Source organism: Terrapene carolina, unplaced genomic scaffold (genome assembly GCF_002925995.2).
Source record: "Terrapene carolina triunguis isolate 2854851 unplaced genomic scaffold, T_m_triunguis-2.0 Scaffold85, whole genome shotgun sequence".
In the NCBI taxonomy this organism is placed as follows: Eukaryota; Metazoa; Chordata; order Testudines; family Emydidae; genus Terrapene; species Terrapene triunguis.
The window spans coordinates 10,076,160-10,148,248 of NW_020664436.1; the positions used below are offsets into that span (position 1 = coordinate 10,076,160).

A 72,089-nucleotide genomic window follows, 5' to 3' on the forward strand; every position below is an offset into this window, starting at 1 on the left:
CCTCACAGACCAGAGCTTCCTAGAAGGGGGAGGAGGGGCAGTTTGACCAAGGGCTCCCTCAGAGGGGCATTGCAACTTGGGGTCTCAGCACCACTCGGGTTGGGCCCACCTGCCCCTCTGGCATGAAGGAGGAATGGCCAGGCAAATTTGAGTGAGTGGCATTGTGACCTGGTGCAAATCTGAGTGGTTCTGTAACACCATGTACCATGTGTCAATACCTGGAGTGGGGAGCCCAGCCCCAGTGGACAAGAGCCACGGCTGTGGGGTGAATGAATGGCAGGCTTATTCTCCAACCCCATCTCGCCCCTGGGCCTGCCCTCATTGGTAATTTTTTTGGAAGTGTAGGGGGCCTCAGTTTCAAATTTTGCTCCAGGTCCCAAAAAAATCTCTTTGCGGCCTTATCACATACACCAATGAATTTATCTGCACAAGTCTCCTGTGAGGTATGGACATAGCATCCCCTTTTCACAAATGAAGAATTAAGATCAGAGATAATAGCCCAACATTTGCAGAAGTGTACACAAATTTTAGGTGCCTAACTTGAGAGACCAAAGGCCTGAATTTTCAGAGCCCATTGATTTCAACTGGAACTGGAAGTGTTCAGCACTTCTGAAAATCAGACCCTCAAATTTTCAGGCTGGGCACCCTAAAACAGTGGACACTTTTGCAAATTTTGGTCTTATTCTCTTTGGGCCAGATTTTGGAAGGTACTTAAGCACCTAGAGATGCAGATGGGTGCCTAAATAGCTTTGAGGATCTGAGCCTATGTGCACAGCTGCACCATTAGGCACCTAAATAGCTTTGAAAACCCAGGGCTGCCCAGAGGATTCATGGGGCCTGGGGCAAAGCAATTTCGGGGGCCCCTCAAATAAAAAAAAAAGTTGCAATACTATAGAATACTATATTCTCTTGGGGGCCCCTATGGGGCCCGGGGCAAATTGCCCCACTTGCCCCCCTCCCCGCCCCCGGGCGGCCCTGTGAAAACCGGCCCTTTGTGCCTCAATTCCCCATATGTGAAAGGAGGATAATATTTCCCCCTCTCACATGGCAGTTGTGAAAATAAATCCAGTCATGTTGCCAGAAAATGAGGAACACAGAATCAGTGACTACCGCTGAAAATTCTGACTGATGTGACTTACCCAACATCTCGGAGGAAGTCTGTGGCAAAGCCATGACTGAACTGGACTCTCCTCACAGTCCACTGTCTTAAGATCATCATTTTTTTTAGGGAAAAAAATTAAAGGAAAGGGAAGAAAAATAGAACAAAAATCAGGAGTCTCAAAGACTCATTGACTTTAAGGCCAGAAGGGACCATTGTGCTCATCTACTCTGATCTGCACATCGCAGGACACAGAACCTCACCCACCCACTCCTGTAAGAGACCCCTAACCTCTGCCTACATCACCAAAGTCCTCAAATCATGATTTAAAGATTTCAAATTACAGAGACTCCACCATTTACTCTAGTTCAAACTAGCAGGTGACTTGTGTCCCTCGCTGCAGAAGAAGATGAAAAACCTCTAGGGTCTCTGCCAATTTGACCTGGGGAAAAATTCCTTCCTGTCTGCAAATCTGGCAATCAGTTAGACCCCGAGCATGTGGGTAAGATCCACCTACCAGACACCTGGGAAAGAATTCACTGTAGTAACTCAGAGTCCTCCCTATCTCTGGCAGTTGGAGATACATTTTAAAAACCCTCCATGATTGCAATTATTTCATACTTTAAGTCATGAAACAAATCACTTTATGTGCACTGAAGTGATGTTACACATTTTAGACTCTCCCCCCACACACATTGTGTCACACACTGGTATCTGCGTGCAATCACAAAACTGCTTCTGTTCAAGGTTTCTGGATATGGTGTCTATTTATTTGAGCAACACTTAGTGACAAACATGCCCCTGTTTTTGCTGCACTTGCTGCTGCTGAGCTTGTACCATATGTTTGGTGTCTGCAGTGGTATCCCTCTGCCTAACCTGCACAGCCAGATAGACCGCCTTGTGGGTGCTCTTTTAATGAGAGCCAGGGTTCTGTGGCATTACTGTGTATTGATGAAGGACCATAGCTTACTACTGCACACAGTCCTTGCAAGATGAAGTACCGTTGCTGCTTGCCCAAGCTTTTGGGAGAATTGAATGCACCTTCTCCTCCATCAGCAGATATGCCTGCATTCTGCTTCTGCTCCTTCTCCCTCCTGCTTTCCTCACTCACTTCTTCCTTTTCTCCACTCCTTTTCTGGTGTCCTCCTTTCCACCACTACCCATCCCTGCCATCATCTAATTCCACCATTTGTTTGTGCATATGTGATTGTGTATCTATTAAAGTGGTCAAAAGTAGCGTACATTACAGTTGACTGAATTCTAGCTTACACTCTTGCAGAGTTGGAAGATGTCCATGGAAGTGGGTCTTAACTATGCAAGACTATCCTTTGGAGTGTCACTTCTGATGTGAATTGCCATAGCAATTCTGTTTATCCTAAGGGCCAACTCCTGCAGTGAGTGTATTGGGAGAAAGGCATAGGGAACCTACTCACCCCCTTTTTCATCTTCCTGTGTGCAGGGGGCAGTGTGTTTCCCTTACAAACAACAAAGCACTAGGGGGGAGCCAGGTTAGGTGGGTGGCTGGTGATGAGACGTGACCAGCCCATCAGCTGAATAGCTAACATGTACACTTGAGATAGCAATGTGCGTCAGCTGGGGCCGCATGGTGCCTCACATCAAAGGAGAAGCAAAGTGTACTCAATAGTGCATAGCACCTGCACACACTGAGCCAGCAGCATGGTTCTTGTGCTAGACGCAAGGGTTTGCACCCTGCTACTCACCCCACTGTCACCCCTGCTTCAGGCCATCCAGTCAGGATAAGATTTTGCCCGAAATCTGTTGTGGGTTTGATTCACTCCTGTAATTGTGGAATGCAGCTTCACTCAGACACAAGCAGCTGACCTATTTGCTTTTAATTATTTATGATAATGAAATAGAAAAAAGCCAAATTCTCAAAATTTTTCCACGAAAATGAATACTTTCAGTTCAGCTCTATGGCCATGAAAGAAATCATAGTTCACTGCCATTGCTTATAAAGTGTATTTGTGTTTAAGTTCAAATCAGATGAAAATCTCAAACCAAATATACTAAATGGAGGAAATTAAGGTGGATCTTTTTTTTGATAACTTTCCCAAGAAACACACATGGATAAGCATACTTCTGCAAAACAAATACAATGTTTATGTACTTGGACACTCAGATGTCAGAGATTCATAACTAGTAATGAGGTTTGCAAACCATTAATTATTTATCTTGTTTAATGTTGGAAGATACAAATGCCAATGAATACATGCAGATACAATGTTTCAAAGGGAACGTGTTTACTGTAAACATGCCAATACATTTTTTGGGTGGAAGCCTGTGAACAAGAATAGCCCCCAAGGAGGAGGAAAATAGACATCTCTCTCTTTGTTTTCATTTTCCAAAACAAACCTGACAGAATAGGCAGAGTCTGCCAATAGCATGAAAAATAAAGCCTTTTTACTGGTTGAACCCCGCAGCTTTGCTATTTAAATCACTGCCTTGTCCTACTATTTTATAGAGTAGCTATTTCTAGCTAGTAGTTGGGAGCTTTGTATCCCTGGACAGATATATGGACTGCCCTGAGAAGAGTCAATAAAGGCTGGGTTTTGGGTTTGTTTTTTAAATAATTTTCAAACCATACTTTATTGGTACTCTTGTGAGAACAGCATCTTGCTATTCATTGCCTGTGCACAAAGAGCTTGCCAACTAGCCCAGTGACATGGCTGCTACTGCACTCAATTCTAGCTAGACTTCAGGACTCTTATTTCTACACCCATCTCCCCCCACTCACCCCTCTAGTTTGAGTAGCCAGAGAGTATCATGGAGGTGACAGTGTTAGTCTCCTGCAGAGAGCATGTGGTTTTTGCACACCCTCTAGTGGCTGATCATGGAGCAGCATTATAGTGATCTTAGCAGATGCAGACTTCCCTTTTGGCCTTTGACTAACGGCAGCATTGTGGAGCCAGAGGAATGGGATAAACCCGGGACTGTTAAAGGGTAGAAAAGGCTGGGAAAATGTGCTTTGGGAAATGAAATCACCTAATTAATATAATTTGGATATGAAAATATTAGTGATTTTGGCTAACCGATAAATTTTCTAAATAAAGTCCTTCAAATGCTGTACTGTAGATCCAGTAGGGTGACCAGATGTCCTCTTTTTAAAGGGACAGTCCCATTTTGGGGGACTTTTTCTTATATAGGCGCCTATTACCCCCCACGCTCTGTCCCATTTTTTCTCAGTTGCTATCTGATCACCCTAAGATCCAGAGAAGGAAAAATTCCCTCTGGCACTAGATTTGATGCCCACCATTGTAATTTGCTGCACTGCAGTTTATAACCCATATATAATAAGAATTATAGCTGCTTAGCACATCCTGATTTGCTTTAAGTCGTACTGGAGTCATCATTAGTTCTAGAGTAAAAGACAGATGGAATGGGAACTAGGGAGCTGTTCAGAAGTGGTGAGCTGAATCTGTTCTAGTTGTACGTATAGTGGGTGCACATGGTAATTGCAGCCTTACAGTCTATCACATTCAATATCAGGGTTGGTAGATGCAGAATCAAAGGTACCAAAATACACTTCCCTGTTTTTGGGAGGTGGAGTGTTGGTTGGACTCCCTACCCCAGAATCAGGACTGGGTGCAGGCTGGACCGCCGCTGCATATTTCTCTTCTCTCTGAGAAGGAGAAGGCTCCTGCTTCTGCTTGAGGTTTTTGAAGCGTTTGAGCTTCACGGGGTCCTTAGTCTCCTTAGCACAATGCAGCAAGATGAAAATGTCCCTTCGGAATTTGGAGCTCATTCCAAAGTAGATAATGGGGTTGTAGAAGCTGGCAGACTTGGCAAACAGACTGGCAAAGATACTGGTTAGATTGGGCACAGAGTAGCCACAGGCAGACCAGATTGAGATGACAGCATATGGAGACCATGCTATAATAAAGGCTGTGCAAATGACAATAGAAACCTAGGAAAGAGAATGAAAACATCTTTTATTTTCTTAAGACAATACAGTACATTGGATTACACTAAAGAAGCAAAGAGATGCAGTGTGGTTTGATGGCTAAGAAACACCTGGCTTGTATTCCCAGCTGTACCACTGACCTGCTGTATGACCTTGGGCAAGTCATTTCACCTCTCTGTGCCTGTATTTTCCCTCCCACACTTCATCTTAGATGGTGAGCAATTTGAGGCAGGGACTGTCTGTTACTATATGTTTGTACAGAATCTAGCACATTTCTTATATGGAAAATGTAGCGATTGTCTGTTTTAGATGAGGAATTGAGTGTACGTCTTCATTGTCATATGTTATTGTATATGATGGAAACCACTTCAGGTCAGGGGTTGCTGCTGCACCCCCAGTTCTGCTAGTTCCAGCACCCCTGCATTAGGACACACTATGGGCCAGATTTTGCTACTTTTGCTCTTTGGTTCTTATTCATATATGTTGTCTGGCTTTGTTTGGACAGCTCAGATGGGTATTTCTCAAAAATAAATCAAAGATATAGAATTGGGTCCACTCTAAATATTTACTGAGATAAAAATAGCTAAAATCCTATGTAGACCCCTGGTTTTCAGGGGTGCTGAGAATCTCACAACCCCAGTTGCGACATCAGTAGGAGTGATGGGTGATCGTCTCATCTGAAAATCAGGCTCTAGGCCAGTGGTGGGCAACCTGCGACCCATTAGGGTAATCCACTGGCAGGCTGCCAGACAGTTTGTTTACATTTGCACGGCTGCCCGCAGCTCCCAGTGGCCGTGGTTCGCCATTCCTGGCCAATGGGAGCTGCGGGAAGTGGCGGCCAGCGGCTGCCGCCTGTTGCCCACCACTGCTCTAAGCCAATATTTTCAAACATAATACCTAAAAAGTTTGACACCTTAGGCACTAAATAAATGCCCTGGTTCTTAGAAGCATTTGGCAGTGTGTGTTCCCAATGAGTGCAATGGAGTAGTGGATATTCAGCACATCTGAAAATCAGGCCACTTACTTGGGGCCTTAAATATAGATTTAGGTGCCTAACTATAATTTACATTTGATTCGTTTGCCACTTATATTTTGAAAGAATTGGGATGAAGATGCAGGGAATATGAAATAAAAACAGTCAACTAAGGGCAGGAAAAAGAAATAGGAAGGGAGACTGGAAAGAGGACCATGAAGAAGAAAGAAAAAAGATACAGGTCTGTCGCATCTTACGCGCATTCAACATGCGCGATTTCAACTTTACGCGGTTGGCAAAAACCAAAAAAAACAAAAACAAAAAAAAGAGAAAAATAACAATTTCAATACTATACCTGTAGTGCGGGCGATTCCGCCCGCCATTGAACTCAATGGAATTTTGACTATACGCAGTTTTCGCTTTACGCGCTAACCGCGGAACGGAACCCCCGCATAAGACGAGATAGACCTGTACATGGTAGAAGGACAGAGAGTGGGGGTTGGAAGGGTGGGGAGAAATGAAGGAAATGTAGGATAAGACTCAAAAGGGAAAAGAAAGGCGAGCAGAAGAAAAGAGTAGGAAGAAACAGTTTTTTATTATACCCTGGTTTAATAATTAATAGTGGGATTTTTAAAAGCACTCCGCTTTTACTAAATCTCCTATTAACTTTGATGGAACAGGAAGCAGCGTTAGGCCAGTGATTAGCATTTTTGAGAATTCCACCATAAGTTTCTCTCTGCACAGCACTGTCGCTTCAGAAAAAGAAGAGGATACAATCTTTGGTGATCCATAAATAAAGTACTTCAGTTATATTTTCTCCATATTTTTGACTGACTGCATGATTTTTTTTCATGTTCTGGTTTAATGTTCATTTGTGATCCAATTTGATAATAAGTCTTCAATTTCTTCATTGAACTCTAATGCTGTTTCTATAGAACACAGAAGATTATTTTCTTATATACTACAGATATACCAAGCACCCAGACGTACCCGAGTGACATTTCGCTCCATTCGCCTCTGCCTATCTGTTGGATCACCCATTCCAGTTAGTGCATGGCTTGACTTGACAGTATTGATGATGGACACGTATGAGAAGACCATGACAATCACAGGTAGGAAGAAACAGCAGATAAATATAGACACAATGTAGGACTTGTAGATTGTGGAGAAGTTGGCTTTTGCCCAGTCTATCTCACATGTGCCATACATGCGATCTAGAAAACAAAACAATTTGGTTAGCTTTTTTCCTTTTTAACATATTTCCCCTTTATCAATCTTAAAGCATTTGAATTATCCATTTAAAACATAAAGTTTTCTTCTTTTAAAAAGCAAAGGACCAAGTGATCATGGTGATTTAATGAATTATGAGATAATGTTCTATAGACACAATTTTCTAAGACCTCATGGATTGCAACAAAATGTATTACAGGCTACTTGCCTCTGATTTAGATTTCCACTGCCTATCTAGCATGAAGAAACCATTGTTGGGGGTGACAGTAAAGTGTGATATTTTAATTCCCACTCTTAGAAAAATGGTTATTAATTCTGTAGGTTTTATACCATTGTAAGTTATGTTCTTCCATTTGCTATTACTTGCTACACAGTAACTTTTTCTAAGATCTCGGTACCAAATAGCATAATAATAAGTTATTGTATCAAAGATAATACAACAAGTAATTAAAAAGTCACGTTAACTAACAAATTACAAAATAAGAAATAGGAATACAAAATGCAGTAACTCCTCACTTAAAGTCGTCCTGGTTAACGTTGTTTCGTTGTTACGTTGATTACGTCCCTATCAATTGGGAACATGCTCGTTTAAAGTTGTGCAATGCTCCCTTCTAACGTCGTTTGGCAGCTGCCTGCTTTATCCACTGCTTGCAGGAAGAGCAGCCCGTTGCAGCTAGCTGGTGGGGGCTTGGAACCAAGGTGGACCGACAGCCCCCCTATCAGCTCCCCGCTCCCCTAAGTTCCCTGTGCAGCAGCTGCCCAGCAGGCTAGCAATTGCAGCTGTCCCTCCCCCCACTGCCATGAGCTGCTCCCTGAGACTCCTGCTTGCTGTGTGCGGGGGAGGAAGAGAGGGTATCCCCCTCCCCCCTGTTCCTGCACCCCGCTTACTCCTCCTTCCATAGAGCAGGGGGGACACACGACAGAGGGAGCTTCCAGGCAGCAGCAGCTGTGGTCCTGTCTCAGCTTGCTGATCTAACTAACAAGGCAGTGTACTTCTGACTCCATTCTTCATACTTAAAGGGGAAATGCGCATCTCTCTCTCTCTCTCACACACACACAGACACACAGGGTGTGTGTCTCTGTCTGCCCTCCCTCCTTTCCTGCTGCCTTGTACAGTAAGAGTGTGAGAGTTAACCCTTGAGGGCTCAGCCCATTGCTAGTTCATCATTTAGCAGTAAGGCATTCCCTGGAAATATCCCACCCTCTGACTCCTCCACCTCAACCAAGCTTCACAATCATCATCACTGTGTACCAGTATTATATTAAATTGTTTGTTTAAAACTTATACTCTGTGTGTGTGTGTGTGTTTTATAAATAAATAAAGAGTCTTTTGTCTGGTGAAAAAAATTTCCCTGGAACCTAACCCCCTCATTTACATTAATTCTTATGGGGAAATTGGATTAGCTTAACGTCGTTTCGCTTAAAGTCGCATTTTTCAGGAGTTACTGTACAGCAAATGGCACAGATAATGGGAACACACCTGAAAAAAACTGAGATCAGACATAAATTGCAAACTAGAGCATACACAATTTTTTCAGTTATAAAGGGGCTACAGATGCTTAGATAATGGGCCAGATTTACAAAGGGATTTAGGTGCCTTAAGATGCAGGTAGGCACCTAGTGGGATTTCAAAAGTGCCTATGTAAGTTAGGCGTTTAACAGAAGGTCAATGGGAATTAGACATCTAATGGGTGCTTTTGCATATCCCACTAGGCACTTATCTGCATTTTTAAGCACCCAAACCCCTTTGTAAATCTGTCCCAGTAACAAAATATTGAGTTTGACTCATAGCGATAGAGCATGCCTAAATATTTCCCACTTGAACAAAGGTTGCGATGAAGGTTTCAAGGACTCCCCAAAATGAAATGAGCAGCAGGGTTTTCTATAGACTTTAAACAGTTTTTAAAAAATTAAGTAGGTTGACTGCTCAGACAACCATTGCAATAAAATACATCACAAATAAGCAAAGCATGAACCAAAGTTTTAGCTGTTTACACAGTCAAGTATTTACAATCCCTGGAAAAGTTAAACAGGTGAAACCTGCATGATTCAGCAATGGAACTCATATTAGCATCAAATGACAAGATCTAATAAAAAATAACTCCTCTTAATTCTCCATAGCTGATGAAGTTTAAATGGGATGAATTAACTTTCAGAAGACAGGAACCAGAGATAGAAAATTAATTACTTACCCTGAGCTCTAAAAGACATTGGTCTTATCCATATTTAACATCAAAAAGTTCTGATGCACTTATCTGGATACATTCAGTAAGAACCTTGCAAACCAAAGGTGAAATCCTGGCTCTATTGAAATCAATGGCAAAACTCCTATTGACTTCAGTGGGACCAGAATTTCATCCCACAAGTAGATTGTATAGGGAAATATTGGAAAGGATGTATACATCTGGACAAAATAGCACATAAGCAGTACTTTCATCCATGTAATGTAATATCACTGATTAGTAGAAGATGTAGAGAAAGTACCACGCCCAAAACTGCAATCTGAGGTATACCCAGAGTACAATCACAAGCATTCCCTGGATAAATTATTCTTTATGAATTATACTCCCAGCTCTACTGATAATCAGTCTGCTCAACAATAAACAGCAAGATAAGAGGGAAATCATCTTTGATCTATTAAGAGCAAATGTACCAGTTGTATCACTGTAGGAATGTGTGAGAGGCCTTTTACCTGTATAACTGCCCCATCCAAGTATTGGAGCCACTGACCAGAAGAAAGCTGCTATCCAGATGAGAACCAGGGCCACAGTGATGCTGCTGTTGCTAATGCAATGCCCTGGAACATACAACACAGTGAGAAAATGGCTTAACACACTGACCCTTTCCAGATGAAATCTATTCACATTGGACTACTGTAAAGATCATGGAGGGCTAATTGGGGGAATCCTGGTACTTGAGAGAATTCCCAGACTAAAAAATTGTTTTTAAATGAAAGGTAAGGTTGAAAGTATATATCAGTGACTTGAATGGTCAAGATTTTGCAAGGACATTGGAGTTAGATGAAATTAGATTAGATTAAAAAGTGACAGATAAATTAGATATGCGAGAATTAGGAAATTCAGTGTTATAGCTACAAGAAACATATATGAACTTTTCAGTATTGTAAACCTTTAAAAAAAGACAGGAAATTATAAGTTTAATTTAACATGAAAAAAGAAAAACAACGGAAAGAATGGAAATTCACAAGTATAGCATTCAAATAACATTAACTCTGCCCCCGCACTGGTAGCCAGAGGAAAACAAATCAGAAACTCAAACTACCTTATTCATCCAGCAGAACGCTTTCATCTCATCCATGATCAGAGAAACCAGAATAACTTACTCTTAATCATACAGTGGTTGTGCCAGTTCCAGCCTTCTTTAAAGGGATATAAAGGCCACAGAAAAAGATATCCTTTATCTGACTAGATTAGCAAAGTACTCGCCTCACTTTTCATTAAGATTCCACGTGCCATCAGTTACACAAATATCATTAGGCCCATGTGCTGCAGTCTGCACATGCAAACCTTTCAGTGCCAGGCAACACATAGGAAAAGTATTTTAACCTATTACATTTGAAAGAAATTTCTGCTTTCCAGACAATAGGTGTAGACAACTGTCTACATATATTTTTCTGGGGTTGTCTGGTTGTGACTTGTAATAGGATTTAGCCCAGAGTCCAGCCCGCTCAAATACTGCGAGTGCCTTCTGGAATGACCCTTACATTTAACTCTGGCACAGATATCTCAGATATGTATTTTAATAAAGTTATTGCTTTCCTCATACTTACCATTTTTCCTACAGAATATGAGCCTCAGGTGTGTCAAAGGCAAAAGGCTTTTAGTTACTCACATTTCTAATGGTTTTAATTTACGAATTCCACTCTCTTCTCTTCTTTGTCCTTGATTCCCAAGCTGTTGATGCTGTCATTGGATGGGAGGGGTTCTGAATGATCCTACTTATTAAATACAGGAAATGTTTTCAGCCTGAGTCCCCCAAGTGCTCCACTGTGTCCTCCCTTGCTCTCCCATGCCCTCCCCTATCAGGGATAGTTGAGCACAGTTTCCATAGTGCTCCCTGATCTGGTCTGACTCCAGGGATAATGAACCTGCAGTTTCTGCTATGGCTTGGCTGCACCAATGGCCCTTGATAATGTTGCAGGCAGCAGCAGCAATAAAGGAATGGGAAAAGCCACGTGGGCCAAATTCTGATTTATACAGAGGCCCTTTACACTATGCAGCAGTGTAAAACGGCCTTAAAGTGGGAGTAAATTGCATTTACACCCCATTACACTGCTGGAGTGGCATAAGGGGCCTTAGAGTAAATGAGAATCTGGCTTATACATAGGTTTAATCTTCAGTTGTGTAAGTATTCAAAGCAGGCTTTTTAAGTACCCTCCTCTAACCAGCAGAAGTTTTGGAAGCTTGGCTACAATGTGTGCAGCCCTGCTCCCTGCGTCAATGCAATTAATTTGGGTCTCATGGGAGCAGTGGTGACTGGCTGAAGAGGTAAAACTCTGAAAGAGGAAGATTTCTTTAGAGCACAGAGAGCTGTCCAGGACACTAGACTCCCTGCGGTTACTTAGGGCTAGATTCACAAAGGAACTCAGGTACCTTGGGCTAGATCCACAAAGAGATTTAGACTCCTCATTTCCACAGAAATCAATTCCTTGGGCATTGGGTATTCTGGGGCAGATTTTTCTCAATCTCTCCTGGGCACCTGAGAGAGAATTACTCTCAGAGGTTAGGGCACGCATCAGGGATGTGAGCGAGCCAGGTTCCAGTCCCTCTGCTCCAATGCATATTTATTTGTTTATACACAGTGGAACAGCTTCAACAGGAGAGATTGAGAGAGACCCCCGAATAGCCCATAGCCCAATGGTTAGGGTACTCTCCTGAGATGGGTGGGAAACCAAAATTCAAGTTCCTTCCCCATATTAGATGGCGGGGGGGGAGGAATTGAACCCAGGTCTCCACATCCTGGGTGAGGGCCCTAACACCATTGGGCTAAAAGTTACAAAGGGGGCACGATCACATCCTCTGGCTGTTTTGTGTGGGTCTAGGTATGTCCAGAGCATGTCTACCAAATTGGGCCCCACAGGCAAGATAGGTGGGGGAACACCTAGTTTGAGGATCCTTCTGGGGCTTAGCTATGATGCCCAGGCATCTAGGCTGAGGTGGTTGTGACCTTGCTCTCTGGTAGAAACTTAGGTGAGAGAGACATACATTTAAAATATGGCTAGATATGATACAATAAATACAAAATATGGAACACAACCCAGCCTAATTCTGACTGCCCCAGCACAGACTGAGTTAAAAATGGGCCTTGACAGATATATCAATGACAAGGTGCATTGGTTCTGGTGCAAAGGTGGAACTTCCTGCAGAATATATATTGCCTTATCAGGGTTGTTATTGCCTATGCAATTAGAAATATCATTTATATAACACAGTAAATTTATACTGTTCTTTATATACAGAGATTGAGACAGGATCCCTGCCTCAAATCTTACAGCATAAGTCACACAAAACGAAGACAAAAGACAACACTGGAGTTGTGAGCTAGCATGGGAAACTATTGATTGGAAGAAGATAGGGAGAATTTCTGGAAGGAGTGGGTTTTAAAGAGGGATTTGAAGTAGGTGAGCAAGGGCTTTTGATGGGAGATTTCTGACAGGATAGGAGATACAAAATGAATAATGGGAGAAGGACATCAATGATCTATTAAGTGGGACGATTGGGAAAAGGGCAAGAAGCAGATTGGGTGTAGGTGGGAATAAGAGCAGAAATGTAGATGGTGGCATGGTTATGTAGGGCTTTGTAGGTAGGTGACAACAAAGAGTATGAATTGAACAGAGTAAGAGATAGGAAGCCAATGGTGGAGGTATTCAAAGTGGTGTAGAGCAGTGGGAGAGGGAGATAACTTTGGTAGTGGTATTTTGGATAGATTGGAGGGCACAGAGGTTAGAGAAGTATACAGTAAACAAGAAACCAGCACTTGGGGAAAGGTTTTAGGGGCAGGGGTTGTGAGGAAAGGGTGATTTTTTGAGCTATTGAAGAGGAAGAAATGACAGGACTCAGTGAGAGAACTGGAGAAGGGAGAAATAGAGAGAAAAGCCAAAAATGACATGCAGATTACAGGCCGAGGAGACAGGAAGGAGAGTGGCAATGTCAATGGAGCTAGGCAAGGGGTCGGGAGGAAGGTTTAGGAAGAAAGAAGTTCGGTGTTGAAAACAGTGGGCCTGATTCTGACCTCACATGGTGTAAAAAGTACATTGGTTGATCACAATCAGGTCCATTGAGTTTGAGATGGTGGTAGGGCATCCTAGAGACAGTGGCAGAGAAGCAGTTTGAGATGCAAGACTGGATGGTGTTGGAGAGGTTTCAGGGAAGAGCAGTAGATTTCAGTGTCCCAGGTGACACCTAACCCTATTCACAGTGCCTGTTGCGAGCAGGCAAAAGACCCTGGAGCAGGCAAAACACCACTGAGAATAAAAATGCATTTGTGGAGGGAAGTGTCCCAAGTCAGGTCTATTAATGGCTGGCAACTGTCCTAAACTTCATTTCATACAAGATGAAATTCACCTCTTTGCAGAGGGACAGTGGACATATGCACCACTGAAGTGCCATTTACACTTTATTTTGAAGAACTTACGCGATACATAAGCTTAGTGTTGGCCCTCTGCACAGGGGTGAATTCTACTCACAGTGAAGCGAATGTGCCAAGAATAATCCTGCTCTTATTTGGGTTCATTTGAAAAATGTTTGATGGAAGCAAATTTCCAGCAGCAGTTATTGGGCCTGATCTTGATTTCCCCACATATCCATTTGGCACTGTGTTACTCCATTGACTTCAAGGTAGTTACTCTTGATTTTCACCAAGGTAACTGAAGGCAGAGTCAGACCAGCGCTATTTTTAATTCCTTCAGATGTGTTGTTGAAGACCTTACCTCTGTCTGGATGGCAGCCCTTTATGTAGCGAGTCACACTGATCACTGTAAGGGTATTAATGCTAGCCAGGCCAAATAGAAGTGTCAGAAATCCATCAATCTGGAAAAACAAATAAAAAAGGGGTTTTGTTCCCACAACCAAACTGCAGAATGACAAGGGGGTTGGATTGAGGGGAACTATTGGGAATACTCCAGTGATTTTATATTAATGTTCTTGAAAGTTTTTCCAAAAGCCCAAATGCCAGTGAAATATAAAATGTCAGAGGTCATTACCATCTCTGTGATCAGTGAACAATTAGACACTGAAAAACTAGATGCGGTGTGTCATGTGGGTAACGTGAACGTAAAACAAACAAGCAAACACCTGCTGAAATGCATCCTCCCAAAATACAAAGTTACGGAATGAAAGAGAAAAAAGACTGAACAGGAGAAAGGGGATTGGATCCAACAATCCTCATTATATAGAGACAAATATGTAAATTGAACACATGAAGTTTAGGTTAAGGTGGCAGTAGCAATAGGAAGAATGTAAGACGTAATCAACTTAGCTGAGTGGAAAAAAGATTTTTAAAACATCCAAACCTAAATCAGCCAAATTATTTACCTTTGAACAATGCTAGTCATATTTATTACAGGTATTTGTAAAACTGACTCAGGCCCTGATCCTGGAATCTGATCCACACAAGTATGGCTGCATAGACCCTTTTGCCTGTATAGAGAGCCAGTGAAGTCAATGGCCCCACTAGCAATCTATGCACAGGATGGTTACAATTCAACTAGGTTAATTCATGGATATAAGGAAGAAGTTCCTGCTGAATCTAGCCAGCTGCTAGTGAATACTGTGTGACTGGGAGGTGATCTGGATAAAAGCTTTGCAGGCTTAGTCTAATTTTCAAAAGCTTGGAATCAGATGCAAACACAGTTAAAGCTAGAGGGTCACTTGGAGGTGTAAGTTTCACATTAAATTGAGTAGGAAAACTGATGTAAGTGGCCCCACACTGTAACTTGCAAGAATTTGGTATTCAATGGTTCTATAAATAAAAACTCTGCAACTTAAACCAGTTCAATATTCTGGCTAAATATATTCAACCCTCACATAAATGGCAGAACTCTCATTGAACTCATGCCTGAATTTGGCCTAGGGACATTGTGAATGAGCTGAATATAAATTAAAGTAGGTGTGGTACGCTTTATCTTACACCCTTCTCCTGGTTGCTTTTCTGCAACAAGCCCTCTCGTGCTTTCTCAGCGTATTGTTTATATTCATTTTGCAGAATCACTGAATAGTAAATCAGTGCAAGATGCACTATTATGGCATTTACACGGCCCCGTATGTCAGATTTATGATCAACTTACACCTGATGTGTAACTGAAACTAATGTATACGTCACAAAAGAATATGACCCAATGATTTCCATGGATGCAGCACCTGCTTACTCCAGGTTGCATTTGGCTGAATTTGGCCTGTTGTCTCTCAGGATTAGTTAAACACCTGGAAATGCAAATGTACTGTACACTTCATTAAGCTTATGGAAGCAAATAACTGCTGCTCGCTATATCCGTACTGCACAAATCCAGATAACAACCTACACAAGGACTACTGTAAATCCACACAGTCATACGCTTACAAAATAGTACTAGTTATTGTTCAGAACCTAACAGTGTTTCAGGAATCATGGGAACAGTGAAAAATCTGAACATAAGCCTAAAAAGCAGTAATAATAAAAATACATATAAAGGGTCAGGGCCAGATCCTCAGTGGGTGTAAACTAGTACAGCTCCACTGAAGTCATTATGTGTCTGCTGAGGATATGACAATATACCTTCTTTGCCTCCAAAGATGACAACTGTTATTCTCTCATCCCCATTTCCCCGACTTGCCAACATCATTTCTCATTGAGGGACAATTGTATTTCCTGATCAACTCAATCTACCAATGGAGCGCACAAAAAAATGGCAGGAAAATGAGACTAGTCATTCTGATTTAAAACAAAATACTGTATCATGATAACTAGAGCGAGTTGAAACATTTTCAGTGAAACAGCTTTCCATCGGAGAATGCGGTTTGATTAAACTGAAACGGTTCATGGGAATGTGTCAATTTCAAGTAAATTGGTGGTTTAGATAATGTGGATTTTTTTTTCACCTTTATCATTTTGATTAATTTAATTTTGACTTTTATATTAAAACATGTTATAATTTAATATTATATTTAATGTTTAGCATCATATCCTAGTATAGTGCTTTGATATTATTAAAACAAAACATTTTTACCTTATCAAAATAAAACACTTCAATTTTTCTTAACTGAAATTTTCAAAATTTCTATTCGACAGGAACATTTTTAAATTTTGATTTTTCATTCTGATTTGGAACTGCAAAAAATGTTACTTCAGAATTTCCTGCAGAACAGAAATTCCGTTTTCCAACCATTTCTAATTATAAACAAGAAAGCAGGACAACACTTACCAAACAATGTATAGCAAGTAAGTAATCACTACCTTTCTTTAAATATCACCTTCTTTAAATGGACCTCAGCATTTACGTTACATCAGTCTAGTCTCCTTCCAATAGCAATTTAGGGAGACCTGGTTCTCCATTGCTATATACCAGGTGTAGATATTTAAACATGTGTGGAGTGGGTGTAAAATGCCACCATTCTGACTTGCAAAGGTATAGATGACTACACAAGGTGCATTGGATAATAAGGGAATCTAGGAACCTGATCCAAAGCCCACTGAAGTCAATGGAAAGACTCCCCAATTGATTTCCATCAGCTTTGGTTTGGACCCTGTATGAGCATAAAAGATGCTTATTTATGCATTTTGCCTTCTGACTTTAGCACCTTATCTAATACCCTCCTATTCATCTTTGATTCTGTTACATCCACAGGGATTTTACTTTATAAGCCCCATATGTGGTTTATTGTGTTTGAATTGGGGACAGTATTTGATAGTGTCTCATGCAGCCTTCCTCTCAAAATTAATTCAACTCAGCTTGGACAGACACACACCTCATGTGGACCAAAAACAGACAGCAGGCCCAAAACCAATAAGTAATGACAAATTGCAAAGCACTGAGGTCCAGGGGGTTGCTTAGTGGGGTACTGCAGAAATTATATTGGACAGATCTTAACGTCTTCATTAATGGCCTAGAAGAGAGATTAATGAAATCGCAAGAGGATATCAAATTCAGAGGAGCTGAAACCATAAACAGGACAGAGAAAGGCTACAAAAGAGGCCTAATGGGTGGAAGCAGGGACAATAAATAGCATCCTAAGATTCATCTTGGAAAAATACCAACATATGTTTCAAGTACCTAAACACCAGGGTTAAAATGATATAAGACATAATGTCTTCAGTACGCTCCACTCGGGTGGAGCACCTGCCTTGTACTCCTAACCAGCCTTAGCATGGCTCAGCTTCACAAGAGGCAAAGTGGAGCCCCAAATGTGTAGCAGACGGTCAAAATTGGATGGTTCTATCGCTGAAAACAACACACAATTTGCATACTGCAGTCACGACATTGTTTCTACCTATATACTTTATCAATGAAAATACAATATTTGCTCTTTGGTTGTGGGTTAAAAGAGAAAGGGGATTAATTAAAGCACTATGCTTAGCACTAAGGAGCTGTCAGACCCACTAGCTTAGCCAGCTTTAGCCTTTTCTGCTCCTGTCTGGCTCATTCCCGGCTGCAGGTGTTAACTGCTGGTTAGCTCTAGGGGCATTGTTCCTTCTCGTCTTTATAAAATCAAAGTCAAGGTCAACTCGGGTTTCTCTCTCCCCATTCTTTACTCCCCCTTCCTTTCGGTGAATTTACTGTTGGCGCCTCAGCTGCTCTCGTAGGGATTTACTCCAGTTGCTGTCTCTTCATTCTCATTCCTCTCTCAGGAATTTGCTGTCAACCTCTGCAGTGCTGGGCATGCAGGGGGCTTAGAGCTTCACAGTCAGAGCTGAGTTGCAACATGCTCTGCATAATTCTTTCCATTTTAGGTACGTATATAGCCCCCATTACCATATCTGAGTTCCTCACAGTCTTTAACACGTTTCCCCCCACTTTTACAGATGGGGAACTGAGACTAAGTGACTTGCCTGAGGTCACACAGGAAGTGTGGTAGAGCAGGGACTCAAACTCAGGTCTCCCAAGTAGGCCAGTGCCTTAACCAGTGGACTATCCTTTAGATTTACAAACAAGGGAGAGGGTTACACACCAAGAAGACAGACAAAACATTTAAGCTGGTACAACAGGGTATTATTAGGAGTAGCGGAATGAAATTAAGACAGGAAAAATATTAATACGGATACAATTGGGGATCCTCCTGCACTAGGGGGAAGAGGTCCTAATAGCTCTTTCCAGTCTCTCGCTTCTATAGACCTAGGAGTTAGAGCCTGATCTCAATTACACCCCTATCTATTCAGAACAAGTATACGGATTCTGCTACAGTTATTCCAGATTTACAATTGCATTACTGAGATCAAAATTGAGCCCTAGATATCCACTCCAGTGCGAGGAGAGGAAGAGGAAATAGGAGGTGTCCCCTGAGGAGAAAAGGTGTCCCCAACACTAGTTATAGTCCATGCGCTCTAGAGACTTGCCATAATGGCCAACAGAAAGAGAAAGACCTTTCTCACACACCTCTACCCCTAAAAAGACAGCATAGATCATAGGTAGCAACAGAGACAGATCTACAGAATCCAAAGTAACTAGCAACCCAGAAAATACTAATTATCCAACCACAGTATCTTGAGTTGATAGCTAGAAATACTAATATAAGTACTGAGAATAAAGTAATCCATTTCTTCTCCAAATTTAAAGATAATTTGGCCCATTAACTAAGGAAACACTAAAATATGAAGAAGAATAAATAAAATGTCTCTAATCTAAAATTTTTGTGTATCTTTTCATGCTTTCCCCCTTCAGCCGTTTCTTTATTCTCTTTTTCTCTTCTTCTACCTCCAGCCCCTTCCTTTCCTTCTATGGTCATAACATTTGCTGTTATTTCAGTGTAGGGCAGTGGTCCTCATAATGTGCCCTAAAGACCACTGGTGATCTGAACCCTAACGCTACCCAATTAGTGATTCCTAGTGTTGAGAGGGGACTCCAATAACTGCAGATCCTCACTTCATAAATTAATAGAGACATCATCAGGAAGTCTGTCTGATTTTAATTTTGACTCAACCAGATTTTATGCTAATATTTCTTAACAAGCAAGGAGATTAGCCAGTTTAAAAGCTTTTCTTTCAGGATTACACCAAAGCTGTTCCTTCTGCCATGTAGATATTGACAGATTCTGCTTATTGTCTTTGCTGGTTGCCTACAAGCTGAGACATGAACAAAAGGAAAACGTCATCCTTATTCTACTTTCTACTTCTCATGCCTTAGTTTAAATCTCATTATGTCCACAGTACACTATTTAAAACTCACAATGTGTAAAGCTCATAATGCCTCAAATTAGTTTCTTAAGCTTTGCTCTAAGGTAGGAAGTGTCAGGAATCTCCCATGTACCAACAAGTTTTAGCAATGGACTGGATTCTCCTCTCAGTTACACTGCTGTAGCCCTATTCGCTTCAGTGGAGCTATTCTTATTGACATCACTGCGAGAGAAGAATATGTCCCAGTGGTTCTAATCTTAAAAATGCAAACAAAAAATGACTCCAAATTCATATCATGTAAATAAAAAACAACAGAATCCCCAACCCAGAAACAAAAGGAGAAATCTAAACACTCCCTATTCAAACCACTTCACCAAAAAAGACTAAGGTAAGAGAGAGAGTCCTCAGAGTATTCCCTAAACATCAGCAAATTCTGTTGTTGTTTTTTGCACCAAGTGGGGAAGTAAATTCCATTCATATCCAATAAAAACAACCTTCTCCTCGCCCTCCTACCAATTCTCCACGAGTGTATCAGTTTGAGCAACATAGCTCATTTCAACTGTCAGGTCAAACAGAAGAGATCCCAAGGTACACAATCCAAACCAACAACTTGAACTGCATTTAGAAATGAATTAGAAACCACTGCTGTCTCTGACTTCCTCCATGCCCACAACATTGCTATCTGGGTGGTTGCATTCTGTATTAGCTGAAATGTCCAGGGCAGCCCCATTTAGAGGTCAGACAATAATCCAATGCATTAAGGGTCTCTAAACCAAAAAGCACTTAGTTTAATAGTAAACCAAGTTTAAATCAAGTGAGAACAAGTTGTACTCAGCATTTTGTATTCATCAGATTAATGGATCATTCTGCCCATGGAATGTAAAAAACTCGTTCAGTATTATTACATGCAAAAAAAGACGATATTAATGCAGTACTGAGGATGCACAGTTAAGCACTCTAAAGTAGAGAAATGCAAAATTCAAGGTTGGACAAACAACCATAAGTTTCTCCCATTGCATGTATACAATACAGTCTTACATTCTGTGACCATACACTATTTCCAAAATAATACAATATCATATTGTACAATGATTTCTACAACCTTAGATACTCACATCTAAGATTAATGGTGTGATCAAAAAATGAAAGGCATTACTGTAATGTATACATGCACTGGGGTAGAATTAAAGCTGTGCAATTATCCACAATATTCACTGATATCTGAGCTCTTAAATGTTCAGCCTTAGTCTTGCATAAATACTTTTTCCATTTAATTTGTTAGTATTTTCTAGAGAAAAAGAAAAACAGAAACTTTTCGCATTGTATACTAGTAGTTGTCAGACATCAAAGGTCAATTGGTGTGTCTAAAAATATAATTAACAACAGACATAGTGCAGATTCTGATCTTCTTATTTATATTAATCAGGACTCTGCTGATTTGAATGGAGTTATTCTAGATTTACGCTGGCATAACTGAGATCAGAATCAGGCCCTATCAGCTAAAGGTTGACTCACAGCTATTGGTATTGGTATTGCAGTTCATTCATTTAGTTACTTGTGCATATACTGGTATATACCCATGTAAGTGCATGGGGTCAAGTTGGTCCCAGGACATCATCATTGTAAATATGCGTAACATTAAAATGACTGAACTGGTTTTCTTCAAATTTCCCTTGATCTCAGTAAGAACTGAAAAAACCCAAAACAAACAAACCCCACATTTGAAGAAAATGTGTTCAGTACTTTTAAAGTTACAAATATGGCAAGTATTTGAAAAAGTATGTTCTGGATTAGATAAAAGCATTCTATGGGCTTGATCCTGCATAGTACATGTGTGGAAAACTGTGTGTAGAAATCCAAGGTTAAACCTCATGAGCAGAATAGGAAGCACAGGGGAACCTTTTCCTGCATTACTGAGATAGTGATATGTGGTTGCAAAAAGGGTGTGTCCTTGTCACAGAGTCATCTTTAGTTCCTGGCATCAGTCACCTGACATGGGTCAGGGTTACACAACGTTAATTACCCTATCACATGACAGTGGTCAGTATCCACGGACTCTAGTGCTACAGTTATCACTAAGTTATTTCTGCCCAGCAGCTGGGATAAGACTAAGGGGAGTGCATAGATAATGTTTAGCAGAATAGGGATTGAGCTAAAGGAAAGGAATATTATTCAGAATGGAATATTCTCCACTCAAGTCCCTTGCAAGAAAGGGTAAACATCATGGACTTGAGACTGACCACCATTCAGTGCAGAGGAAATTACATAGTACTTAACTTCACCTGGGTTAATGATTAGCCTTTACTTAGCTTTGCACTGGAGGGCAACGATCTCATATACATTGCAGTGCACACCTATAAATTTTACAAATACAGACGATGTCAATATCAGAACTTGTGGTAGAACTCACAGGCCTGATTATCTTGTCCCAGTGAGCACAACTGGATATGTCCAGAAGTTCTTGGTTCCAGATTTGTGCTCACATTACTAGACCATTACACATTTCTCACATCTCTCTCTCTCTCATGCATACACAGAATGGTTCACACCATTATTTTTTGTTTGCTCACATAAGTTTAACTGTTGGCAACAGTTACACCTAAAAAAACAATATCTTTTGAGATTAAGGCAGAACACACTTTACTGGTAATCTGTTCAGCAGCTAAAAAAAAGCTGCACCACTGCCAACAATAGGCATTTTTAAAAAAAAAATATGTAACTCTGATATAGTCAAATAAATGTATTTTGTAAATTTATTTATGATAGTGACATCTAGTGATTCCCAATAACATTACAACACACATGCACAAAATTACTTGAAATCAAAATGGTATTCTCTACTCCCCAATAGAACTATGAACAATTTGGACTTCACATAGCCAAGAATAAACAAATTGCCATTTGGAAACACCTTGATATCAGTGGAATAATAAAAGCATAAGATGATAAGAATGGCCATACTGGGTCAGACCAAAGGTCCATCTAGCCCAGTATCCTGTCTTCCGACAGTGGACAATGCCAGGTGCCCCAGAGGGAATGAACAGAACAGGTAATCATCAACTGATCCATCCCCTGTTGCCCATTCTCAGCTTCTAGCAAACAGAGGCTAGGGACACCATCCCTGCCCATCCTGGCTAATAGCCATCGATGAACCTATCTTCCATGAACTTATCTAGTTCTTTTTTGAACCCTGTTATAGTCTTGGCCTTCACAACATCCTCTGGCAAAGAGTTCCACAGGCTGGCTGTGCATTGTGTAAAAAAAAATACAGTCCCCACTTTCAGTATTTTCCCAAGTAGACAACACACTGTAGACAATAAATCCCTCTGAAAAAGTGGGAAAGTATTTACTACCCCCAAGATTGAAAAACAATTATATACTCTCAAAATAAGGACCACTTCTGGATGAAATATTGATAATGAAGCATACATTATTTTCAAATCTTACAAAAACTTCATTGGAATTGATATTTCAGTGGTGTGAAATCATATGAAATTCTTTGGCAAGAATTCACATAATTTTTTCACCAAAAAATTGGCTAGTGGGCCTTCAGAACACTATCCACCTCCACATGACACCTAGTAACTATTGCCGATTGAATTTTTTCATATGAAACCTTTTCCTCAAAGTGGGGTTGTGGTGAAAAAAAATATTCAGATTTTCATTGAAAAACCGAAAAGTTCCCCCCCCCCAGATTTTGGAAATCAGAAAACTTGTCCAGGATGGGTTGTAGATCACTGATGATGCGTTGGAGAGGTTTAAGCTGAGGACTGTAGGTGATGGCCAGTGGAGTTCTGTTGGTTTCTTTTTTGGGCCTGTCTTGTAGCAGGAGGCTTCTGGGTACACGTACAGAGGACTGTAGGACATCACCTAAAGTCCTCAGCTTAAACCTCTCCAACGCATCATCAGTGATCTACAACCCATCCTGGACAATGATCCCTCACTTTCACAGACCTTGGGAGGCAGGCCAGTCCTCACCCACAGACAACCCGCCAACCTTAAGCATGTTCTCACCAGCAACCACGCACCGCACCATAACAACTCTAACTCAGGAACCAACCCATGCAACAAACCTCGATGCCAACTCTGCCCACATATCTACACCAGCAACACCATCACAGGACCTAACCAGATCAGCTACAACATCACTGGCTCATTCACCTGCACGTCCACCAATGTTATATATGCCATCATGTGCCAGCAATGCCCCTCTGCTATGTACATTGGCCAAACTGGACAGTCACTACGCAAGAGGATAAATGGACACAAGTCAGATATCAGGAATGGCAATATACAAAAACCTGTAGGAGAACACTTCAACCTCCCTGGCCACACAATAGCAGATGTAAAGGTAGCCATCTTACAGCAAAAAAACTTCTGGACCAGACTCCAAAGAGAAACTGCTGAGCTCCAGTTCATTTGCAAATTTGACACCATCAGATCAGGATTAAACAAAGACTGTGAATGGCTAGCCAACTACAGAAGCAGTTTCTCCTCCCTTGGTGTTCACACCTCAACTGCTAGCAGAGCACCTCACCCTCCCTGATTGAACTAACCTCGTTATCTCCATACTGATTTATACCTGCCTCTGGAAATTTCCATTACTTGCGTCTGATGAAGTGGGCATTCACCCACGAAAGCTTATGCTCCAATACTTCTGTTAGTCTTAAAGGTGCCACAGGACCCTCTGTTGCTTTATATATATTTAGTTTTTTAGTCCTCAGAATGTTACTTTATACTGATCTCTAGGATTATAAAGTTGTCAGGTGAGTTTTCCTAAAGACCATTGGTTATTCATGGGCTCTGCCACAGATACCCATGGGGATTGCCACAGCCACTTTGCGGCCTGCAAAGCACGTGGCCATCAGTTCTCTGGGCTGATTTTTGGCTGTAGCGAAGCCATTTGTCCAGTCACTGCCAGGGTTGACAGGGAGTCACTTCTGGCTGCTGGTTAAATGCCTCAGATGAGGTGGTTCTTCTGCTGAGCTGCTAATATGGCTTCTAGCCACAAGAGATCACAGCATAGCAAAGGTGTGAGTTCAGCTCTAAGCAGCTGAAACAAGGACGTGGTATGTATCTGTAAATCTGAAGGGATGGGACGGCTGTTTGGAGCTCCTTTGTTACATTGATACTGCTGGCTAGTATAGATTCTACATTGAAATAACTGGAGAAAGATTAACAATAACTTAAAACTCACCAGAAAACATGAAATACTACAGTGGATGGGGGCCTAATGGCCTCAGATTACAACGTTTATTCAGAAGCAACAAAAACCTGGTAATTTCCGACTGAAGCCACATTGCCGGAGAGCCACAGTGGATTGAGGAAAGGCTGGAAAAGTACAGGGTCTTCACACAGATTGCCCTAGGCCTTTGGCAACCACCTAGAGAACTATAGGCCACAACCCTGTTCATTATTTCCATGAGCAAACACAGCCTTTTCTGTGGGAAGATTCTTGTGGAAATTCTGTGAGGCAAATAATATAGACACCCTGTGCCAAAGTCCATTGCAGTCACTGGGGATCTTTCCCTTGACTTCAGTCAGCACTGGATCAGGCTCAGAGTTTCCAGTCTCCTATGTGGGCTTTTTCCCTATAGGGGCCAATTTGGAGAACTGACCCTTGAAAATATTTTCAAATTTTGACACTATACATAAAGTAGCTGAACTCTAGAGTCTGAAACTATAGCTTGGAAGGGTGTGAACTGCCTTTTTATTTAACTGGGTGAATTCACTCTGAAACCTAACAATGGACATTTAACTTTAGGACAGATATCCTACAGAATACGTGAGGCCTGGGTTAAGAGAGAAACAGAGTTGGAATAAATGATCAATTTGCATCATGCAAGACAGTTAATAAGGGGTGCACTAAGACTGGTGTCATTGAAAATATTTGTTAAAGAATTGGAAGAGTAAACAGAGAGGTTACTAAATTGGAAGATGACACAACATTATTTAGGACAATCAAGTCAGAGAGAATTGTGAGGAACTACTGAAGGATCTAAAACAAATGGTAGTATCATCACATTGATTTTCAATTTTAATGGGAAGTTCTGCTTAAAAATCAGTGAGATGATCTGGCCCACCCAAGGCTAGGAGATTGGAAGACATCATCATAGATTAAATTCTTTGGAGACAAGGTCCAAATGATGCACTGAAGAAACTGAAAATATTCAACACACTGATGGTTTCTAAACTAAATGTAACCAGTTAGGAAAAGACACAGGCATGACAGGAATGAGACTGGTAAGCAAGTATTACCACCCTTTTACAAATGGGGAAATGGAAATTGAGAAATTATGTGAAATGACAGAGCTAGGAATAGAATTTAGAAATTTTAGTTTGCTAGAACTGTGTGCACACTACTAGCCCATACCTCTCTTGTGGTTATAGTGATGTGTAGGTAGATCAACAGCTTTGTGATGTGAAATAATATCTGGGCAGCACTGAAGAGGCTATCTCAGATTTGCTAAGCAACCAAACAGAACTTTCAAATTATTTAGTTCTTAAGTATCAAATACATAACTTCACTGACTGTCACAAAGTCAGCAACGGCTATAGAAATTTTTTTAAAAAAGTACAAGAAACAATGGGTCAGACCCACAGCTAGTGCAAAACTGGCATAACTCCACTGAAGTTATCCCAGCTGAGGATCTGGCCCAATAGCCTCATCTGTGATGCTGAAGTTTATGCTGGTTCTGACTAACTCCTCTTCCCCCAAATCAAAGCTATTGTCTTTTCCTTCTATGTTACTTAAAGGTGAACTGCAAAGCAAAAAAATAGGTGGGGGGAAAAATCTTTTTCCATTTTGTTTTTTCAATCTAAATCGTCTCCCTGCAGAGAGAGCTGCAGCTCAGGTTACAGCCTTATGTGACTACTCTGTTAAAGTCTTCTAAATATTGCTAAGGTCTTCCAGTCAAGAGACAGAAGTGAGGACTCTTCCTATAGTCATAATATTTCATATGTAAAATCCTCACGGAAAAAAAGTAATTTTTGAGGGGATGGAGGAGCCGCAAAAGGCCATCTTTGAACATCATACAGGAGCAGTAAAGGGCAAAGCCAGTCTTTTGGTGTTTTACTTTGTAGCTCATCTTTAACATACTCCATTTTTAGCTGAGCAGGATGTAAAGGTGAGCTGAATACAGATCTAAAGTTACACAGCCTGTACTCAGCACCTTTAACACCTGCTTTATCTGTTAATGCTCTTAGTGCCAGTTCCATGATTTGGCTTTGGGTTATTTTCATCTTACACAAATGTCAGAAATGATAAGCTATATATAAACAAAATCCGAGCAATATCATACTTCGACAATTCTGTGTGAAGACCGGCAGCAGCTAGTTCTCAGTCCCTTTTTACATTCAGTGTAATTCATTGTGGGAGTCTCATATATAATTCAAATGACGGAACTGCACATACATCCAAATGTATTTCTGCATATACCTCAGGGCTGATGCAATTCTGTGAAAAATCTGATTTCTGTACTTCTTAATGAGCCACTGTCAGTTCTATTGCAAGAATCTTAAAAATTGGGCTGGGCTGGGCTGGGATCATGCCAGCTACGCGGGGTTGAGCTGGGTCAGTTTTTGAATAAGAAACCTTCACCTGTCCTGAGGGAACTGGGATTGTTTAGTTTGCAGAAGAGAAGAATGAGGGGGGATTTGATAGCTGCTTTCAACTACCTGGGGGGGGGGTCCCAAGGAGGATGGAGCTCGGCTGTTCTCAGTGGTGGCAGATGACAGAACAAGGAGCAATGGTCTCAAGTTGCAGTGGGGGAGGTCTAGGTTGGATATTAGGAAACACTATTTCACTAGGAGGGTGGTGAAGCACTGGAATGCGTTACCTAGGGAGGTGGTGGAGTCTCCTTCCTTGGAGGTTTTTAAGGCCCGGCTTGACAAAGCCCTGGCTGGGATGATTTAGTTGGGAATTGGTCCTGCTTTGAGCAGGGGGTTGGACTAGATGACCTCCTGAGGTCCCTTCCGACCCTGATATTCTATGATTCTATGATCTGCCTGCTGCAGAAAGCAGTATTTGTGATTACGATCCTTTTCCTGCAAGCAGCGCTACATGCATAGACTCTTACTGCAATGTTTATGAACCCTAATGAAGTCAGTGAACATCTGTTCAGGAACATAAGGGTTCAGTTTAACGCTGCCAGGGGAAAGCCGCAGGGAGAGAAAGAGAACCACACCTGACCCAACATCATGTGGATGCAAGGGGAGAAGATGACTGGCTCAGAGATCCCTCTGGGTGCCAGAGGGAGAGAATTCTGCAGTGGGTGGTCTGAGTGGCTGTGTGGACTGGTGCCGGGGGGGAGTGAGTGGTGTGTGCTGGGGGAGTTGGATGGAATTGATGAGTTGACCACAAGATGGAGTGAGGTGAGTGTAGGGATGATTGGGCAAATGAAAAGTGAGTGGGTGCTGATTGGGAGAATAAGATTGGAATGGGGTGAGCTTGACAGAGAGTGAGTGGGGATTGAGACTGAGGTACATAGAGATGCTCAGGAACTATACAGTAGAAAGGAGACCCCTGAAACCTGGTGTTGGCCTCTTCTACCCATTGTTCCTGCCTTAATTCCTCAGTCATATGCCTGAAGTGCTGTCACTGCCTCAGTCACCTTGCCTGGGACCATACAGGAAAACTGGAGTACAAAAACATTATCTTGGTTAGAGAGCTATTATAAAAACATAAAATAATTTAAAATCAACCTAATTCAATGAGACGGTAAAAACCTCTAGGGATGTGGAAGACAAGACACAATGGGCAAAAAGGTGGGAGGGAGAGAAGATTGGGGAGCTTGTTAAAACACAAATAGGGTGGCGAGGTTTTAAAATGTTGCCCCAGGCCCTGTAAATCTTAGTGAACTGTGGTATGTTTTAGGTTGGTTTGGCTTTTTTCTGTTATTTTTCCTGTTACCTATCTGCTGTAGTCTTTGCAAGGCTCAGACAGGTTGCATGTCAGAAAAATAAAAACAATACATGAATACAGGAGCATTTTCAATTTTTTTTTTCAGGTGGAGCACTTAATAGGCAGAATGTCTCATGGACCTGCCCTCATTTGTGAAAATAGAACATCTCTGTGGCAAGTAGAGCATTTGCTCACACGAGGAAGTAACATCAGTAAGGTATCTAGGCCAAAACTTTCAAACCTGGCTGCCTAAAATTAGGCTCCTAATGCCATTGCTAGGCACTTAAATATAAATGGCCTGATTTTCCAGAGTGCCGAGCATCACTGACTGTAATGGGAACTGCAAGTGTTTGGCACCTTTGAAAATCAGGCTACTTTTGTTAAGGTGACTAAATGTAGACTTAGGAGCCTAACATTGGGCACCCTGGCCTTAATATACTTTTAGCTGTCTTTAATGCAGTTTAGCAACCGTAATAAAAAAAAAAAGGCCACTAGGGCCATATAACCAGTGGGCTCTCCCTGGACCACGAGCAAGTGCCTTGTAGACCACTAGTCATTATTCCACTTTAGTTATTTCAAGAGTCTACAAACCTCCCCCATTTCCTATTGGTGGCAGCAGCCTTCTGAAGCCAGCAGCTCTGTATTGGTATTATGATTATTGCACAGGGGAGGCTTTGTATGTTGGCTGGGAAGTAAGCTTTAGTAGAATTTGAAGTGCTCACACAGAGAGCTGTAGTGTTTCTTTCCCTCCCCTTGTTAAGGATAGTAATTTGCAACATCACATTACTAACACATTTCACTGCCTCTTTCATACGAACATCTATTGCAGTAGAACATATGAATAGAACCTTTATGGAAAGGACAGATATGTTAATGGTTGTTAACGAGAAAGCTGGCCAATGGGAGACTTGATCGCTCAGGGGGATTTTCTAGGTCACTGGCTCACATCTGGACCCAGACACAACTATCACAGTTGACATGAACTGACCCACTTGTTGGCAGTCCCAGCAGAAGCCAAAGACTACATTTGCCAAGAGAATGAACTGCTGCCTCAAGCTCTCCGGGACAGGGTTGACGCACACTGGCAGGGCAATGAGAGGACAGAGAACTGAACTACAGCAGGGCAAAAACCAGTCTTCAGTTTTCTCCAGATTTTCTGAACAGGGTGGGAGAATCCCAGAGGGTCTCTGGTCTGCAGCCAGATGACAACTTTGACTTCTTATCTTGTTTCAATTTGATGGCTGAAGATGCAATTGCTGAGCTAAGGTAACTTAGTGGGAGCAGCTACCGGTAAATGCTGTGCCAGGGATTAGGCACAACTAGCAGAATGGGGGGAGCCTATACAGGAGAGATGGGCTCCACCTAAACCAAAGTGGAACCAGACTGCTGGCACTAAACATTAAAAAGGTTGTAGAGCAGTTTTTAAACTAGGAGATGGGGGAAAGCCGACTGCTGCAGAGGAGCATGTGGATCGGACAGAGACTTCTCTTAGGGGAGAGTCTAATGATAGAGAATCTCCAGGTTATAGTCAGGAGCAGAGGATGGAGGAGGATAATGTAAGGGCCAGATCAGATGATAAACATTCACATAAAAAAGAATCTAACACATCAGAAAAGGGCAGACAAATAAACAGTGACAAGTTTTTAAAGTGCTTGTACACAAATGCTAGAAGTCTAAATAATAAGATGGGTGAACTAGAGTGCCTTGTGATAAAGGAGGATATTGATATAATAGGCATCACAGAAACCTGGTGGACTGAGAGCAATCAATGGGACACAATCATTCCGGGGTACAAAATATATCAGAAGGACAGAACAGGTTGTGCGGGGGGCGGGGGGATGTGGCACTATATGTGAAAGAAAATGTAGAATCAAATGAAGTAAAAATCTTAACTGAATCCACATGTTCCAGAGAATCTCTATGGATAGAAATTTCATGCTCTAATAAGAATATAACATTAGGGATCTATTATAGACCACCTGACCAGGACAGTGATAGTGATGATGAAATGCTAAGGGAAATTAGAGAGGCTATCAAAATTAAGAACCCAATAATAGTGGGGGATTTCAATTATCCCCATATTGACTGGGAACATTTCACTTCAGGACGAAATGCAGAGATAAAATTTCTCGATACTTTAAATGACTGCTTCACGGAGCAGCTGGTACGGGAACCCACAAGGGGAGAGGCAACTCTAGATTTAGTCCTGAGTGGAGCACAGGAGCTGGTCCAAGAGGTAACTATAACAGGACCGCTTGGAAATAGTGACCATAATACAATAGCATTCAACATCCCTGTGGTGGGAAGAACATCTCAACAGCCCAACACTGTGGCATTTAATTTCAAAAGGGGGAACTATGCAAAAATGAGGGGGTTAGTTAAACAGAAGTTAAAAAGTACAGTGACTAAAGTGAAATCCCTGCAAGCTGCATGGGCGCTTTTTAAAGACACCATAATAGAGGCCCAACTTCAATGTATACCCCAAATTAAGAAACACAGTAAAAGAACTAAAAAAGAGCCACCGTGGCTTAACAACCATGTAAAAGAAGCAGTGAGAGATAAAAAGACTTCCTTTAAAAAGTGGAAGTCAAATCCTAGTGAGGCAAATAGAAAGGAGCATAAACGCTGCCAAATTAAGTGCAAGAATGTAATAAGAAAAGCCAAAGAGGAGTTTGAAGAACGGCTAGCCAAAAACTCCAAAGGTAATAACAAAATGTTTTTTAAGTACATCAGAAGCAGGAAGCCTGCTAAACAACCAGTGGGGCCCCTTGATGATCGAGATACAAAAGGAGCGCTTAAAGACGATAAAGTCATTGCGGAGAAACTAAATGGATTCTTTGCTTCAGTCTTCACGGCTGAGGATGTTAGGGAGATTCCCAAACCTGAGCCGGCTTTTGTAGGTGACAAATCTGAGGAACTGTCACAGATTGAAGTGTCACTAGAGGAGGTTTTGGAATTAATTGATAAACTTAACATTAACAAGTCACCGGGACCAGATGGCATTCACCCAAGAGTTCTGAAAGAACTCAAATGTGAAGTTGCGGAACTATTAACTAAGGTTTGTAACCTGTCCTTTAAATCGGCTTCTGTACCCAATGACTGGAAGTTAGCTAATGTAACGCCAATATTTAAAAAGGGCTCTAGAGATGATCCCGGAAATTACAGACCGGTAAGTCTAACGTCGGTACTGGGCAAATTAGTCAAAACAATAGTTAAGAATAAAATTGTCAGGCACATAGAAAAACATAAACTGTTGAGCAATAGTCAACATGGTTTCTGTAAAGGGAAATCGGGTCTTACTAATCTATTAGAGTTCTTTGAAGGGGTCAACAAACATGTGGACAAGGGGGATCCAGTGGACATAGTGTACTTAGATTTCCAGAAAGCCTTTGACAAGGTCCCTCACCGAAGGCTCTTACGTAAATTAAGCTGTCATGGGATAAAAGGGAAGGTCCTTTCATGGATTGAGAACTGGTTAAAAGACCGGGAACAAAGGGTAGGAATTAATGGTAAATTCTCAGAATGGAGAGGGGTAACTAGTGGTGTTCCACAAGGGTCAGTCCTAGGACCAATCCTATTCAACTTATTCATAAATGATCTAGAGAAAGGGGTAAACAGTGAGGTGGCAAAGTTTGCAGATGGTACTAAACTGCTCAAGATAGTTAAGACCAAAGCAGACTGTGAAGAACTTCAAAAAGATCTCATAAAACTAAGTGATTGGGCAACAAAATGGCAAATGAAATTTAATGTGGATAAATGTAAAGTAATGCACATTGGAAAAAATAACCCCAATTATACATACAATATGATGGGGGCTAATTTAGCTACAACAAGTCAGGAAAAAGATCTTGGAGTCATCGTGGATAGTTCTCTGAAGATGTCCACGCAGTGTGCAGAGGTGGTCAAAAAAGCAAACAGGATGTTAGGGATCATTAAAAAAGGGATAGAGAATAAGACTGAGAATATATTATTGCCCTTATATAAATCAATGGTACACCCACATCTCGAATACTGCGTACAGATGTAGTCTCCTCATCTCAAAAAAGATATACTGGCACTAGAAAAGGTTCAGAAAAGGGCAACTAAAATGATTAGGGGTTTGGAACGGGTCCCATATGAGATTAAAGAGGCTAGGACTCTTCAGCTTGGAAAAGAGAAGACTAAGGGGGGATATGATAGAGGTATATAAAATCATGAGTGATGTGGAGAAAGTGGATAAGGAAAAATTATTTACTTATTCCCATAATACAAGAACTAGGGGTCACCAAATGAAATTAATAGGCAGCAGGTTTAAAACAAATACAAGGAAGTTCTTCTTCACGCAGCGCACAGTCAACTTATGGAACTCCTTACCTGAGGAGGTTGTGAAGGCTAGGACTATAACAGCATTTAAAAGAGAACTGGATAAATTCATGGTGGTTAAGTCCATTAATGGCTATTAGCCAGGATGGGTAAGGAATGGTGTCCCTAGCCTCTGTTTGTCAGAGAGTGGAGATGGATGGCAGGAGAGAGATCACTTGATCATTGCCTGTTAGGTCCACTCCCTCTGGGGCACCTGGCATTGGCCACTGTCAGTAGACCGGATACTGGGCTAGATGGACCTTTGGTCTGATCCGGTATGGCTGTTCTTATGTTTATGTAAGTCAGCCACTGCTGCTCAAACAGGTAGAACAAGAGGCAGGGTCAACTGATCCCCTGGTATCAGAGTCACCAGATTCCTGAGAAGAGAGCCTCTATGAACCCTCAGAAAGAGAAAAAAAAATCTCTCTCAGAGGAGAGTGGAGGTGCCTCTTTCTTCCAAGGGGGGGAAGAATTGATGGAGAAACCTCTCCCCCTTCAAATGGAGATGCAAATGATAGAAATACTTTTTTTTACCTAGAGACAAGTCTTTTTGTGTGGAAAGGCTCAAAAGGCTAGAGTGTTCTGTAACAATAAGAGAGCAGATCTCATTTCTCTGTCATGCTGTCCCCCAGGAACAGGACTAACTAGATCTGGTAAAGCCTAAATCTTCATCTTACCATGGAGATCAAAGAAGGGCATGGGCAGAGGAAAGAAAAATAGTCAATTAGATCAAACGAGATGAGTGCATGAGATAAAGGGAAATGACAACCTGACTTAGCAAAGGAAAGTTTCCTTAAACATGTCTGATAGTGAAAGCTGGCTACTCAGAACTAGGACAAAAATTGTACTCAAGCAGACCATGGTGGAAGACCAAAGCGAGGCAGAAAACTGGCTCAGTGAAAGTGACCAAGCGCATGAAAATGGAGCTTGGCCATGCCTGATGAGATAACTGTATGCATATATGCAACACAGCCCAAATAGTGATCCCAGCCAGTTTCAAGAATGGCTGCCAGTGAGATGAGGACTGGCACAGTTTAACCTGCCAGACAGTGACTTGATGGCGCTATGCCAAAGAGCACAGCCAACCAACATTAGTGGCACCAAGTCTAACAGCAGACAGACAGACCTGCAGCTAGACCCATGGCGCCAGGGTCCAGCAAACAATAATCTTCCACGGCACCCTAGGCTCAGTTTATAAACATTAAGAGTAAAAGTTACTTGGAACAATGGGACTGAAAACTGAGCAGCTCTCCTCTGCCCAGGCCATGGGTTGGTTGTTTGTCTTAGTATTTAGTATCTATCTAGATAGTTCATATATTAGATGTCAGCTGTCACAGTGCTTGCTGTACTCCCCGCCATCGGAGGAGTTCTTTGGAGTATGTAATGCTGATGACATTTCCTCTTTATTCATTATTTAGTAACTTTCCATTTATTTGTGTATGCTTGATGGCCCTACCCTTCACCCCAGAAATAATTATTTAGGAACCATTTCTCTCTCTCTTCCTAATTTTATTTCCCAATCAGTGTATCATAAAGACAGTTGACGACAAGCACCTATGTGGAGTTATATTAGGGTGACCAGATCACACAGGTGAAATGTCGGGACACGGGCACCAGCATGCCTCCACTCCGTCTCCACTTCCCCCCTCCCTCCAGCAGAAAAAAAAACAACAAAAACAAAAAACGGCCGCCGGAGCCCCCCGCCCCTCCCACACCAGCATGCCTCCGCTCCGTCTCCTCCTCTCCCCTCCCTCCAGCACTTGCGCCGCCATACAGCTGATCAGCGCAAGCCTGGGAGGGAGGGGGGAGGAGGAGGAATGTGGCGTGCTTGGGGAAGAGGCGAGGCCAGGGCGGGGATTTGGGGAGGGATCCAATGGGGCAGGGAGGGGGCGGGGCTGGGGCGCGGGGCCAGGGCAGGGATTTGGGGAGGGATCCAATGGAGGTAGGAGGGAGTGGAGTCGGGGTGGGGGGGGGGGGGTGAGCCCCCTCCGGGCTCCGCTCCGCCTGCGAGCGGAGGTAAAATTCGCGTCCCGACCGAAGGTAGGTCGGGACATGGGACAAATAAGCAAATATCGGGACAGTCCCAATAAAATTGGGACGTCTGGTCACCCTAAGTTATATCCCTAGGTTGCTTCCTGCCTCTCCCAAATGTATAGTAAAGACCCAAAGGCCTGAAGTCTTTCCAGTGATTTCATTGGAAGCTGGATCAGGTCCCAGGGGTGCAAATGAAGATGATTTCAGTCCTGAGGCTAGCAGGTGTGGGTGAGAGCTCATTCCAATATTGTTTGAATTATAAGATACAGATGAAGTTTGGGCATCAAATAGTAAGAACACTATTATTGTAATGAAGTTCTGAATATTTTAAAATGAGTTTTAAAATCACACACATACACACATTGTGCCACTAGTCTTTTTTACACAACCCCCACTGATTTTAATGGTAGTTCATGTATAAAAATCAATGGCATGCTATGGGCATAAATTATGAAATATGTTAACACGTGTTTTCTTATTTTCACTGCATTCTGTTTTGTCAGTTTTAAGAATAGGAATATGAGCATGGGTATGAGCTTGTCCTTAGAAGCCTGATTCCCATTAAAACTGACACAGAGACAAACCTCCACAGAAAAAAGCATACTTTCTGTCATCGGATACATCTTGCTTATCACTTAACAAGTGACAGCTTGCTCACACTGATCCTCTTGAATAATCAGTAACTTTATTCAGAGACGTCTCTGCTTTTCCACTTTTAAATTAAAAGTTGACTGAGCTCTTCGATAAATAGGAAAAAGAACTTTTTGTGTGAGATACATTCTATTTAGCTCAGTTATTTACATGCTCTTATTACAAGGAAATATTTACACAATCTCTCACCTAGCACATGTTTGTGTAAAACTGGGACACAGCGCCATTTGTTTACTCATCCTGCCAAGAAAATTCTGATTTTTGTTACACTAGGGTTTGAGTCTGCTGTAACTCCAGTGCAGGCCGTGGAATTGCTTTAGATTTACATGATGTAAAGCAGATCAGAATTTGATCCAATAATTTGTAAATATCTTGCTCCTTACAAGAACTATGAGCTGAATTGCTTCTGTGTTAGAACTGCCATTTTGTAAAGAGAAACAGAAATGAGGCCCTAACTGTATTTTTCCATTTAACTTTAATTATGCTTAAATGTTGGAATCATTTGTTAAGATTTTTGCCATATATAAAGAGGAAAATGATGTTTCAATTGATAGAGAGTAACCTGAAATACTTTTGTTCAGAATTTTTACTTTTAACTTCCTTTGCTTTTTTTTAAAATAAAGAATTCCTTATAACACTTACTAACATCACAATTAGTGAACATGAGAATATACTAGTTGCACTGGGGTAAATCCAGAGTAACTCCACTCAAGTATAAATGGAGTTACTCCAGATTTATACAAGTATAAATAAGATCAAAATCTGACCCTTAAGAGTTATTTTAGTCATGCTGGGCCAGATTCTTCTCTCATTTACACCAGCATAAATCCAGAATAACTCCAATGACTTTTCAGCAATGTTCTTCTGGATTTACGCATCTGTAACTGAAAGCAGTGGCTTACCCCTGTGGCTGGTTAGGGTACGTATCACTAATAAACGTAAAATACAGTAGCTACACATTCTTAATTACAAAATGGATGTTGCATTCATATACGTGAAACAATAACTTCTAACTTCTAGAGCTCACACATAGAATTATCAGACATATTCATTGCAACACTGTGCAAATTAGAGTGTTCCTTTCCTTAGAATAGGCAACAGGTTGGTTGTTAATAGAGAGGGGTCTGAACCAAATTCTCAGATCCAAACAATTCAAAACTTTGCTTGATACCCAAATTTTACAAATGGCTCCTTGTTTAAAATAGGCAGAACCAAATCTACTTACTTACATTGACTCCACCAACGTAGCATCCGGGCACCTCGCAAACGTTAAAGAATTTATCCTCAACAATACCCCTGTGAGATAGAGAAGTACTACTACTTCCCCTTTACAGACAGACAACTCAGGCACAACGAGATCATGGATCAGATCCTCCCCCACCAGGGCCGGCTCTAACTTTTTTGCCGCCCCAGGCAAAAAGAAAGAGCGCCGCCCCCTCCGAGCACCACGCTGCCCAAAGCCCCCGCCCCCCCTCCGAGCGCCGCGCCACCAAATCCAAATAAATAAAAAATCGAGGGCCGCCCTGCCCCAAGGTGCCGCCCCAAGCACATGCTTGGTCGGCTGGTGCCTGGAGCCAGCCCTGTCCCCCACAACTCCAGCCCCACTACACCCGGCAAAAATGCCAGAGCAACATAAAGGGGCTCTATAAGCCCTGGTTCCAGCCGGAGGAGGATTCCCCTGTGCAGGCACTGTGGAAAATAGCTATAACGGCTGCCTTCTGAGGACCCTCTCACAAGCCATATGGAAGGAGTTGTGCCAGGGTGTGGCTGGGGGCAGAGTTGCAATATGACACACTGTAGAGATTCCAGGCTGCTCTGTGGCCCATAGTGCAGCCCCAGGAGGCTGCCATAGCATAGACAGGTGACGAGGGCTGTTCAAGCAATGCCAGGGTCTTTCCCAGCCCCCTCAAGCAGTCCAGACCAGCAGGACATAAAGGTGGCTTAAATCCAACTTAGTGCCTCCCTCCCACTGGGCTGTGAGTGCCACTGACTTCAGTGGGGCCAGGATTTCAGCCTCAGCGATTTGCCCAAGCCCAAGCTCAGGAAGTCTGTGACAAAGCTGGGAATTGAACCTAGATCTCCTGAGTCCACTTTTAATTTCCTACCACCACCACCAGTCTTCCTCTGAACAAACACATTTGAAATGTTTTAAATTCTGGATCTGAATTTTTCAGCTTCCGTGTAACTTTTTATTTTATTGGTGACTTCTTAGCCATGCATTAAATAAAGTAAATGAAAGAGTTCTCCTATAATTTCTCTTAAAACACACCCAAGAATGACAGCTGTGAATATGCAGGGAAAGCAAATAGAGGAATTTTGCTAAAACAACTAGCTTCCTTTAGATAAAATCTCTTTCTACTGACATGTATGGGCACATATTTTGAAGGAGAACAAGAATATTTTGCTGAGATCAGAACAGTAGTTTTATGGTAAGTTAACTCTCCTTTGGAGAAGGGAGCAAAGCATGCCTCCTTGACAGGCCGTGACTTAGTGTGAAAGGTAGGAACAGGCGCCAGCTGTAAAAATGGGCTTCTCTCGACTGTTGTCACCACTCCCTCCTCTCCTCTGCAGCAAAACTGACAAGACAAAGAAAGAGACATAGAAAAGGGGCTTTTGTTTTTGTCTCACAGTGCACACTTATATTAAGTATAATCCTTCTCACAAATGTAAATGAAAATACCAATAAGCTAGATTGTACCCTAAACACCTTCTTACGGAGGGGGTCCTACATACGCATATCTCCCTCTTCCCAGAGGAAAGACAGGTGGGGGAGTCAGCATTCATTAGAGCTGTCCCACAAGTATTTTCCTGTCCCACAAGTATTTTCAAGAGTTGAAAAATGTTTCCTGTCTCGAATCAGGACAAAAATGTGAAATCTCAAAAATATTAGTGACCTGAGAAAACAATATGTGTTGTCTTGTTTCAGGTCGATTGAAATCTTTCCTTTCCATAATTTCAAAACTTTTAGTTTTGATTTCATTTCAACCTTTTTGTTTCAGTCTTCTTAGCTTAAATTTCTACACAAAACTGGAATTTTTCATTCTGAAAATGTTGTTGAGCCATTTTGACACTTTCAAAAACTTGTCCTCAGCATTTTTTTGAGTCAGGAAATTTGTCAAACCCAACACTTTCGGTTTACACGAACACTTTCGGTTTTGATGAATTGCCATTTTTCAGTGGATAAAATTATTAGACTGCTTTACTGTCCAGGAGTTCAGGGATCTGCAAGTTAGATAGGGGGGAAAGGGTGTGGTGGGTGTGATCCTGCTGAGACAAACACAATCACTGCAGGAAGAATGTTAACAGCCAAAGACAGTATTAGCTCCATCTTTCCTGAGAAGCCCTTATCTGCACTGGTGAACCAGGGGGAGGTGGGACTGGGTCATAGAGGCAGCTGCTGCTTGGGAAATCACATTTCAGTTGGAATCATAACAGTATGACTCCAATGATATTCTGTTTGCAGGGTGCTAGGGCAGAGATGCAGGGGGTTGAAGATCAATGTGGAGGTGCAGGGACTTCAGGAGGATGGCACTATGGCCCTGGAGGATACCCAGGATCCATGCAGATCTAGACTCCTGGTTTCTTCCATGGGATGAGGTGGTGAAGCCAAGCCCTTCTAATGGGAGAATGCAGAAAAAAACCCACAAGAAAGCGGGCCTACAGAGTTGTTTGCACATAGGGGTACGATGTGGCCCAGTAATATTAAGCAGAATCTTATAAAGCAGAATGTATTAGATTAAGGGTTAGGAGAAAAATCTGTAAAGCATTTACACTAACACTCATAACTGAAAGATTCTGATGTAAAGCAAGAAAGCCTACACATAAACTCTCCCCTCCACCCCAGACATTATGTGAATTTATACCTTCCCCCCTTTAAAATTAAATGGGAGGAAGGATGCTGATGTGAGTAAGGCTTAGGATCATAAATCTGAAGGTCAGGAGTCTTAGCTCTTTGCCCCAGATTCCCTGTGTGATCCTGGGCCAGTCATTTCATCTCTGTCTGTGCCTTGGCTTACTTCTTCTGTAAAATGGACTATGTTAGAAAAAGTACTGCTCACCATGAGCAAGTGTGGCAGAATCTAGCCATTAATGGTTTGTCTGTCCGGCCACACACCACTTTTCTTCATCACTCCCTCCAGTACCACATAACAAAATACAGAATTAACAAATACCATAATATTCCTCATAATTTTTCCTCAATCAATTTTGTTTATCCAAGAGAAGTTTCGGAGGTGACTTGATCACAGTCTTCTCAGTACCTACACAGGAAGAACATTTCTGATTGTACTCTTTATTCTAGCAGACAAGGCCATAACAAGGCATAACAAGATCTAATGGAAGCTAAAGTTAGACAAATTCAGGCTAGAAATAAGGCACAAATTGTTTCCAGAGAGGGTAAACCACCACTGGAACAACTTACCTAGGGATGTGGCAGACTTATCACCAGAAATCTTTAAATCAAGACTGGATGTCTTTCTAAAAGATACACTGTAGCTCAACCAGAAGTTATGGTGCAGGAAATACTTGTTGAAATTCTATAGCCTGTGTTATGCAGGAGGTTAGACTAGGTCATAACAGTCCCTTCTGGATTTAAAATCTGTTAATCAAATAGGCTTTACCCCTAGATACAAATTGACTTTGACAGAACTACTCATGTGCTTAAGTTAAGCATCTGGTTTAGTGCTTTACTGGGTAAGAGCCTTAGTAAATATCAAACAACAAAATGAGGGCACAAGATGAGTAATTTTTGCTCTAGACTCCATTTGACCAAGTGGTGCCCTGTGTTGCATTGTGTCCAACTTTAAAGTCTTAGGGCTTTTCTATACTTACGGCTAAATTGGCCCTGCTGCGATCGATGTAGCAGTGTTGATTTAGTGAGTCTGGTGAAGACCCGCTAAGTAGATGGCAGAGCGCTCTCCCATCAACATCTGTACTCCAGCTACCCGAGAAGCATAAGGTAAGTCGGCAGGAGAGACACTGAAGTAGCATAACTTAAGTCAACTTACATCTTTAGGGTAGATCAGCCCTTAATGAGTAACTTGGCCAGGACTTCCAAGAGCGGGAGAAAAGCAGAGTCTGTAGGCTGAACTTTATAACATTATTGATAGCAGTGAATTGATGCTAAATAAAACTGAACTATTAAAAATTAAATCTGAGCAGACAATGTTAGAATCCTTGGTCTCCCCAATAGTGGAGGAGACAACCTAGTGACTTTCCTAGAAGAATGCAACTTCCTCCACTCAAGTGGTGCAAAGCTGAAGCTTCCAGTTGTTTTTCAAGGGTAGCCCAAAGTCAAGCATATTGCAGTAATACAGCGTTAAGAACATAAGAAAGGCCATAGTGGGTCAGACCATGATCCCTGTAAACTGTCCCTGGCTTCCTGTATCCTGTCCGGTATCCTGTTTCCTGAAGTGGTCCATACCAGAACTTCCAGGGGAGTGTACAGCACAGGGCAATTATGGAATAATCAACCCCATCTTCCACTCCCAGCTTCTGGTAGTTGGAGGTTACAAAGGTGTGGAATACTGTGGCATGATAGAGGAAGAGCCAAAAACCCCTGGGCCAGCCCTAAATGAAAAAAAATTACTAAATGCCACGACTGTCACCTGGACATGCAAGTGCAGCAATGACTCCCAGACAGTATACCTTCACCACTGCAGCCATCTTATGTGGACTGAGCATAAAACAAGAGGCTCCTAGTTACATTTGTACTTCTGTTAGACATTGTGAAAACAAAGAGGCTTCAGTATCTCGGGTCAGTGAAAAGCACATGAAGATCTGAGTGTCCTTCACATATTGCAGTCCATTATGTGTGTAACCCATTGGGCACTATACATTATGTGTTTCCTCTGTTGCAGAGGATCAGAGTCTGGCCTCAGCTGCAAAACCTGGCTCTTTATCTCAAGCGGTAGAGACTCATGCTTTTAGCTCTGGAGGTCCCTTCTATCTGCAAAAATGCCGCCATCACACAAAATGCTTCACTATTTTCCTGAGCAAATGGAAACTTGTATTTAAGGACCCTATGGGAAGAAGACAGGTACTCGTTACCATTATTTGGCACCTCTGAGAGAACAATAAACACGGTAAAAGAGCTATTCCAGCCAGTCCAGTAAAGTCTCAGAGGTGAGTCAATAAAACGTCATGGTCAATGGTATCGAAGGTTGCTGATATTTCTAACAAAATCAACAAGGACATCAATGGCTACCAATAGAAAGAGACCATCAGCCATAGTTAACAAGATTCTTTCTATACCAAACTCACATGCAAAACATCAGACTGGAAGGGAACAAAGACATCTGGGAAATCAAGTTGCAACTGGAGCAGCTCCTACCAAACCTGCTCAATAAACTTGGCACTGTAAGATGTTATAATAGACTAAAAATGTAAACATGGGGCTTCACAAATATTCCCAACAACAAAAGGCACTAGGTAGGAATATGCAAGCCCACTTGATTATGCCCTGAAGATGCTGGAGGAGGCTATGCTTAGATTGCTGGCTCTATGGAGCAGGGATCATCTTTTCATTGTTTGTGTGAACAGTGCCTAATACAATAGGGCACAGATCCTGGCTGAGGGCTGTAGGCACTACTACTGCAATACAAGCCATACCAATTAACAATGGACCTTTAAGGAGCAGTACAACATTAAGTGTGGTTTCAGGAGTTTATTGGGTAAAGGGATTTTTGGGGTAGAAGATCACTGGGAACTGGTCAAGACTGGTTAATCTAGAGAAAGACCCACATTTTTGGATGCTTATCTGAAACAAACCAGAACTATGATCCATTGGAGAGTCATTCATCACTAATTTTCACTCTCATAACCCTGACTGTTTATATACAGCACGCATGCAGAAATAGCACTACTTATTTTGTCTAATTAAATAATTCACCACATAATACATTCCTACCTGGCATGTCCATATCGATGTGATGAGGAATCCATCATCTTTAAAGACATTGAAGATTTCAATGATCCCTCGGGAATAACCAAACACAGACACACTTGCGTCTGATACAGCCAGATTAAATGTAAGATAATCCGTGGGCTGCAGGACAGCTCTCTGCTTATAGAGTACAAAAATCACAATGCTGTTTCCAAACCAAGACATCCATCCTGAAAAATAAATTAAATTCCATGAAAGTCAAATTAAAAACAAACAACAACAAAAAATCAGGAAACAGCGTGATATATAAATGCATGATGCCCATATGTTGAAGGACAGTACAATGGCAGGTTATTTCATTAAAAACAAATAAACCCGAACATTTTTACTCCACTGTGTTGTGTACTAGGCCTCCTTGAGTACCCAGGTATATTTCACTTGTTAATTTCCTTCTTCTGAATAACACTGGTAATAAAACTGAATAGCAACAATGCACTTGTCCACCGAAGAACAACCATACACAGGTAAAGAAAAATTAAGTCTCTAATTAGATGGGATTCATGAAGCATTCCCAGTACAGAGACGAGAACCATTCTGCCAAACGCTACAGCTGTAGAGGCATGCCATATCCATCTGCCTGGTAATGGCTTGTAAAAGTGTGTGCAGACGACCACACAACAGCTTTGCCAGTCAGTTCTAGAGAACCACTGCCCTGTTCAGCTGGCGAGATGGAATTGCTTCTCATGGAACAGTCTGTGATCTCCTTGTGACCAAGGATACTGACTGGAATACTGTTCAGGAATGCACATTTTAATCCATTTGAAGATAATATTTTTAAGGCCTTGTGTCCTATCTTTCAACCTCAAATAAATGAACAAGCCCTCAGAAACTGGAAAGCCTTGTTTTCTGTTTAGATAGAATTGTGTGTCCCCTCTGATACTGAAGGTACGGTGATGTCTAGCAGCCATCAGTCTTGTTGGAAGAGAAGAGCATAAGGTAGGAAGGGAATTATGAATCTGGTGAAAAATCAGTCAGGCACTTGTGCACAGAGACGATGATATTTAAAGGTATATAGGCATTGCTCCACACAGTGTTGCAAGGCCTAAATCCCAGATTTTTAAATGTATTTAGGTGTCTATCTCCTGTGAGTCAGGTTCCTAAATACCTTTCAAAATCTGGCCTAAGTGACTTAGATGGCTAAGACTCATTTTCACTTAGGAACACTTAGGAGCGTATGTCCCATTGACTTTCAATATGACTTAGGCTCCTAAATGCCAAGCCATTTTTGAAAATTTAAGGACTTGTCTACATGGGGACATGGAGAAAAGTTAATTCTAATTAATTAAAGGTGTCAATTTGAAGCAGATTAGTTAAACCACATTAAATCCTTGTGTGGGTGCTATTAATCAGAATTAAATTTGTCTTAATTTGGTTTAGTTTAATTCACTTTGGAAGCAAATTAAATTAAACCAAATTAAGGCCACTTTAATTCTGAATGAAGCTCTTGAGGTTTAATGTGGTTTAAATTCACACCTTTAGTTAATTCAGATTAACTTTCCTGGATGTCCCCATGTAGATAAGCCCCAAATCACTTAGGCCCAGCTCCTCAAATGTATTTAGGCACCTAGTTCTCATTGGAATCAATGGGAGCTAGCTGCCTAGATACCTCTGAGCATCTGGATCTTAGGCTTTGCAACACTGAACAGTGCAATGGTTTTAAGTCTGGGCCAAAGGGCCTGATCCAAAGCCTATAGGACGTCAGCAGGAGTCTTTCCGTTGATTTCAATAGGCTTGTGGTCAGGTTCAAGGCACATGGGCACAAGTTACATGGAATGTCATTGACCTTGTGGAAAATAAAATAGGTTCTGTAAAGCAAGGGCTGCCATCTCAGAAACCTGGCTAGCACAGACAATTGCTATTCAAAACAGTCTTAAGGGTTAAAAACTTGAGAAACTGCCTACATAGACTCGAAAAGAGGATTTATCAAACCCTGCAACATTAGATTCAGCCTGCAGATGGGAACCATCTGTGTATTAGGAGGCTTAATGCTAAATGGAGCTCTGAAGAAATTTTTGGGCAGAGGGGCTGTAGAATATCCCTGAATAGTCTCACTAATCGCCCCCAAAGTGGGGAATCAATACATTAAGGTCATGAGGAGACAGACTATCTTCCTAAAGGCTTGTAGAAAGCTGTCTAGCTCTGCAGTGTTAATTATGAAATCTCACTAATGGCATGAACAATTTATAGTCAGGACAAGTTAACTTGGAAGGTACTCATGAGGCAAAAAAGATTTCCCATTACTTTAATCCAAAATGCTAACCAGCTTGGGCCATCAACCCATAAAGGGCAAAATTAACAAGTATCTTCTACAACAACACAGAATTCACCAGAACATTGGGCAGCTGAAGACAGGAGTGAGTCAATGGAATTACTTTGGATTTGCACAAGTTTAATAAGAGTAGAATTTGGCCCTTGATTTGGAACTAATTACTTCAGTATACATACAAATTGAGAATGTTTAAATGTTACAGAACAGAGGTTCCTGAACAGTGGTTCATAAAGTCATTATGCTAAAAGGCTGCCAAAGTACTGCAGAGGATGGGTGGGTTTTCCTTAAAATCTATTAATATGTAAATTTCATTTGCACACAGTGCATTTGCTGGGAATATACAGAACTACCTCTGTAGCACAGCGAATGAGGAGAATTTTCAATTAAAAGATAAGTTAAATGAGAGAGAGGAAGAGATCTGTTCCCATGGAGAAACACAGACCTTTCTCAGATTTGAAACTATAGAGAAATCTGGAGCATGATAGTGTGTGAGAGTGTAGTGGGGGTACTTTATAATAAATGCACTTCTTGGTGAGTGAAATTACAGAGCAACCTTGTGTATGGCACAGCCACAGGTGGAGGGAGTTGATTTTACAGAAGCAAGCGGACAAGCTTTCTCTGCTGTGTCGAACACTTGAGATGTGTGAAGTGGCTTGCAATTTGAATGTGTTAATGTACAGAGCAACAAACTGAGAGGAAGTTATTCTAATTACATCAAATTCTAAGGCAAGCAGTGGCACCCTCATAAAAATACTCCAGAAACAAGCGCCATCTGGTGTTTTTGCATATAACAGCAAAGAATTCCCGCTACCGAGGATCTGTTAAAAATTTATACATTTCCAGGCCATTAAGCATGCAACACTGAACCCTGTATCATCACTGATGTGTCTTATTAAAGTCACTGACTATAATGCACATAAACCAATAAAAATAGTTTAGTTTACAAAACAATTTAGAAGATGGATCAATAAAGGACAAAATGCAATATAGAAGAGCAAGGGCTTCACCATCAGTGACATTGGGGGGAATTCCCACCAGTTGCTTTGTAGATGGCATATGTATCAGGATAGATCACATTTGAGGAAAGAGCCTGGAAAGAAACATCTGGTATATGAACTACTGAGAGGTACTTGTATTCCCATGTGGTGTGTCAATAAAATAGTGGATAAAGGAGAACCAGTTGACATAATTTATTTCACCTTTCAAAAGGCCATTCACAAATGCCCTCACAAGAGGCTACTTAAAAAAACAGAGGAGTCCTGGAGTGAGGGGCAAAGCTCTGCAATAGATCAGAAACTGGTTAAGAGCGAGAAAATAAAGAGGAATCTGCCAGTAATCAATATAAATCGGAAGTTAGGAACTGTAGAAAATTGATATGAGAAGCAAAGTGACATAAGGAGAAATCTATGGCCAGTCTCTCAGGAGGATGTTAAACAGAGCTACTAAAGTTAGACATTTTTAAATCAGCAGGTTAAGATAGATTACATCCAAGAGTTTTAAAAGAGCTGGCTAAGGAGCTCACTGGACCATAAATGTTGATTTTCAATAAGTTTTGGAGCACTGGGGAAGTTCCAGAAGATTGGAAGAAAGCTAATGTTGTGTCAATTTTTTAAAAGGGTAAACACAATGACTCAGGAAATTATAGACCTGTCAACCTGACATTGATCCCAGGGATGATAATGGAGCAGCTGATATGGTACTTGATTAATAAAGAACTAAAGGAAGGTAAAATGTAATTCATGCAAATCAACATGGGTTTATGGAAATAGGTCCTGTTAAACTAAGATGACACCCTTTTTTGATGAGATTTCAAGTATGGTTGATAAAGGTAGTATTGATTTAATATACTTAGACTTCTATACAGAGTTTGATTTGGTACCATACAACATTTTGATTAAAAAACTAGAATGATATAAAATTAACAAGGCACACATTAAATGGATTAAAAACTTGCTAACTGATAGGTCTCAACATGTAACTGTAAATAGAGAATCATCTTTGAGCAGGTATGTTTCCAGTGAGGTCGCATAGGGCTCAGTTCTTGGCTCTATGCTATTTAATATTTGCATCAATGATCTAGAAGAAAATATGAAATCATCACTGATAAAGTTTTCAGATGACAAAAAATTGGGGAACTGGTAAATAATAAAGAGGACAGATCACTGATTCAAAGCACTCAGATTTCCTGGAAAACTAGGCACAAGCAAACAACATGTGTTTTAATATGGCTAAATGTAAATGTAGGAACAAACAACGTATGCCATATGTACAGGATAGCGGTCTCCATCCTGGATAGCAGTGACTCTGAAAAAGATTGTTTGCCAGAGGCTGGGAATGGGTGACAGAGGATGGATCTCTTGATGATTACCTGTTCTGTTCATTCCCTCTGAAGCACCTGTCTGAAGCTGGATCATTGATTTGACCCAGTATGGCTGTTCTTATGTTCTTATATGGGGGGCGTGGTGGATAATCATCAAACCATGAGTTCCCAGTGTGACATGGGATGCATAAACATGGGTCTCAAGTAGGAGTAGAGGTTATTTTACCTCTATATTTTGCACTGGTTCAAACACTGCTGCAATACGATGTCCATTTCTGGTGCCCACAATTTAAGAAGGATGTTGATAAATTGCAGAGGGTTCAGAGAAGATCCACGAGAATGATTAAAGAATTAGAAAACATGCCTTATAGTGATAGATTCAAAGAGCTCAATCTATTTGGCTTAACAAAGAGAAGGTTAAGGGGTGACTTGATTACCATCTACAAGTATCTACATGGGGAACAAATATTTAATAATGGATTCTTCAGTCTAGCAGAGACTGGTATAACACAATCCAATGGCTGGTAGCTGAAGCTAGACAAATTAAACTGAGATTGGATGCTTGAGATTTATGCTTTAGAAATTATTCTGAGGAAGTTCTATGGCCTGCACTATACAAGAGTTCAGACTAGATGCTCTTCTGGCCTTGGCGTCTATCAATCTTCAAAAAGGCCAACATTTTACGATAGCCTAGATCAAGATGGCAGCATTTTAAAAATAATTTACTTTTGCTGCCATGTATGTGACACTCCAGTAAGCTTTAATCATGTCTCAGAAGCTGCTCATAACTTGATGTCAGCATTATTCTGGCTGTTCTGAGGATGTCAAGTTTCTGCTAGCTTTCATTCACTGAATGAGCTCTCAATCTGCTGCAGGAGAGTTTTGTTGGTGTTCTTATTGAAATAAACCAGAACATCCTGTCACACTCATCACACATCCTGATTCAGATTGCTCATTGCTGGAGCAAGCTGTGTAATAAAACAAATAAATAAAATCAATTAAAAAAACCTCATCCTCAACCTCTTTACTGCAGACATAACAAACTTGGAAACAAAGCTGGGACTGATGGCGGGGTTTTTTTGTTTTGTTTTGTTTTGTTTTTTAGAAAAAACATGATATTGCATTTGTGAAAAGAAAGGAGAACACTATAAGGGTCTCTGGAAGACATTAGAAAAACAACAACATAGTCACACTTCCTAGATTGCAAGCTCTTGGGAGCAGATTTCACACTTGGCTATCATCTTTTCAGTGGCAGTATTCATGCCAGGCCAGAACAGAACAGAACACTTCCTGCTCTGTCCTTAGACTTCTCAACACCCATATTGGCACTTTTGCAGTCCCCTTATTTGTGAAAAACTGTGTAGGAGTAGTGTTAGAATATTCAAATTGCAACCCATCAATATGGCACTTGTAAACATAAACAGCACACCAATTGGATCTAGTGGGGAAAAGACAGTAAAAGTGAAGTGTCAGACTCAGCTATTATCAGAGGCAAATGACCTGCTGTTTGGAGCAGAAATTGGATTGGGTAGCTAAATTTAGACAGGCCATGAATTAAGACAAATCACTGATGCACTAGAGGAATTGTGTACTAAATATGCCTTTTTGTTCATGACAAGAAAGAGGCAAAACTGTAGATTACAGGGAATGCTACTCTAAAATTCTGCTAATTCTCTTATACACTGAGAGACTTTATGAATCACTGACTCAAGGAACTGGAATAGGAAGAGAAAATCTCCCATGTTGCTTACAATGGTTCTGATTAAGCTACATTTATAAGAATGCCATGGAATGAGGTTATGCTCCAACTGTATTGTAATTCATTGTGGTTTTGCCTGTATAAACAGGACCAAGCCAATTTAAGGGTACTGTGCTACAGCCCTGATTTTTTCAATCATAGGTTAAAGGGTGTTGTTTTTGTGTTTGGAAGTAGCCCTTTCTAGAGGTCAGAACACAATTATTTTTATTTTTTTTCTAATTATGCTGTCCTCTTTTCCACAACTATAGATGGTTTGTAAGCTGCCTCCTTCCTCATCAGCAACAACAAAATCCAAACAAAAAGCAATTGGAAGAGGTTTGCACAAGAAGTAAAATTAAAACACATTGTTTAAAAATGATGTAGGATAGAAACGGCAGAGCTGTCATTAAAAACTATTCCAGATCCAAAAAGTTCCTAACCTGCTTTTCACCCTACACTTTCATGTTTAAGATCTCAATATTCTGATCTAATTTTCAGGAATTGGTTTTTTGTTAATTTTCTCTGAGGTTTGAATTTTTGTGTAGTTGTTTTGTTTTGAGGGTTGTTTCTGTGGGAAGAACAGGTCAAAGAAACAGTTTTGACTGTGTAGAGATTCATGGATATGCTGATTACAGCTGAGTGAATAAAATAAGAAAACTTGAAAATATATTCATATCAAATTAACTAAAACATTCTGGGTCCATTTGAAACAATATTTTGGGGGTTTAAACATTTTTTCTGATTTTGTTTGACTTTTTTTTTCAAATTTTTCATTTGATTCAGTCTTTTTACGGTGTTTTTCAGCCTTTTTTTTTGTTTTCTTGAAAAAATTGGCCACATTTGAATTTGAAATGTCATTTTGAAACAAAAGTCAAGTTTAGACTCATTTGAAAAAAGATCAGTTTTTTCCTCAGCCAAAACTATTTGTCAAATTCTACCTGAATTTGCATGTAGATTCAGAGTACCAAAAAATGCACTTTTTGGGGAAAAAAATCTGTTAGTTGAAAATAATTCATCCAGCTCTAATTGTGATATCTCCTGGGAAGTAAGAATGAGTCCCTAAGTACAGTATTTGGAGTGCTGAAGTCTCTCAAATATATATGTGGTAAAAAAAATTGATAACTAACCATAAACGTCATTGAAATCTCAGGATTCAAGAGAGTAGGGCACCTTCTTTAGCAGTTCCCAAAGTGCAACAACTGTCTTTCACAGGCACCATATTAGCAGGATATTCTGTATAAACATCTCTGGGTTCTTGCTAATGCATATGATCTTTTATGGCTGCCTGCTGTAAGCCAGACACATGGGTATAATACATATACACTGAAATATCTTCCTTCCAGAGCAAGCTTTGCTCCTTGAAAGCCCTTATGAGCAAAAAGTGACAATGTGAAAAATAACACCTCCTTATACCACAGCCCTGCTTCCTGGGTAGATTAGTTGTATCTTCTGACTTTACTGACATAAATACTGTGGTTAACATTGCAGAACAAAGTCAATACAGCTATGGGAAAGCGAGGTAGAGTCTCTCCTGGTTGTTACATCATCAACAGAATGTATAATTAAGTTCCAAATACAAAATTGTACATATCAGTTGCACTTGAACTACACCTCTAAAGGCTGGTCTATACTTAGCCGCTAGTTCGGCGGCTGGAAATTGAACTTCCTGGTTCGATTTATCGCGTCTGGTCTGGACGCGATAAATCGAACCAGGAAGTGCTCGCCGTCGACTGCGGTACTCCAGCTCAACGAGAGGAGTACCGTGGAGTCGACGGGGAGCCTGCCTGCCGCGTGTGGACCGTGTCTGAACCGCGGTAAGTTCGAAGTAAGGTATGTCGAATTCAGCTACGTTATTCACGTAGCTGAATTTGCGTACCTTACTTCGACTTGGGGGGTAAGTGTAGACCAAGCCTTAGATACCTCAGTTGGAAAGTTTTACTGGTGATTATACCTGAGCTAGAGTGAATAGGGCTGGCAATTATGAAACTTCGCTACTTATAAACATGGGGTACCTGCAGTGGAGCAATTGAGAGCTAACAAACATGAAAACCTTTGCTGCCATATGTAAGGAGTCAGTTATCATAGTAGGACCACATTTTAAAAGAGTACAGGGCAAAAAGCAATAGAGAAACTTGGTTACGAGTAGAGTTTAGGCCTTAAAGCAAGAAGTTAGATGAAGTGTAGATCCGAATCCAAAGCTTGGGAATGTTTGGATCTAGTGTGTTGATTCGTGCCTCTGTCTAATTTCAAACATAAAGAAACTCATTGGTCCTGTAACAGATATAGTAGAAGTACACTGAAATGTGAAAATTTTTAAATATGCATATGGATGAGATGCTAGCTAGTAGAACTGGCCAGGAAATATTTTTTTATAGGAATAAAGAGTACCAGAATACATTTTTTTTTTTAAATTTCATCAAAAAAATTTCTTCACACATTTCTGTGTTTTGACTGAAAACCAGCAGTTTTTGGTTCTCAGCAACCCTAGAAACAAACCACTGAGGCCAAAAAACTGAAATGTTCTGCTTTATGTATACCTCATCTCCACCCCCACCCCCTGATAGTCAGAAATTGACATTTACCTCAGAAATAGCTGTTTTAACAAAAAAGGCATTTTTCATGTAAAAATATGTTGAATGAAAATTTTCAATCGTCTCTACTAGCTAATCATTTGTAAGACTTTGAGGTGTTCCACAGGATCAGTAGGAATAATGTCTGCTTGGGAAATTACTAGCTTTTCCAGCAATAACACAAATCAAAATGTATTCACTACTGAAGTTAACACTGAGAGTGTACTAGAGACTTCAGATTCACAATGAAGTTACATCAAGGATCGATTTGTCCCAATATGTCAACCAGCTCTAAGCATTCTGAGACATTTCCCAAAAGACAATATTTGTAAAAGAAAGGGAAAACTCTTTTTATTATTCTTCATTGTATCATTTTTATTTCTTTAGAGAAACCTGCAGCATCAAAGGGCTGGAGAGGAGTCTGGTAGGTACCAAGTAATCACAGAATCCCATTCTCAGCAGGGCTAATCAGTTAAGACCTGATCTTGAACCACTGAAGTCAATGTGTGTTTTGTCATTGACGTCAATAAATACAGGATCAAGCCCTAATTGAGAATGTGTTCTAGTGTGGTTCATTCAGTAGTTGATTGTGCTGTGTGCTTTCTAGGCTGCTGATGCTGCATGCGTGTGTTTGCACCTGTGCACATAGGTCTGGGATAAATCAGAACATCTCTACTTCCTTTTGACCACATTATTTTTATTCTGCTTCCTAATAAAGTGGCTGCTATTTTTTTCCAACTTTTTTCTGAACTGTCTTATTCTTTACTCCAACTACATTATGTCAGCTATTTTTGTTGGTAAAGATGCCAGTCTCGTATAGATAGAAGGAAAGGCCTTCAAGCCTCTTCATCATGGCTGTGTGTTTTCCTTTACAAGTATCAGGTGGTGGTTTGCAGCTGCTGGTACCGGGGGGAATACATGATAAGCTTAGAAAAAGAAACGTTTATTTAGCGTGATTATTTAATTTACAAGCCTGTTTCTCAATGGTTGTACTCAGGAACTATTTCTATTTACATTGCTGTGGAGTTCTCATTATGTGCAACATCTTTTATATGCAGTTTCATTTCTTTATCATTTATAAACATAGATAGATCGATTAGATAGAATCACTATAAAGCTAAGACGTGATTGTGAATTATTCTCTGGAAAACAGTTACCTTTTGATATTGTTTCATATGAAGTCAGAATAATAAATGGCTATTTTTATTTTCTTTGTCAACTGGTACATCTACATTCTTTGAAATTTCATAAAGTCTGCCTACAGAACAACAGATATGGTAATTCACCATCATCCTGCACTGAGTTTGCTGTAAATTACAATACAGTACTTAATCAAAAAAATGTCTTAGGAACAAAGTGAGTTAATACGAGGTTCCATTTTCAATCACTTTTAATATGAGTGTATAATAACTGCCTTGCAATGTAATCTGAATATCAAGTTTTTAGACTTATGCACATATTATTGTAACTCCTGATAATGAGTAATAATTTAGTATTTTAAGGAATCTTTAATAGACTCAGATCAAGAAAGTTTCCTCTAAATGTATATAAAATATTAGATGGAAGAATTTTACAAACAAATTTAAAATATGATTGTAGAATTCTATTTAACTAAATGTATTAGTTTTAGAAGGTGAACTATTTGCTGAACAATCTGAATACAGACTTCAGTAAGCAGAAGATAGAAGCATAGAACACTAATTGAATGCCATTGAGACATTTTGAGAAAACAAGGTAATGTCATATTTTTCTGCACAAGATATTTTGTTCGTATCCACATCCTAAATGAGCCTTAGTTAAAGGAATAGCTTGGACTATAATATCATATCCTTTTGCCCCCAATACAAATGTTTGCATTTAAAATAAAATATAATAATAAAAAAAACCACTAGCTCCCTTTTTTTTTTTTGAAAGAACTTTCTGAAGAAAAAGTTGCAGTTTATGACATCTTGTTCCTTTGTGGATGAACACTATAGGAATCCCTTTGAACTTTAGTCCAAACTTAAAAAGGAGTTTCATTTCATAAGCCATTCAGAGATACAGTACATACCTAAAGCCAGTAGGTAGAAGCCTATAATAGTCTCTCCTTGTTCTGAGACAGGAGGCTCTTTGTTCAGAAAGGTGATGTTGTTGTTCCTCCACGGTGCCTGTTGAGAAAACTGGAGAGACATTTTCAGGCAAAGCCCGTGACCCAGAACTTGCCCTTTCTCCCCCCCCACGGTTAGTCTCAAATGCCCAGTAAAAGAAAATGGTCTCTGGCTTTCTTAAACTTCTGCTCCTTGCATTCTAGGAAGCGGTGCACTGAGACTGAAACTAAACAGGGAAATCTCAAGAGACAAGAAAGAGCTTTGCAGCCCTCTGACCTGTTCTTATTTGCTAATCCTATCTATTAATACAGCCCATGAATCTGGGACCAGACCAAGGCTGCAGATTTCCTTATATCCCTGGTGCTGCTAAATGCAGAAATCTTTAGTGACTGGAGAGAGTATATTAGACAAAGTAATGATCATTCTTTAAAATACAACTATATGTCATATAATATAATAACCCTAATGATATATACACACACACACGTCTGCACAAGTGTATATATTATTTGTAAAAATACCATAATGAACCTGCTCTGCCCTCACTGAAGACAATGAAGATTACCATTGAATTCAAATGAAGAAGGTTCAGGCCCATATTTTATGAGGAGAAATATATTTTATGGATGCATTTTACTACATTCTGTGAGCTACCTAGGAGTCTCCTGAAAATTGTCACTGAATAATACTGTGCTCCACCGCTGGTCCATTTGCTCAATTGCACTAAAAATCATCAGTTTCACTTTGTGAAATTGTGAGCTAAAGCTTTGGAACAAACGTTTTGAATCTGGGCAGATGATGTAGTTTCAAGGTGGATGTGCATGTTGATTTCTGAGCAGAATCCTCTCTGAAACAGCAGCACTATAGTAAGTGCCTAATGAGCCCTGACATGTGATGTGGGATTCCATGTCAGGTTACCACTGCCAGGCAAGAAAGTTCAGACTCTTACCAGTGTGTCTGTGTATCCCACCTAAACTCTCTGAATGACTTTCAAATGTTACTTCTGGTAGATTTATTGTGGGCCACATTAGCTCCAGTGTGAATAACCTAACCCATCAGCTTTATTCTCATATAGCAGAGGAAATCAGTTTGCTTCAATGCAAATAAAAGTGTTCCATAGGCAGGGCTGCTGTTAATTAGAAAAAAAAACATTATTTTTTTCTGTTTTGTGGGCAATATGAAATAGTGTGGGTCTGATTTTCAGAGTGCTGAGCACCTGCAGCACTTCCACCAGAATTGGAGATGCACTGTGCTGCAGAAAAATCAGATTTCTCTCATTTTGAAAGCAGCCACTGCATGTGATTTCAGGGGCTCACCATTTGTTTTATTTAGTCTTCACTGAAGATACAGTCTTCTAATGATTATTAGATCTTTTGGATGCATTGGCCCAATTATAGACTGGATTCTGATATCAATTACACTGATTTAATCCTGGATTAACTCCTTGGAACCAATGGAATTACTTCAGATTTTCATCAGTGCAACAGAGATCAGAATCTGCCCCCACATTTAGCTCTACCCAACTCCCTGCTCTGAGGTAACTACTTATAATACCCCCCGGATGTGACTGATGTCTTATATACAGTAGGGGTGGAAGTTAGATGCCTAAATACCTTTGTGAAGCTCATGTTCGGGTTTTTTTTTGTACTGGCATAGCAAACCCACGTAGCTGCATCTGTGCACATCCTTAGCATAGATACTTTGCACTGGTGTAAACTGAGATGTGCACTGGTACAGTTCACACTGGTTTCAAACTGGGTTAAACCACAGTAGTGCAAGTCACGGTTTTTGTTGCTGCGGCATGTCTACACTAAGGGCTTGCACCGGTACCGGAGATACCAATGTAAAGATTATTTGAGCCTTATAGGGTCAGCCTAAAACTACCTCATTACATGAAGAAAAGCAGAGCTTCTGCTTCATTGAACTTCAGCTTTCAAAAGTTAAACTTCATCCTTACTGAAAAGACGCTGCATTATGAATCCTGGGTGTGATGAACACTAGAAAGAGGAAAGCCCATTTCACTACAGAGGTGGTTTACTGGGATGGTACAATCAGCCCAATGCCTACCACTAACCAAGCTATTATTAAAAAAAAAAAGCCCAGATCAAGGATGTCCTTGGCTCCATGAGTGAGTTTGTCTTGTCTCCTTTGCTGCAAAAACTCTCTGGGCCCTTCCCCTAATGATCCTAGCCCTGCACTGATGAAGAGAGTCCTGCTCAGCACTTACTAGCAGGTAATCCCAGCCTGCTTTGCTTCTTAGACGGCTAACAGGCTTTTCTCCTCAGGCCTATTAATACAACATATAAATACATAAAGTCATACCCTTTATAGACGTTCAGCATCATCAAGATACAGCATTATATACACACTCTAATCCCTCTATGCAGCAAATAGAATGCTGAAAAAGCCAAAATCCAATTCATAGTGAAGAAACCCAGGTTTTTCCCTCTGAGGGACTCCAAACAGCTAACCTACCCCACTTGTGCCACTCCCCAGAGGAAGAAGCCTGTTCCTACACGCCTCAGTCTCAGGCAGCAGACCAGCCTCAGGCAGCTGTACTTGGTGAAAGGAAGACAAACATTTACTTGCAAATCCCTCTTAATCAATTATTTGTTTTTATCTCTGCTGCCGCAGACTAATACCTTACTTCAGGCTTTTCCGTCATTTGTCATTAAGCCTGTCATCCTGAGGGGGAAAAGAAAATAAAGAGGATAATAATAGAAGATGTTGCAGCATCTTAGAACAGGCAGAGGAAGATACATCGACTTTTGTCGGCATGTAGACAATCCCTTCTCCTTAACTGCTAAGGGGGAGGGGAGAGAGGGGACCCACATAGACTCAATTCATCTTGTTTCAGAGACAATAGAATAGGTTTAGCCAAAGCCAATTGCTGTATCAGAAGGTGGGACTCTTGCTTTTGCCTTAATGCATGTCTCTGAAATGACTTCAACCCCTGGGCCAAGATTTTCAAAGACAGGCACCTACATCCATTTAGGCATCTAAATAAGTGGCCTGATTTCCACAAGTGCTGAACACCTACCAGCTCCCATTGAGCAGGGTTCACGTCCCAGCTCCATTTAGCACATGGCGACCCTGTCCCAAGTACCGAAACACAGTGCTGCAAACACTGCAGCAAAATGAATCAGGACGTGAATTATACGGGTATTCAAAACCCCTACAGTGTACTCTAACGGCCAAAGTACTGGGTGACCATGGCCACTTCCCCACGCCTTAAGTGCTCATTATGTGTTATCCCCTCCACAGCAACCAATGAGGCAGCCCTGACTTACCCTCCATCCTCTCTCCACCACTATTGAGCTAACTAGTGATACTAGCAGTGGCTTGTCTTCCATAGCCTTTGTACTTACCTGTGGACAAGGTAATTATGCTCAATCCCTATGTATGAGTAAAAAGATTCTTTTGCCCTCAGCCCTCCTGTGCAACTATGTACCCAATCTTATCTAACCACTAGACTGTAAGCTATTGCAGACAAGAAGAGAACCTGTTTCCACTGACGTTAATGGTCATTTTTTCCATTGATTTCAATTGAAGCTGTATCAATCACTATTCCTAAATCCTCTATTTGAAGCGCTTGCCCCCAGTACCTGGCTTTGGTAGATATCAAATAAAAAAGAGTTAGATTCACTGCCACCTATTACTCTACATGTAAACTAGGTACATTTTGTTTGGGACTTAGAGACCTCTGGTACTGTACCTCTGGCTACAGATTTCTTAATGCTAAATCATTTATGAAATGTGGAACATCACCAGTGCCAGTACAGAGCCCTGGGGGACACTGCTATTCCTCTCTCTCCATTGTGAAAAGTGATAATTTATTCCTACTCTTTGTTTCCTGTGCTTTAACCAGTTACTGATCCATGAGAGGACTTTCCCTCTTATCCCATGACTACTTAGTTTGCTTTAAGAGCTGTTCATCATGTAAATCATGTTCGTTTATGTGTCTGATAATTCTGTTTTTTTATTTGTTTTTTTTTACTATAGTTTCAACCAATTTGCCTGGTACTGAAGTTAGACTTACTGGACTGAAATTGCCAAGATCGTCGCTGGAGCCTTTTTGAAAAATTGGCATCCTAACTATCCTCCAGTCATCTGGTACAGAAGCTGATTTAAGTGATGTAAATTGATTTATGTTATAGCCTCAGGATTGATTTACATCTGAATTATAGAATTCTTTGTCAGTACTTGTATATAATAAAGAGAGAAAGCCTCTTCTCTGAGTATAGAGCATAGTAGAGTTCTTCCTGGTCTAGCATCACCATTACTGTCTTTTCCAAGTCTTCACGTTTTGCAGTGAGGGACTGTAATTTGCTATGCTTCACAGTTTCCTCCATAAGCTCTGTGGTGGTATTTTCTGCCAAGGTCATGCTTTTTGGCAAACTCTCACACTGTGTTTCATATGTCACCAATTCCAGCCTTTTATTCTTATTCCAGCACATGTCACTTCAGTGGCGATCAAATTTACCAACGACACCCAAATTGTCATCATGTGGATTTGCTAATCTTACAAAGTGCCCTGGAGAGATTAAAACAGTGGGGCTGCTGGCAATGAGACAATTTTAAAAAGAAGAAAAATAAAACACCGTTGTGAAATGGAAGAATCCATGTGTGGGAAGGCATGTGAGTTGAGATTGATGTGGATGTACATGCGGGTTTAACTGTTGATTTTCTGGATGTTAGTGGGTCTATGTTGATACAGTTGAATCCCCTTAACTGTAAAATAATTTCTGGGGCCCAGAGTTTAAGTGAATCTCATTTCTAGGTATTATTCTCTAAGGAAATATTTCTTTAGATCCACTACAAAATATCTCTCACTGAATGTCCAATGCCAAGGTGGTTCTCTGACTTGCCTAGGGCACTGATCCATGTGGTAGGTGGCAGTTCTCCTTCCAGGATATTTAAATTATATGATGGTAATTCTATGTTTAGTGATAATCCTTTGGAATGAAGGAAGCATCATCTCTGTTCGCAAAGGTTTTTCCTCTAAGTCTGGGAAGATGTGTATTGTATTCCTTTTTGTTTCAGTTGTGAGTGCTTTAGGCCATAATGCTGCTGAATTTCTACTGAAAAGTCTGGATCAGATTATTACTATGACAACTCCTAAATTTCCATGGCATGGTTAATAGCTTCAGCATGATGTCATAGTCTAACACTTTCACAGTAGTTGAGTTTGGGGTGATGAAGTTCCTTGGGGTCTTGTTGGAACACTCTACAGTATGCACCCTTTTGATACTGAGGGGGAAGACTCCAGTGTAAGAGATTTTACAGGATTTTTTCTGCATTTTGTGGAATCATTTTTCTGTGTTTTAGCAATGCCATAGATCCCAACAATGGCCAATGACTTTCAGACAACAGGGCAGTAATGAAACAGAATTGGGTCCCAACTGCAGGCAGTTAATCTCCTGCCGGAAGGCATTTAATCCCTTCATTTCCAATAAAGGGAGTCCAACTGCCCTGGTGTTCATCAGGCTACACATTAATCTCCCAAAGAAGTGGCGGGAATGGGAAGGGTAAGTCAAAAAGGGTTCACATCCACCCTCCTCTTAGTCTCCCTTCATGGTGTATAAATTGCATCCTCCTGCCGCCATGTCCACCCAATGCAGAGATCTGCTGAGAGCTAAGGGGGTTTTTACTTCCCAAACCTTTTCCTCTCCGAGTCTCATTGCTTTTACATCACGAATAAGGTAATAACATCAATCTTGATCCCTTAGCAGGATAATACCTCTCCCTAACCCAGTGTACTAAAGCAGAAATAATGTCATAAAAACGGATTTTTCAAAAATGAAAGGGCCTGAAGCCCAGTATAAATTCTAAATGGTGAGGGCCATATGCTGCTGCTCTTATTCAATAGGAGCAGTGTCTTACTCTGCAAGTAAAGCCATTGACTTATCCTGGCATGGGGCAAAACTGATTTTATTTTGATTCTTTCAACCATTATATGAAATTGCTCTTCATAGGGCTACTCGCAGAGGAAGCTACTACACAATCTAAGGGTGGCAGAACCTGAGCCTCTAGTGCACACACAATAGGCTTCAAAGGCACATTGCAACAAACACTGTTGTCGGTCACACCAGTGTAAATCTGGAGTAACTTCAATGGCTTCACTGGAGTATGTGTGGATTTATATTGCTGTAAGTAAAAGCAGGATTTGGACCCTTAACTGCATAATTAAGAGAATTTTAGAGAATCTAGCAGAAGCTGGCCACTCAAATTCTGTATATAGGTACACATCTTATAAGTAATTAATTTGCCTGACAATATGGAAAATGCAAGCACTTAAGGGTTAAATTAGCACTCATTATTACCACCAGTAGATCAAGACAGCTTTTTGAAGTGAACAATAAAAAACCCCCAGACTTATGACAGGCTAAAGCAGCACTTTTTTATGGACATTCTAAATCAGCCAAAGATCTCTGAGGTAGCACGCAAAACTGACTTATGAAGGATGTAAGCTAACAGGTAGCTTCTCTTTGAGATGCTAAAAATGTGCAAGAAACTTTTAATCACTGTCCAACTCTCTAAACTGTTTTACTGACAATATATCCCATCACAACAAGCCACATACCAATGTGCTATTCACTGGCCTCAGAGACAATCTCACATTAGTAGACCACAGTACATTAGTTCAGTACAGCATATTGAAATATCATAAAAACTATAATTTATGCAGGTGGTTTGTGATGTTGTATAACGTCTAACCAGCATCTGATTTCCCCGAGGTACACTAAATAATTAGGAAGTTACCAGGGGAAGGGATTTGCCAAGAAAAGTTGCTATTGTGTGGCAAGATTATATACAAATGGCACCTGGCAGTTGAATCAAAGGAGTTGGAGGAAAAGATATGCAAACAAAAAGGTTAAAATCAAATAGAAGCAGGTATATTCTTCGGCATTGATTCGTCTCACAAAAGGCCACTAAAAGTCTGTGGGAATTGATAGCAAGTTCTACTGAATTTTGCTCCAAATTTTGTGGGGAATTTTTAATGTCTAAATCTGTGGGGATTTTTAGAGCAAATTCACTGAATACACACAACATTTATTGGAAAATGTTGAATAAGATGCTGAGCACCTACAATTCCCATTAAAGTCACTTAGATGTGCAGGTGCTTAGCAACAATCAGAATTTAATCCTATATTAAGAAAGTATAAAGCCAGAAAAAGAGAGAGAGTGAAAGAGCAAGATCTCTACACAGTGGTCACCACTAAAGTCTTTGTTCTTGCTTAATTAACATTACCAGAATATTATCTACACTTAGCCAGAGGATTACCAAGAACACCACAGTAAAGTTGATTACTTGCAGCCAGCAATTGTTGCCATTAACATTTTTAGTTCTTCTGTTCCACTAGGTATGCTGGCAGGGGACAGCAGCAGTAAGTCTAGGAGGTTGAGTATACGAAAGAAGCAGATATTACTGTCCCTTGCCACAATTCTTCCTGGACTATCAGTGTCCAGTAGAAAAAAGCAACTCACAATGAAGCTCATTTAGTGCTGTGCAGGGAAATCAAATGGTACAGTCCTTCCCCTAGCAACCCAGGGCACAGGGAGCCTGTACAAACTGCACTGTCCTTCCTGCGTTCAGCACTGCCTGTTCCCTGCACCATGGAGGTGCAGAGTGGGGTGGGGCCATGAGGCGATCTCCTCCCTATCCCTTCGAGGCAACATGTGCTTGTGGGGGTACACCACAGAGGGAGCAGAGTTCCTATACTCTTCCAAGTGCAGGGACTGTGGCTGTGCCTTTGCGTGGGGCACAACAGGCAGTCATAATGTGGCCCGGCCCTAGGAATGACACTGATGCTCATGTACATAATTTTTTTTATGCAGAAAATCAAATGAGAAGAAACCTGACACATTATGTAACTTGATTATGATAAAAAATGAATAAATAATAAAAGGGCTACTATCAAACACAGCCCTGAATTGTTAGCCTTAGCCACAAAACCATAGCTGGGATGGGGACTTGACCCACTATTGCCATGGTGCCGAACAGGCATTTTTGTCTCAGACCCTAGCCCATGCTACTGAGTTTAGGGTGACCTTCCTGGACTAACAGGAAAACAGAAGACATTGCTAATATACCCAAGCATGTGTTGGACACAGCTGACTCATGGTTTACGTTTGGAAAGCACCTAGCACATTAGCGGTGCTACTAGAAACAAATAATTGCAAGTGGTCTGAGAGCCATCCACAAAAACGCACAACCAAGTCAAACCAAAACCATAGACATTTTATGAATAATCATCCATTTTTGTAAACCTTTCCCCCCCCTTCCCCACAACTCTCTTCTGACCATCAGATATTACCACTTTGTTTTCTCTTACCCCAGGACTCAGCCCATATATGAATACATCAGTGTTCAGAATCCCATACATCAAAACTGCTAGAAGAAAAGGAAAAATACAAAACTCCTCCCTCCCAATTTCACTATATGAATTAGTTGACTTGTGAATAGTACTTCTCCATAGATCAAGAACTGGATTAAAAAATATGCACTTAATTTACATAATGGTAGAATTCCCTTGTTGAACAGGATATATGAATATACCTTCATAAACACATTCTGGAAAATTAGTGGGACTGCTGTTTTTGGACAAGCCACTTTACTTTCTCCTCTAAACGTGGGAAAGGCATCAAGAATGCAATTTCTGGGAAAGCAAACTGAGGTTTGGACTAACATTAGGTAGCCACTGGTTCTTTTGTGCAGCTGCCAAAGGAATTGTTTATAAAACCCAGGTAATTTGGGCCATGTGGTAAAGAATATGAATTTCATCACAGACATTATTTCATCACATGAACAGTCTTAACAGAAGCAGCGTTATGACACAGAATACAAGCATTTTGTGTAGAAACTCCATTCTGGCACAGAATTTAGGTTGATATTTTATAGCAACCAGCTTTCTGCCAATATACTGTAAATATAGTATTTTACAACCAAAGTAAAAGTATACCCTCTGTATTAGAGAGCAAACAGTAATACACATATATAAATAGTGGGATTTTACAGAAGAAACTTTGTACAATAGTCTTTTATTAATTAAAAATGAGACTTATGCTCATTTACAACAAGGCAGATTAGACAAAGTGAAAAAATATCAGTATCAGTGTAATTTTGCATTAGCAAAATAGCTCTCTCATAGGTTTAGAGGATGCATGTTTTTTCCTCCTCAAAACTGTTTAAGAAGTATTAAATTAGTTTTGGCCTCAGCCTTGTCCCTTCAAGCTCCACTGACTACACATATATGACAAATCTGGAGACAAGAACTGGGTCCAAAGGCATATAAACAAGGCCAGGTTGGTCCGCTCAAGCAAATCAGGTTTTTTTTGCTCTCAGTACCCCTGGTACATTAGCAGTCTGTGGAGAATGGGGAGAATTTCCCATTTTTGATAGAAACCTTCTGTTGAATTCCCTGTTGCCTCCTACCAGTGACTCCCAAATGAAGTATAGAAATCCTATCCTTTTGCTTTCCTGGGCTGGGGTGCATAAGGCATTATTTTCATATCTCTCTCTTCCCACCAGGAAGGCTGTCGATGTATCTCTACCTAGTTGTCTTCCTGCTAGGAGACTATTTTGAGGCAGGGATTTCTTGTCAGCTTGCTTAGGGAATTTGGTTCCTGGTCATTCATGAAAGTCTTAGCCTATGCAAACTATCCTTACTTGTGTATTGTCTGTGTGCTTTGTGGAAAACAGTCTCTATCCTGTAGTCAGTCTCTACTGTCTCAGGGTACATTCATATCCTGTGACTGTCTCCCCTTTTCCCCCATGCGTTTGGTCCCTTTGAATATCTTTCTAAGGTTCTGGTTGGTATCAGGTCCCATCATGGCTCTTTTCTCCTATCTGGTCAGATGTGCCAACTCCTCCAAACTGAGTTTACTAGGGCAAACATTTCTGGATTCTCAGTTTACCCTTCTTGGGGAATAGCAACTCATGCCTCGTGCTCAAGCTCTCGGCTTCCATCTGCCTTTGTTTGTGGGCTGAGTCTCATGTCTTGAGCAAAGAGGGAGTAGTGACACCTCACATCACTGTAGCTTGCAAATGCCTCTTGAAAACGAAGTTTTTTCCTCCATTTGTGACTGAATGTTCTCAGCTCTATGATTCTGAACAGTCTCTTGAGAATGTGCACCATCTTGTGCTTTAAGGGCCATTTTCAGTGTCATTTTCAGTTCTGGCTCTGTGGACTGGCTTGCCTTCTTCTCCTTCCCTTGATTGGCTGTCCCTTGACTTACCAGTTCATAACACGTGACAGTCAAATTTACTTCTTCCTCCACTTTCCTCCTTTTGGAAATGTAAGATGAATCAGGGGTAATTAATTGTAGATTATCAGGGGATCATTTTGTGGGTGCTGGTGTGTGTGTTTTCAGCCCATAGCCTTTACAGAGAGGAAGCATAGAAGGATACTATAAAAAAAAGGCCCCCGTTTACCATGGACAGATTTCCTGTGATTTTTTTTTTGTCTCCAGTTCATCCTGTAGTATTTGCAGGTTCATCTTAGAAGGAGTGTTCCCCTTACCACAGCTGCAGTTCATTATTTGTGAATAGACCTTTTTGCTCTCTGTAACAATAGCCATTGGTATCAGTGGATACTGATTCCTGTCATGTGACAGGATGTAGGCTTTCAGACTCTGGCACATGTCAGATGACTGGAAGCAGGAAATAAAGGTCAGTCAAGTTTACCTGCACGCCTGTGCGTAACACCTTTAAAATATGCTGTTTCGATGTTTTCACTCAAGTAGCACCATTTAAAAATACGTAAAATTATTTTATGTAAAATTTCAGTTGTTTCCTTTTCACAGTGTTCAAAACAGACCCATTTTTCATTCCTATATGTGTCTTGCAAAAGACTAAGTAAAATTTTAAGTGAAAACCTTACCAAAATCCAATCAACGTAGACAAAACAGTGGATATGGTACTGTGGAAGCTGGCAACCAATGATGATTACCACTCAGTGAGAAATACGTTTGATCTGGAGACAGAATGTGCTTGTGTGACAGAGATGTGTCTGTCAATAAAGTCCTGCAGAGGCATGTGATCCAAATACAATATATATCTCCAAGATAATGGAAGGGTTTGAGCACCAAAGGAGTTTCCCAAATTGTGGAAATGCTACAGATGGAAGAGGTTTACTCATTCTTCATTCACACAAGGAAGCAATGTAGTCCAGGAATCAAAAGAGTTAGTGCTCCCTTGATGCAACCCCTGGTGTATCACTAGGGCTGGTGCCTGATGTTCATGTAGGCAAGTTGACCAAAATACCTGAGGATATGTATCTTTTCTAGAATGCTGGCCTGTTTGAGAAAGGGCAGAATGGCACATTGTTCTTTCCCCACAGTAGTGATAGATGTCTCATCTGGCTACACTGTGATTCTAAGACACCCTTCTCACCTGCTACTCCTTTGGCTTACACCACCGGGGACAAAAGTTGCTCCCACCACCAACTCAGGTGGTGCAGAATGCTGATTAAATGTGCCTTTGGCAAGCTCAAGACTTGATGGAGATGCCTCTCTGAGCAAATAAGTCCACTGATTATAATCATTATTGCAGCAGACTGTATTTTTTATAATATTGCAGAAAATACTTCTACACAACTACCTGTGAGACTCATTACCTCAAGACACCATTTTGGCCAGAAGCTTGGCAGGATTAAAAAAAGGATTAGATATTTATATGGATAATAACATCATCCAGAGTTAAATTAGTATTGATAAAAATAACGTTGGAAGGGACGTAAACGCTCACGCTTCAGGGCATAATGCAGCCCTTAACTGATGGGGTATAGAAGGAAACTTCCCCTGCTGTTAAATTAATCCCTGACTACCTACTGAAAAGACTTCTTGCACCTCTTCTAAAGGATGATACTTGCCGTTGTTGGCGACTGGATACTGAACTAGATGAGCCACTGGTTTGTTTCAGTCTGGCAAAGGTCACATTCCTGTGACATCTGTGAGAGCATGGGAGAAATGTAATATACTAGCATAAGGCACCATCCTGTCTCCACTGAAGTCCATGGAAGTTTTGCCATGGACCACAATGAGAGTAGGATTAAGCCCTCAGTACACATGCTTGTATCTTCCTCTAATGGCTGGTTGGGACAGAGATTATAGCAGCCTGCTATACTTACAGCTATGAAAGTGCTCCTTTAGCTCAAGAGAAACCTGTAGTTTTGGTGCTGAAGGTTTTGGGTTGGATTCTCATTGACAACCATTGTGTCTTGATGTATGTAGTCAGCTACAGCTCATAAGAGAAGCAATGCAAGATGCAGCATTTTATTAGTAAGAAGCCCATGGAGTTTCGGGAATCCACCACTGCTGTCAACAACTGGCAACATAGTTAGGGACAGGTTTCAGAGTGGTAGCTGTGTTAGTCTGTATCAGCAAAAACAACGAGGAGTCCTTGTGGCACCTTAGAGACTAACAAATTTATTTGGGCATAAGCTTTCGTGGGCTAGAACCCACTTCATCAGATGCATGAAGTGAACAATACAGGAGCAGGTATATATACACACATGAAAGGATGGGGTTTGTTTTACCAAGTGTGAGGTCAGTCTAACAAGATAAATCAATTAACAGCAGGATACCAAGGGAGGAAAAATAACTTTTGAAGTGGTAAGAGAGTGGCCCATTACAGACAGTTGACAAGAAGGTGTGAGTAACAGTAGGGATAAATTAGTATTGGGAAAATTAAGTTTAGGTTTTGTAATGACCCAACCACTCCCAGTCTTTATTCAGGCCTAATCTGATGGTATCCAGTTTGCAAATTAATTCCAGTTCTGCAGCTTCATGTTGGAGTCTGTTTTTGAAGTTTTTGTTGTTGAAGAATTGCCACTTTTAGGTCCGTTATTGAGTGACCAGAGAGATTGAAGTGTTCTCCTACAGCGTATCATCAAGGATCTACAACCTATCCTGAAGGACGATCCCTCACTCTCACAGACCTTGGGAGACAGGCCAGTTCTCACCTAGAGACAGCCCCCAACCTGAAGCAAATACTCACCAGCAACTACACACCACACAACAAAAACACCAACCCAGGAAACAAACCCTGCTACAAACCCCGGTGCCAGCTCTGTCCACATATCTATTCAAGGGACACCATCATAGGACCTAACCACATCAGCCACACCATCTGGGGCTCGTTCACCTGCACATCTACCAATGTGATATATGCCATCATGTGCCAGCAGTGCCTCTCTACCATGTACATTGGCCAAACTGGACAGTATGCAAAAGAATAAATGGACACAAATCTGACACAGGAATCATAACATTCAAAAAACCAGTAGGAGAACACTGGGGCAGACAAAAGGCATTATATACTGTACAGTACTGTACTGTGGTTGGGAAGTGCCCATGGCTTACCCCACACAGGCACAGCCCGCTGCAGGCAAGGACACTAGGAAGCACCTTTGCAGCAGCAGCGGCAGCACCCCGGAGAAGAACAGGCTCGGACTTTGCTGGGAATGCTCCAGGCCCACCTCTTCCTGTCCCCGCTCCACTCCAGGCCTGCCTCTTCCTGTCCCCGCTCCACTCCAGGCCCGCCTCTTCCTGTCCCAGCTCCACTCCAGGCCCACCTCTTCCCACCCCCACTCCACCTCCTCCCCGGAGCATGCCACATCCCTCTCCCCCAAAGTCCTAAGCGCCACTTCTCTGCTCCTCCCCTCCCTCCCAGAAAGTCCTAAGTGCCGCCAAACAGCTGGTGGTGGGGGAAGCGCTGGGAGGGATGGGGAGGAGGTGGAGAAGTGAAATTTGTGCAATGCTCACTGCTCTTCCACAGAATCTTACAAGCAGGCAGCCAAACAATGTTATAAGAGAGCATTGCACAACTTTAAATGAGCATGTTCCCTAATTGAGCATGGACGTAACAGTGAAACAACATTAAGCGGGACGATGTTAAATGAGGAGTTACTGTACCTGCTCCTGTATTTTTCACTTCATGCATCTGATGAAGTGGGTTCTAGCCCACGAAAGCTTATGCCCAAATAAATTTGTTAGTCTCTAAGGTGCCACAAGGACTCCTCGTTGTTTTTTATAGTTAGGGATGACACCCACCAGTGCTACTGTGATTCCACGACTTGATTTTATTTACACAAAAGTTAGACTGGTGCCAAGGCAAGGTCCTGCGATGGGCATGGTGATCGGGGTGATTACAGACAAAGGCACTGTAATGATCATTTGGGGCACTCACATTTGCTAACAGGGTAGCGATCGCTCCAGAAAAATAGCATCACAACATTTATTTAAAAACCCCACAACCGTTAATGAACAGTAGCAAACAAAGCAAAGCCAGCGGGAGGGGAAATTAACTCTATTGCTGTTAGCCAGGAGGAAGCGGGGACACAACCAGACTATAATTCTGGCACTTGTGCTAGTAGGAGGGTATAGCTTGCAGGAGGTCACTGAAGTGGTAACTGCTAGAGTAAAGCTGATGGTAGATAATGTCTGGCTATGTGGTAGGCAGATGCCAGGACAGTATGGAAACCTTCTGTCATGCAGAGAATAACCCCGGCCTCATTTTGCAGTTCCCTTTTGTGTTGTATGCACTCTCCCTCCCACCCCAGCTCTGAGCTCCGAAGAAATGGTTTGAGACTGTCACTTTCCTTGTCCCATGCGTCTGTTCTACATCTCTCTCCTGCATCTTCTGTCTCCTTCATGTCCATCAGACCTGAACACTTCCTCATGTCCCCCTGCCAAATGAGGTAGAAACCATCTCCTGTTCTCTTTTCTTCCTTCCTCAGTTAGTTCAGCTGCTCTGGGTGACTCTGCTTTGTCACTCTTTCAGCAGCTACTGGAGGGTTTGCAGACCCATCAGCACGGTCAATTTCTGATTTTAATGTGCAGCTGTAGCACCTGCGAGGTAAGGAAAGTAGCATGGGTTAGCAAGAATAGTTACTGCAGTGCTGCGTGCACATCCCCTCTGCTTGCTACCAATATAGAAGGTGTAAAAGGGAAGTGCCACCATCATTTCTGCTTTGGTGCCATGTAGCGGGGTGGTCACCCGCTCCTGGCCTGAAAGGGGTTAAAAGCTAGCCCTTGGAGAGGGCTGGGGCTGGGGTTGGGAGCCTTAGGCTGGACTGATTGGGAGGCAGGCTCAGCTGGGGCCACGCCCCAATCAGGGACCAGCTGGCTCTATAAAGGCTTGAGCCAGGAACTCAAGCAGACACTCTCTCTCTGCCTTTAGAGGGAGAAGGGCCTGGCTGCTAGGGAGCCTACCTGGGTACCTAAGGTGGAGCAGGGCCGGGGGAAGGCAAGAGGAGCTGGGGAGCTCCAGCCTGGAAACCCCGCAGGCCTAGAGTAAGGCCAACTGGGTACTGGGGTTGCAAAGGGGCAGCCCATGGGTAGGTAGAGGGAGCAGGCCCAAACCCCTTTGCCTGTGATGAGTGGCTGATCCACTGCAGTCTGCCCCAGTGAACGGGGCAGTGATGCCGGGCAGTAGCCAAGACTGAGGTGAAGTGGGGATAGTGGGTGGGGGCTCCCCTGGGAGGGGGAGACCCAGAACTGTGGGGTTACTGCCAGGGGGCAGCACCCCAGATAACGGGGCACTGGGTCCTGGGAGGGACACGGGGGCCAGAGTGAGGTAAGGCGGATCACCGGCCTGCAGAGGGCGCTCCGGAGGCTGGAAGAGCTAATTCCCGGACGACCAGCAGGAGGCGCCGCAGGGGTGAGTCTGCGCCCTTACAAGCCAGAGTAGCAATCAACAAATACAATGTAATTTTTTCCTGATTTTCCTTCATTTTCTTCTGTGTAAATTCTTTAATTCATTCCAAAGAGTGAACCACATAAAAGACCAAAATCCAGACCAGGAACACAAGCCATCTTGGTAAATGCACCTTTGCAGAATAACTGAACACTTTTACATTTTTAGGAAGGGAGGAGGAATATATTTTCTGGGTCATAGACACAAAGTATGGCAAGGATGCTGTGCAGAGAAGCCTGTAGATTCAACATGGTGGTGTGCAATCGCCACTTCTGTTAGTAATCAGATTCTTTCAACACTGAAGCCCTGGCTGAACTGGGGCAAAAGGAACTAGCATGGGACCAGGAAGCGGACAAACTTGCGCTTCTGTATGCACAGAGTGCACTATCACCACCTATTGGCAATAAACAAGAAGTGGAGATTATAAAATCTCAAAATGTGAATGCAAAAAACCAGATTGACAGATGCTAAGATTTTAATGGCAGGCACTATATGTTCTGGGGGGGGAGAGGGGGGAAACTGTGACAGAATTCTGTTTGTAAACAAATATCCAATAATTGAAAATAACCTCATCTTTATCATAGGACAACCATTTCAAAATTAGGAAATTTGGACTAGAAGTTCCACACACCAAAAAACCCTTAACTTTGCCCTCTATCCCTGTTCATAAGTGTCCTAGTGGGATATCCTTATATTGAAACTCCAGAGTTACAAATTAACAAATATTCTAAATCACTGATACTCTTACAGGTATATTGCCTGCCTTCTCTCCTCCATGATAAATAAGTAACATCCTCACTTGGTTTGGTGAATGGGGTTCTCTGAGGTCTATGGCCTACATGAATACAGTGGACTAGATAGAAGTATGTATCTGATATATCTGGAGAATGGGATCTTGAACACATTCCAGGAGGGTGAATAGGGAAGATACAATGGGATTTCTTGTCTCGGGTTCAACAACTCTAACTCATCAGATGTAGGCTGGGGAGCGGCAGCCTCCCATTCAAATTCACATGACTTCTCTCAGCAAGATATTCAACAGAATCTATCATTACTGGAACGTGAGAGGGTAGAAAATACCTTTGAGGAAGATATTTCCACAACATTAGAGTCTTTTCCTTTTCATATTCCTTGTGAGATTCCATAGCTTCTGTTTCATGCTCTTTCCCCCTTCTTCTTGGCCTGCTGTTGTGGTATCTTCAGGGACGGTTTTGCCTCTCAATTGCTTTGAGCTGGACTTGAACTTTAATGGGATTTCTCTGTCTTTAAAAATCTTCATCTTTCTTTGAACAGGCAGAGAGCAGAAAAACCTCCTCAATCTGGACAGAGGCTCTGCTTCAGGCAAACAAGCTGTCTCAATATTTGTTATGGTGTCTATAGCTGCAATGCAAACTGAGGCTATAGGGTCATATTTGAGATCATCAAGAGCTGAAACCAAGAAGAAATGCAAGTCAAGGCACACAGTATTAATGAGATGACATTTCATTAGGCGCCATTATCTTATGCCATTTTCCTGGGCCCCCTGCCATATCCCAACATCAGAAGCAGAGAATATATATTATTTCTAATCTGCCCTGTATGCCAGGATGAGAATTTAGCCTTCCTCACCCCCCGTCACCACCTTCAGGCCAAAGCATTCAGTCATCACATTAGATGCCATAGATTGAGAACCATTGAGTTCAATTTGTGAAGTCCTCATTTCTCCTCTGTAAATGGGAAATTTGGAACCTCTTCAGCAAACACAGAACACACTCACACCTGGGAACTCTCCTTCTATCAGAAGAGGGGTTAGGAATTGTAAAGGGATGTAACTAGAAATAATGGGATGACATTAAGCACAAAAGATGTAGCCCAAATAGTGAAGTCTTTCAAACTGTAGTATAGTCTCAAAGGAAAAAGGGCTGGATGCCTTATGACTTGACTGATGTTTACCACATGACTACACAAAGCACTGTAGGGAACATTCCTGAAATAGCACTTTTTTCCCCATTTCTAATTTATTTTATAAACCTCATGTGAATCTATTTTAAATAGGAATAAAGACTGCAGTGCTGAGGATTGGGACTGGTCTATAGAGTCTTTCATTTTCAAATCATTGGTTCGAATTCAGCCTGGATCTATAATTTGTAAATGACTTTTCTATTGGATAGCTATGTGAAATGAGTTAAGAATACAAAAGGCATCGTAGTGCAATAGACTAATGGTCCATCTAGCCTAGTATCCTATCATGGCAGTGGCTGGTACTTGATGCTTCAGAGGAAAGCAAATAAAAACTCAATATGCCCCTAAGCTAAGTATGTAATACCATATCATAAGGGAAATAATATTATGGGCCTAATTTTGATCTCAGTGACACTGGTTTTACATCAGTGTGACACTACTGGGCTAGATCGTTGGCCCCTCTTTGCCAGCCCACTGGGGCAAAGGGGCCATAGAGCTGTTTTAATTGGTCTCCCGAGCACTTCCCCAGTGGAAGGGGTATTCCCAAGAGAGGCAGAGCCAGTAGTGGCACGGTGCTATCCTCACCCCTTAGCAATGGGGCTGACCAAGGGAAATGGCACATGACAGGAGGGCCATTGCCCAGGGGAGCTGGATGCAATTTAGAACAGCCCTGAGACTATACAAGAGCAGCCCAAGGATTAGGGAGCAGCAGAGGTGATATAAACCACCCCCTGCCCTGCCTCCAGGCCTGTGCCAAGTGCAACTCAGCCAGATGGCCAAATTTTGCTCATTGACTTTAATAGAGGTTCTCCTATTTTATACCTGTCAGTAGGAGCAGAATTAGGTACCTTATATTGATATAATGGGCTTTCATCCTGAAGGATCCCTAAGCACTTTATAAACTTAAAAATTCAAATACAAACTATACACAAGGATTCCTTCAAGTGCACAACCCGCTGCACACATTTCAGGACACAAAGTGAAGAAAACCTTTATTCTACTGCAGCTCCAGGAGGGATTTAGATATGCAGAATGTAGTTGCTCC

The 72,089-nt window shown here is 41.4% G+C and overlaps 2 protein-coding genes across 2 annotated transcripts in view; both read right to left on the reverse strand.

The window, feature by feature from the left end:
* Nucleotides 1-4,580: 4,580 nt before the first annotated feature.
* On the reverse strand, nucleotides 4,581-53,487 carry LOC112113566 (opsin-5-like). The gene is made up of 6 exons (XM_026649502.1): nucleotides 53,367-53,487; nucleotides 42,384-42,589; nucleotides 14,174-14,273; nucleotides 9,917-10,021; nucleotides 6,985-7,208; nucleotides 4,581-5,024 (listed from the first exon to the last, which is right to left on the reverse strand). Exons 1-6 carry the CDS (start codon nucleotides 53,485-53,487, stop codon nucleotides 4,581-4,583), a joined length of 1,200 nt encoding a protein of 399 aa, XP_026505287.1.
* A 16,721-nt stretch (nucleotides 53,488-70,208) lies between these two features.
* The window catches only part of LOC112113448 (maestro heat-like repeat-containing protein family member 7), a 39,382-nt gene continuing 37,501 nt past the window's right edge, over nucleotides 70,209-72,089 (reverse strand). The window contains exon 21 of the mRNA XM_029911025.1: nucleotides 70,209-70,531. Within this exon, the coding sequence (XP_029766885.1) occupies nucleotides 70,209-70,531 (323 nt within the window). The remainder of the gene's footprint in view (nucleotides 70,532-72,089) is intronic.

Bases quoted from the DNA above. Each gene is read 5' to 3' on its own strand.
- LOC112113566 (XM_026649502.1), bottom strand. From the start codon at position 53,487: ATGTCTCTCCAGTTTTCTCAACAGGCACCGTGGAGGAACAACAACATC. The intron at 14,274-42,383 runs GTAGGAATGTAT...TTGTTTTTCCAG, and splicing joins CATCGATATGGACATGCCAG to ATTGATGGATTTCTGACACT. The intron at 10,022-14,173 runs GTAAGGTCTTCA...TGTATGTTCCAG, and splicing joins GGGCTGCCATCCAGACAGAG to GGCATTGCATTAGCAACAGC.